This window comes from Bidens hawaiensis, unplaced genomic scaffold (assembly GCF_021521415.1).
Source record: "Bidens hawaiensis isolate Kalapana, Puna unplaced genomic scaffold, B.hawaiensis_p1.1 tig00010780_1, whole genome shotgun sequence".
NCBI classification, from domain to species: Eukaryota; Viridiplantae; Streptophyta; class Magnoliopsida; order Asterales; family Asteraceae; genus Bidens; species Bidens hawaiensis.
In genome coordinates, this window is record NW_027491828.1 from 243,274 (window position 1) to 315,362 (window position 72,089).

General features: G+C 34.4%; 4 protein-coding genes, 1 long non-coding RNA gene, 2 other non-coding genes and 1 pseudogene across 7 annotated transcripts; 2 read left to right on the plus strand and 6 right to left on the minus strand.

Moving 5' to 3' along the window:
* Window positions 1–9,765: 9,765 nt before the first annotated feature.
* LOC143536327 (uncharacterized) lies at window positions 9,766–14,822 on the minus strand. Its single transcript, XM_077030346.1, has 10 exons — window positions 14,556–14,822; window positions 12,263–12,368; window positions 12,033–12,093; window positions 11,659–11,942; window positions 11,412–11,551; window positions 10,982–11,056; window positions 10,775–10,865; window positions 10,386–10,589; window positions 10,252–10,296; window positions 9,766–10,160 (listed from the first exon to the last, which is right to left on the minus strand). Exons 1-10 carry the CDS (start codon window positions 14,763–14,765, stop codon window positions 10,084–10,086), a joined length of 1,293 nt encoding a protein of 430 aa, XP_076886461.1. The 5' UTR covers window positions 14,766–14,822; the 3' UTR covers window positions 9,766–10,083.
* A 1,276-nt stretch (window positions 14,823–16,098) lies between these two features.
* LOC143536285 (uncharacterized) lies at window positions 16,099–18,524 on the plus strand. Its single transcript, XM_077030317.1, has 5 exons — window positions 16,099–16,116; window positions 17,854–17,941; window positions 18,023–18,145; window positions 18,234–18,290; window positions 18,354–18,524. The coding sequence occupies exons 1-5, from the start codon at window positions 16,099–16,101 to the stop codon at window positions 18,488–18,490; spliced, it is 423 nt and encodes a 140-aa protein (XP_076886432.1). The 3' UTR covers window positions 18,491–18,524.
* Window positions 18,525–20,598: 2,074 nt separating this feature from the next.
* Window positions 20,599–21,103, minus strand: LOC143536296 (uncharacterized). Its single transcript, XR_013135866.1, has 2 exons — window positions 20,910–21,103; window positions 20,599–20,827 (listed from the first exon to the last, which is right to left on the minus strand). It is a non-coding gene; the product is annotated as an uncharacterized LOC143536296 (long non-coding RNA).
* Window positions 20,748–22,601, plus strand: LOC143536295 (uncharacterized). Its single transcript, XM_077030324.1, has 7 exons — window positions 20,748–20,827; window positions 20,910–21,031; window positions 21,125–21,330; window positions 21,410–21,553; window positions 21,635–21,855; window positions 21,928–22,186; window positions 22,322–22,601. Exons 1-7 carry the CDS (start codon window positions 20,757–20,759, stop codon window positions 22,454–22,456), a joined length of 1,158 nt encoding a protein of 385 aa, XP_076886439.1. The 5' UTR covers window positions 20,748–20,756; the 3' UTR covers window positions 22,457–22,601.
* Window positions 22,602–24,600: 1,999 nt separating this feature from the next.
* On the minus strand, window positions 24,601–26,188 carry LOC143536286 (UDP-glucuronate 4-epimerase 2 pseudogene; annotated as a pseudogene).
* Window positions 26,189–30,275: 4,087 nt separating this feature from the next.
* LOC143536287 (3-phosphoshikimate 1-carboxyvinyltransferase 2-like) lies at window positions 30,276–45,730 on the minus strand. Its single transcript, XM_077030319.1, has 8 exons — window positions 45,190–45,730; window positions 44,966–45,083; window positions 32,256–32,409; window positions 31,947–32,161; window positions 31,749–31,866; window positions 31,237–31,447; window positions 30,682–30,743; window positions 30,276–30,600 (listed from the first exon to the last, which is right to left on the minus strand). Exons 1-8 carry the CDS (start codon window positions 45,728–45,730, stop codon window positions 30,382–30,384), a joined length of 1,638 nt encoding a protein of 545 aa, XP_076886434.1. The 3' UTR covers window positions 30,276–30,381.
* Window positions 45,731–59,775: 14,045 nt separating this feature from the next.
* TRNAW-CCA (transfer RNA tryptophan (anticodon CCA)) lies at window positions 59,776–59,849 on the minus strand. Its single transcript has one exon. It is a non-coding gene; the product is annotated as a tRNA-Trp (tRNA).
* Window positions 59,850–60,042: 193 nt separating this feature from the next.
* On the minus strand, window positions 60,043–60,116 carry TRNAP-UGG (transfer RNA proline (anticodon UGG)). The gene has a single exon. It is a non-coding gene; the product is annotated as a tRNA-Pro (tRNA).
* Between the last annotated feature and the right edge of the window lie 11,973 nt (window positions 60,117–72,089).

The following is a 72,089-nucleotide window of genomic DNA, read 5'->3' on the forward strand; positions in this document are numbered from 1 at the left end:
GACAAGGTAATAATTAACTACTACTACTACTTATTATTATAATTTCATATATTCAAATATGCATGCATGCTTGCGATTAACTGATTGTGATTTGCTAATTAATTTGTGTTATATATTAATAATGTTGATCCATCAGTAAGAGTAAGAAGAACACATCTTCTGATTCAACATCTAATAGAAGGCAGATTGTAAAAATACTATATATACACATTAAATGTCATTGTTTTAATTTTTAGTTATCTATTACTCCGTATTATTATCAACTAATTGATTTTATTTTACTTGAGGCCGGTGTTCTTTGGTGAGATAAAGGACATGAAGAAACTTAGTAGCAACAATGAGGTTTTGTTATCTTACATGGGACAAGATCATGGATGTTGTAAATATCATCCGCTCACGACAGATCTGTAACACTCTTGGCAAACACAACATCGTCCCATTCTTAGGCTATCCCATATCGGCCGTGGACAAGAGAGATCGCTGGTTCATAAGTAATGTCCTGCCTCTTCAATCACCAACGCGTTTTGGGAAACCAAAAACAAATCCGTGAGTTCTTCGTGGGCAAAGCGGACAATATTGGTGGTGCGAGGGGCCGGATGTTACAGTTGGTATCAAAGCCACTCTTGTGCCGTTCGGGATGTTGGGACACGCCTCATCGAGGACGATGAGTCCAAAGAGGGGTTGTCTGTAACACCCTTGGCAAACACAACATCGTCCCACTCTTAGGCTATCCCACATCGGCCGTGGACAAGAGAGATCACTGGTTCATAAGTAATGTCCTGCCTCTTAACATCACCAACGCGTTTTAGGCAACCAAAAACAAATCCGTGAGCTCTTCGTGGGCAGAGCGGACAATATTGGTGGTACGAGAGGCCGGGGTGTTACATCAAGCCTCTCTCATTTCACACACACATTTTCTCACACTCTTTCTCTCTCTAACATCTCTCTAAAAATACCTCGTAAAACGTGCCACCGACATCCTCGTTTTCTGTGCCAAAAACCCGACACTATACCTCGTAATTCGTGCCACAAACCAAAGATACCCCGACATACCGACGACATCGCCTCGAAATACGTGTCGACCTGGTACGACCCAAAATTCTACCTTGAAGTACGTGCTGACCCGAGACGACCCGCTCGAAATGCGTGCCGACGAGACTTGAAAACCGGTGTGCCTTGATTTGCGTGCCAAGGAGGTGCTGATCAAGATTCTCAATATACGTGCCAACGTCGAAGTGCTGCCCGTGAGTTTAGAGATTAATAAGCCAAACAAGGTAGGCATAATGCCCGAATAAAATATTAATAAATAATAATGGCTTAGACTCTAGCCAAAGGGTATAGTCAATACCTCGAAAATAAACAAAAGAAAATATAAAGATAAAGATTAAAGTATAAATCTTTATTATAAATAAAGTATGATTGTTGTTTAAATAAATTTTAAATAATAATAAAAAGAAAAAAAATAAAGAAATAAAAGAAAAGAATCTTTATTAATGAATAAAGATAAAAGTATTATTTAAAGATAATTTAAATAATAAAAATAAGTAATGAATAAATATATATATATATATATATATATATACATTGTTTGTATAAACTAGTTGAGGTATATATATAAGTATACGTTTTGGAAAACATAGACCGACTAAAGGTCCGAATATCAGAATAAGATATATATGATTTGAACTATAGGTTCAAACATATTATAAAAGAAAAGGAAAAGAAAAATAGAAGATAGTTATAGTTTAAGTTTATTATTCTTGAATAATAAGTAAAACCAAAATATATGTTTCTTAATAAAGAAGAAACATAGAAAACAAGTTAAACTAAAGGTTTATCTTGTAAAAGAAATAAGTTAAAAAGAAAGAGTTTTAACTTGGAAAAGGAAGGAAAGAAATAATATTTTAAACTAAATGTTTAAAATAATGAAAAGATGTTTTGAACTAAAGGTTCATAAAGAAATTAAAATCGAGGTAAAGATTTTACAAAAGAGACTAGAGGTCTTAAGCCGGATTGTATATCCGACTAACAAAAAGTTATACTCGTATTATAAGTGCGAGATAACAAAGAAGAGGGAAAGACCCTCGGACAGTGTATTGAAGTTGATCCAAAAGAGCAGACTATACTCGTACTATTGGTGCGAGATAGCAAGGGAAAGACCCTCGGACGGTGTTGAAGCCGATCCCAAAGCGAAAAGGTGAATACGCCCCCAAACTTTTAAACTTGGTTTTCAAATAAGTCAAACTTGTTATATGAAATTGTTTACAAGGAACTATGTGTTCCTAAAACCGTTATAACTATGGGTATGAACCTAGTCCTCAGGCTGTGGTATACATATGTTTGGATCCTTACATAGGTGGTACTATGCGATGTATGGGCATGATCGCACCACCCTTGGTCGTAGGATGCTCTCCTGCAGGGAGTATGACCGTTGTGTATATTTACGGGTACTTAACTAAGTAATACGCTGCGGTGTTTGTGAGGTGACCTAGTGTAGAGGCTCTAGTTTATAATGTGTTATTTGACTTTGTTATTCCTAAGCCATGATGGGCCGAGGCAGGCGTAGTCTCGAGGGGTAATAAAGTAAAAGAAAATATTTTTGCGTCAGCGTGTTCACCAGCATTCGTTGCTGACGTATTTTATTTACATTTCAGGTGATTAAAGTATCAAGAATTGGAGTCATTCATAAAGTGAATTTTCGCAAGGTAGAGATGGCTCATTGTTTTAATTATTTAAAAGATTATAAATAATATGATTTATAAAAATCAAATGAGGTTTATAAATAAAACGCTCGGATATTTATTATCCGAAAAGCCTTTCAAATAAATTAAATATTATTATAAAATAAAGATTTATTAATAAAACGTTTCAAAAGAAATATTAATATTTTTAAAGCTTTATAAGTAAATTAATATTTCAAAATATTAATACTTTTAAAAGACTTCCTCTAAACTCTGATACATTTACAAAACCGGTATCAACTGTTAGTCACACGCCTAGGCCGTAAGTCGGGGTGTGACACATACATCTAAAATAAAAACAGCAGTGTTTTTTTCGTTTTGTTTTAAAATGCAAGATCACGTGCCACTACCGAGAGCCACGTTTGCATTCTATACTGAATGGTGTTGTTCTCGAGTGGTTAGAACTACGCAAGTGGGTGAGTCTGTGTTTTGCGGCGGGCAAGAGGAAACTAATACCAAAATAATTAACGAAATTAACTAAAGTTCAAGTTTATGGCGTTATACATGTAAGATTAAATATTTTATGAACCAATGTTAATACCAAGTGTATGGCTTTAAAAAATTCACAATTATTTTTTATTTATAAGAGCTTAAAAATTAAAAATATAATAAAAAAAGGAATTTTTACATATTTCCCCTTGCTAAATACCCTTAATTACATATATCCCCAACCCTAAAAATCAATTACATATTTCCCCTTTTTATATGTGTTTGGAAGGGGAAATATGTAATTATTTTTTTAGTTTTGGGGAAATATGTAATTAAGGATGTTAGGAAGGGGAAATATGTAAATGTTGGAAAAAGTTTATAACTTGAAGTAACCCACACATTCTCTCATCCGTGTGCATTCGTCCAAACAAACACAAGTATAAAACAAGCCAAAAGGGATTCGTGTAATGTAGCATCTGTCGCAAATAGATCACATGTGCATTATCAAGCTTTGAACAATGTAAGGCCCGAATCGAAAACTAATTTAAATTGCAAAAGGTGTTCTTTTGACAAAGTGGAAAACACAATAACTTTGAATTACATACAATATCTCAACAAAATAATAACACGTAGCTATCCGATAAGAGCTGCTTGAGGCTCAAAACTGTAATGGCTTAACCAATTGCTAGTCTGCGGGCTTTCTTTAAATACTTTCAACCGGGTGTAAAAAGACAATATCCAAGCCCAAGCTTGTACAGTTTTACTACACTAGCATGCCTAACACAAGTAAAATAATTTCAAATTTGCCTTCCGATGGCAGATTCCATGTCTTGGTAAAAGAATACGGCGTAACAAAATATATAGTAAATAAACATCCTAGCTTAATGTAGTTATCATAAATCGTCCGTCTAAGATTTTACAAGGACTACCTAGTATAGTAATTAATCACAAGTAGTGAGTCATACTTATATATATTGAGTATTGTTATTACTCACTCATGAATTAGCTAGCACAACAATATAGATTAGCTAACATGAATAAAGATAATAAAGATGTTGCACAAGATAGACAGCTAGTTATCTAAATCCAGTTTGTTGCATAACATAACACAATAAGATAGTTAACTGATAGGGTAAACAAGCTAAAATTCAAAAGGGTACAATGGTAACTAGCCCACAAAGTAGCAAGTCATACATAATTGATTAACAAAATGCTTACGGGACAAAAATTCCGAAGTTTTTGTAACATAGCAACAAGCTATGAACTTGGGTTTATATTTCCTTTGTCGTGATTCTGCAATGATCAAACTTCTTTTGGGCTACTTTGTTAATTTTGTCTTTGTTTTTATCATCCAAAATTCCGAAGTTTTTGTAACAGAGCAACAAGCTATGAACTTGGGTTTATATTTCCTTTGTCGTGATTCTGCAATCATCAAACTTCTTTTCGGCTACTTTGTTAATTTTGTCTTTGTTTCTATCATCCAAAATTCCGAAGTTTTTGTAAAAGAGCAACAAGCTATGACCTTGGGTTTATATTTCCTTTGCCGTGATTCTGTAATGATCAAACTTCTTTTCGGCTACTTTGTTAATTTTGTCTTTGTTTCTATCATCCAAGAATGTTACTCGAGCATTCCTACGATAGAAAATTAATGCTACCAAGTGGACAAAACAAGTCTGAAATAAAAAATTTTAAAAACAATAATGATATACTGACCTGTTATAACGTTGACTTTTTCTATAGATTATACGGATTTCTGTGTATTGTAATTTATCAAAGGCTTTCTCTAGACTCTTGTAGGCCTGCGTATAACCGACATCCGACAATTTTAAAAAAGATATAGAATTTTAAACGACGAAAGTGGCTTTTTATAAACTTACTTCTTCCGCCAACAAGGCATTGGCATCTTTGTCATTGGGCACGGGTGTAAACACCCCTAGGAAGTCTACTATGTATCGTCCTTCCACGAATTTTTCTATATGCTTAGACATCCTGTTAAAAAGTGGTTATCACCATCACTAGGTTTTATATATCAAAATAGCCATTATCAACCAACATAATTTAATTTATAAATAATTAGCTTACGTACCCAGGGTATTTCTCAGCTTTGATGCGGTTTCCATCAACATAATGTTTAGCTTTCTTTTTAATTTAAGTAAGGGATAAACAGCATTGACATCAGATAAAACACGAGTTGATCAAATAAGAGCATTCAAAACAGGCCGGGAAGCAGCAAACGTTTTTAACCGATTCTTGTGTGTTCATTTTCACTAGTGCACTCCTCGTATAAATATCCTCTGTTTTATTTATGCAATTTACTTGTTCAACATCGCCAAACTCACTAAAATACGTTTTCCTGTAAGAAGAAGATTCAGAAAGCCATGAAGATAAGGCAACACTTTTATAAATATGAAACAAACACAAGCAGTTCATAGTGCTTAGAAAACTTACAATGAATCATTCGTTGAAAAGTATTCAATATTGTTGACAATTGTAGAATATTTCCACTGCAACAACACATAGACTTACAACGCAACCAGGACGAACCCATATATTCGAAAAACAGATCTAAAGGTTGGCTAGGATCCCGAACCACATGTCGTACTTATAACTAGCATTTATATTGTAGATGTCAGCCCATTGAAAATGCATGTTCAATTTAAGAACTCGTATGGAAAATGTTGGGGAATTCAGGAATTTGTGTGGGCCAACAGTGATTTCTTTACGTCCATTGATATACCGAGCATAAGTTCACATAATCTCTAGGGTCCAGAAGCAGAATCTCTCAGCCATCTTGACTCTAGGTAACCCCCGGATGCCTCTTTTTAAAAGATTATCAAAGTTATAATATTATATTGTAATACAGGTTCTTCTGGGATAATAATTTTTAAAATGCAGTTCGTTGCTAAAGAATTTTGGTAGTTGGAAGGAAAAAAACCCAATTGGCTGAAATCATGTCTTGCGTGCTAATGAGATTGATCCAAAGGTTTATTTATTTAGGTTTACATACAAAGCTATCATGTTAATCTTCACGAATTAAAGGGGTTAACGATAGGAGTGATTCCATTTACCTCCAATGTGCTTATTGAGTTGTTTTGCTTTATTTGCCATTTTACCACTCACATTCCAACACTATCCACCATTTCTCAAAAATACCCAAAATGACTATCCAAAAACCGTCAGCCCGACCGTTTTTTACTTGCCATATGTTGGATTAGTCATCCATTATCAAGCAGCATGTTCATAGGCCTGGCCATTCTACTGAAAAATCGACAAGTTAAAACACCAAGTTAAACCATTGTTTCGCCACATGAATAAAAAAGACCAGCCGGTCGACGTGTTAGTTAATAGTTATCACACCTGGCTGTTTTCATCGCCCAATAAAACCATGACATGTCGTAGGGATGGCAATGGGTCGAGTTTGGGACGGCTTAGGTAATTGCAAACCTATACCCGATTATGAAACCTTGTCCCAAACCCGTCCTAAAACCCACTGAGTTTCTATCATGTAATTACCCGTGGGTTTCAGGTATACCCATTAATTTATTAAAAATACCCGTCGAGCATACTGGCTCAAAACCCATAAGGTATCTATCAGATTTTGACAAATTATAATTGATTAATCACATTGGGTAACTACTAATCAATTAGATGACTACAAATGATTAAAAGTAAATAATACCTAAGCAAAATTGAAGACAATACGGGTTAAGAAACAACATTCAGTTTCAAAATTTCTTTATACATGTCTTTATGGTTTTTTATAGGTTATGAATTAACTATGGATATGAAGAATACTCTCACAAAAAGATATTATAATACATTTAATAAAATGAGTACATTGTTTGTGTTATAAGCTGGAGAAAAAGATATATATATTTTCACAACTCAGACCAAAAATCATTTACTATCTAGTTAAACACCAAAAATATATACTCTGAATTGATTATGAATTTAGGAGATAGATACATAGCAAACAGAAATGACAAACTGATATGAAGGTTTTGTAAGTGGAGTGAATTTAAGAAAGTAATTTGAACCCAATTTTTATGTATATAATAAATAGGAAAAGAAAACTATATCGGGTTACTCATGTAAATTGGTCAATATTATCGGGTTTATTAATAATCTCATAACTGTCCCAAACCCGCGAGAATTTTTATAACGAATACCAAACTCGTCTCATACCCTAATGAGACGGATATTACCCGTCCCAAATATTTCGGGTTTCTCATCGGGTTCGGGTTTCATTGTCATCCGTAGCCATGTGTAATAGGGATGCAAACGAGCCGAACCAAGCCCAAGCTTGACTATGCCCGAGCTAGGCTCGTTTAACTTACATGGAGCTAGAGTTCGGCTTGTTTGGAGCTCTATTTCCAAAGCTCGAGCTCGGCTCATGAGTAGATTTTAAAGCACGAGCTGACGATTTATTTATTACTTTTTATACATTTATAGTTACTTTTATGAAAAAAAATTCAATTATAATTTTACGTATAAAATAATATATATTATTTTATTATTTTTTTAAAAACATTAAATATATATTAATTAATAATTATTAAATATATATATATCAAAAAATTATATAAATGACAGCTCAGCTCGTGAGCCGGCTCGAGCTCGATAAGTAAAGCTCGGGCTCGCTTATTAAACGATTAAGCTCGAGCTCGTACTCGGTTCGACTCGTTTGCACCCTAATGTGTAAGCAAGATGGTCGATCCGACAGATCTTTTAGAAAAAATTGTTGGACCACCCATTTTTAAACTAAAACCAGCCGATCTGACCATTTCTAATAATATCCTTCTGTTTAAAAAACCGACCAAGTTAATTAAAGAACAAAAATCAAGTTGTATATAAAGATTTGAAAGAATGAAGGCTACCTGCAACATTTCAAGGTGAAGTCAAGGTTAAGTGATGATTTTTGCCGGAAAATATGAACTATAATATTAATAGGAGATATTATGGTTGTTGAGGTCTGAAAGAGATGGAACAAGGTAAGTCTTTATGGTTGTGTTTGCTTTATTGTTGTTCAGGTTTGTATTTATATCAAACAAAATATTCAATTTATTATTTTTATTTTTTTATACAGGATAAAGGTATTGTATAAAATATTAAGGTAGTTAATAACATAAAACGATTATAATAAAATGGCAGACAAATAGACAACAAATTGCGTCGCAACCCTTTTTTGAATAGCAACGCCAATCATAGTAAAAACAAATCTTTGGGACTTAGGAGTCGAAAAGTTCGGTGTACGTCATGCTGAATCCTATTAAAAAAAGTTCACACTCCCTGTAGCCAGAAAACCAAATGTATCAAAAGCAAATGGAAGAAAAATATGTTGATTCTCTAAACATTATTCAACCTTTTGATCGGCAAACCTGATCTTACAGAAAACAAAGTTATAGTTCTTTAGCGTTTATAAGTTATTGTGCACGACCCACTGAACTCTTTTAAAAAACGAAATGGCTTTGGGTTCAATGGACTCAAATGTATCAAAGGAAAAAGGAATGAATGTGATGATTCTCGACACATATTTTCTCATGTTTAATAATTTTTTTTTCTAATTACGCTTTCAACACGGTCTGTCTAACAACAAACCTAGTGTCTCTAAGTCCGTCAAACGAATACTCACTAAAATATATAAAAGCGTGTTTCTACCGACTAATCAAAATTCTATTTTCTAAGACTGAGAATAGGAGTGGCAATCTCGTAACCTAACTGAAATACAAGGGTAGTGAGTGAAGATAATGAGACAAAAATATGGTCAAAAGGACCTTGAACACGATCTGACAACATTTTCTGTCTCTCTCCACTTTTTTCTTTTTGTGCAGTCTGTTTCGTGTACCATCTCTGTTTCTTTAAAAAAGGTTCCTTTTTCCTTTTAATATTTATTATACAAAATATATATATTAATAGCGTTTGGAACCCCCAATACCCGAGTGAATTAATCTGATGACGAAATGTCAAGTGTTCATATTGATTTGGCACTCTAGGTCCAACTCACTCAAGAACACTAAGATTGGAGACGAGCTGTTACGGATATGAATGTGTCGTTGAATGAAGATTAACTATATCTTATCGACTGTTCTTCTATAACTATGTTTATTTATTAACTGATTTTGTTTCAGAGTGGGAAATTTTTTGATGTTTGAGATTAGCAAGGATTTTAATGTTATGGTGGTTTGGCTTATGCTGTAGTTTACTTAGAAGTCATTTTTATAACTATACTTGATACATAAATCAAGTATACAAACAGATAAAGTTTTTAACAAGTCACCTTAACCTTATTCAACCAGTTTTGACTAGTGCTTGCTTAGGCTAAGGGTATTGAGACTTGATCCAAAATATTTACGCCACGTAGGCGCTTACGTGGGACGTGATCAAGCCCCAGAGGGTGTAGTGGGGCTTGATTGATCCACCCCATGCCCAAAGACTCGTTCAAGCCCCGTGGACCGGTCCAGTCCACGGCGGCCGTCCGCGCCCCACTACCCACAGCCTTACTTAACAGTTTGATACAAAGCTATTTTAACAAAGAGAAAGAAAGGCAAATAAGGTTCAAAATGTTAAAACTGATTACTATTTTAACCAAAGTCTATGACACCGGTTTTAAGATGGAGCGAAGAACACGAAATATCTCATGATAACAGCAAAAGCCATAGTACCCATAAGAAAAGCCGAGTTTCTCTATGTTTTTCGTTTTTAACAAACTCACCCACCCACCTATTTTACGCATGTTCCATGAGGGAGTTACAACTCCAGACCACTCACAACTCATGTTGAAACACATGCGGTTTTTAGTGCAGGATCCTTTAATCTTCCGAAAGCCGAAAACAAGAAACATAACTTTATAAATAAGCTTTCATGGTTGTCGGTCAGTAAAAGGATTGTGCCTTTGCAGAGTGCTTTCAGGTCATCAGAGTGTGGGACTCGCCCACAGTTTCACTTTCTTGTCAACACTTGACGAAGCTAATACAGTCACACGTTTGTCACCTGTGAGAATATATAGGACTCAGTTAGAACACATGGCCGTTATTTTCAAAGCAAAGCCAAAGGTTATAATTTATAAACTTATAATACTAACCTACGGGTATAGGCTTAGGTGCCCACGCGATGTCGGTGATATCACCTGCATACACACACATAACATCCAAATAAAAATTAGTCAAAACCGAAAGAAGTTACTAAACATGGTAATTAGAAGGGAATTGAAAATACCGTCATGTGCTTTATCAGCTGTATCTAATACTTCCCCGGTTTCAACAGACAGCCATTGTAGTAGCGGGCCATGGGTTACAGCCAAAATCTTTCCATCGGGTGATACACTGAGACGATCATAGTGCAATGTAGTGCCATTTGAATCATGAAGGGGAATGGGAAACACCTTCAAAGTCTTCGGGTCCTCATCAAGATGATACCGAACTTCAATATTAACAATTCAGACATGTTAGAAGAGAGGTTTCACAATAATAACAATTATGACATATTACTAATTTACTATATATCAACTCATCATATAATGCTAAATCATGTTATACACTTGTATGAGAAGAACTAGTCATAATGTTATATACTTGTAGAGAAATTTATGAGATAAATATACATACCATTAATGTTCCACACTCTTATCGAGCCATCCTTTGAAGCAGTAATGATCCTTTCCGAGTCGGGCGTAAACGATAGCCATGTAACAGCACTCTGCACATTTCCCAAATCAAAAAATCAAGACCAGCAAAGAAACTACACCACATGAAAAACCTTTCAAATAAACTTGTGTGTGTGTTTGTGAGAGAGAGAAAGAGAGACTAGATGACCTTATGGCCTTTCAGCTGCATAACTTTCGTAACCTCTTTAACTGAACTATCCTTCGAATACACTATCTCCCAGACCTGTTAAAAAAAGTAATCAATACAGCATTAGACATGCCATTAACAATGTACACACTAAGATGCAGTCTTGTATTAAATTAAGGTCCAATAAACACTTCAAAAGGATACACAAAAACTAGAAAGAAAAACCAAGATGGAAAACTAGATATATGTATAGACCGAAATTAAACTTTCCAAATAAGAAAATATTTAAGTCAAGAAGCTCATGTAAGTAAAAGAGATATGCGATAATTTAGAAATCACAATCTTAAGACTAAAAGTAAAGCCTTTCCAAGAGGAAACTATATGCATAATTCCACAAGCAAACTTATAACACATTATCTGTAAAATAAGTTAAGTCATTCAAACATGTCACCTTGACATCAGCAGTGAAAGCGGCTGCAGCTATAAACCGACCATTTAAAGATACGGTAGCCATATTGTTCTTGAGCTGATTTGTGTCGACAAATCCCAACATCTTTCCAGACTTTCCATGCCACAACTTAATATCAGTTCCTATGAAGAATTACAAATAAAGAGTTCAATAACAAATGTTACTGTTTCACTTGAGAGAAAAAATAACATACTAAACAGCTATGGTAAAAAAAACAGAGAGAATATACCCTCTGAACTTGATGCAATTATGGTACTTCCATCAGCAGCACCATAGGTAGCTTTAGTTCCAGATAAAGTGAGAATATACTTTTTCTCATGAACATTATGTTGCTCCCACTTAAGTTCAGGCTTAAAATGCTGCCTGTTCTCACCACCTTTTGGATTATCTTCTCCATACATGTATAGATTAGCTCCAGTGAGACTTTGAGAAGCCACAACAACTGAAGACGCGTCATCAACAAAGGCAACTGCAGTTGGATGACCTCCAGCTGGCAGGTTGATTCTCATAAACCTACATCAAGACAGCATAGTTATATGAGCTAACATAATAAGTGAAAATTTATATAAGATGTGCGGAACAAAAAAGATTATGAACTCTTACTTGAAGCTTTTGCTTGAAGCGTCATCCAGCTTGAATACCCTAACTACACCATCATCACAAGCTGCAAACGCAAGCAACAAGAGGTCAACTCTTAACATATATTATATAGTTTCTTCTATAACATACTAAACAAGTAACTTAGAACATTTAATGCACTGATTCAGGTGAAAAATTTGTGATGATTCTTGGGAGCTAAACTATAAGATTCAAATAATAATAACAATAATTACCAGTAGCCAAACTATGTCCATCGGATGAGAAGCATAGGCCATTGACGGAGTCCCCGTGACCTTTTAGAGTATTTAAGTCTAATGGGTGATGGCGCTTGTTCAAATCCTACATCCACAACCATTAGTGGTATGAGCTGGCAAATATGAATAAACAAATAATCTTGCAAAATTGTCTAGGCACGAATATACAAAAAAACAACATTAACAGCATCTGTGATACGTGCATCCCGGATGGGCTTGCTAGCAAAAAGATAGATAAACACATGAACAATAAACGTAAGGTTGACAATGTGATTCAGCATTATAACTTTATCTCAGAAGGTTACCTTCTATGAAGTATCAAAGTAGTGCATATAATATAACTCAACACCTGGTCAATTTACCCTTCTACGCAAATACATTAATTTATTTCACAACTCTATATCCTTGTAGATTTTCACAAATCTATTTACATGTAAGTCTATTGAGAAACGGTACCGTATACAACTCTAGCATTAAGCCTTAGCAAAACAAAGTTGTCGCCAATTGCAGTTCATAAAAAATTTGTAGCACACAAACAGTTACAAGTTTAGAAACCATAGGAAATCAATCAGTACTGTAGCTTGTTGGGAAAGATATAAATGGTTTTCGTTTGCATCAGTTATTAAAATAATTTCTATAAACCCCATAAATGTATCCGCGTTAAATGCACCATATTAGGCTATTAGCACACATGTGGATATTCGACCATAAAGCTTAAAGTTGATACAATATTCAATTACTCTGTACGCATATGCTGGCTCATTCAAATCATTATCATAGTTTACAATACGTGATATCAAACTAACATTTAGATCGGTAGTTTAACATTTCAACAAATGTTTGCAAAACAAGACTTGATTTCACGAAGAGCGTCAGCAGCGCGCCGGACAAACCGGGCGGCCACTTCAGCAACAGCAGCACTCTCTCTCTCTCTCTCTCTCTCTCCTCCTTTCCCTCCTCTCCCTCCCTCATTTTCTCTCTCCTTCCCCTCCTCACAGCCTCGTCCACTTCACGTTCGTTCTGCTGGACTTCCTTCACTCTCTCTCTCTCTCTCTTCTCTCTCGCTCACTTCCTTCCTCCACCTGGCGGCCACCTCATCCGGACGGGCAATTCAACCCTAGCGTTGCGGATGCTCTAATTATTCTTTCAACAATGAATAGAATCCTCTCTTTTAAAAAGTATTATGCTCTCTTACAATATGTGTACAAATTACAAAACCTTAGCCTCAGAACAGAAGTTGTACACTTTGACTTTGAGATCAGATTTATGCTTCATAACTTCAGTATGATATGAGCTAGCGTCTAGCACCATGAACAACCTACAACTCTCTTACTCATCTTTCTAGTAAATTCAACTAAAAACAGATCTAGCTATCTACTGAAAAGAAAATAATAACAAACCCTACCAATGTATCAGATCAAGCAATGAAAATAAATTGCATTCCCTCTCTTCTATCTTAAATTTCACACCTGCATGTCTATAAATGAACAAAAAATCGCACGTAACAGAAAACCGTGCATGAACGCTAGAAATTAAACTTAAATCGGTTATATACACATCCCTTATTCAGCCTGAACATTCCATCTATAATCATATTCAACTTCAAATAACATGATTCATTCATCTCAAATACATAAATCAGTTAAATATCCATCCATTACAATATTTTCAGTATGCACATTCAGTTTATAATCATATTTCTCAAATTATATCAAACTTGAACAATTTCATACTCCACTTCCAATAACATGATTCGTTCATCTCAAACTCATAAACCGATTATATACTCATCCATTACAATAAATTTAGCATGCATCATATTTCTCAAATTAGGTCCGATTTAATGAATATTTTCAAATTAATTCAGCTTCAAATAACATGATTCATTCATCTCAATTCTCAAATTCAAATAAAACAATAAACACAACTGCATGTCTGTATAATTGAACAAAAAATCTCCTGTAACAGTGTATAAACATTCAGTTTATGATCATATATCTCAAATTTGGTCAGACTCGAACAAATAATTTCAAAATCAACTTCAAATAACACGATTCATTCATATCAAATTCATAAATCGATTATACGTTCATCCATCACAATAAATTCAGCATGCACATTCAGCTTATGATCATACATCTCAAATTAGGTCAGATTTCAACAAATAATTTCAAATTCAACTTCAAATAACACAATTCAATCATCTCATATTCACATAACCTAACAAACACGCATCCAAAGGTTAATTAAATCATTATTATAATTATTATACCTTATCAGCATGTGAATGATGATGAGTTTTAGCCCGAGACTTCTTCGTCTGCTGATTACTCTTCAAACCCTTCTGATTCGACGGATTTGGGACGGCGATCGAAACGACTTCCGATTTACGCTTGCGAAAGTAACCGCCAAACGCGATAAAAGCGATCAGAGCACCGATGATGATTGATGCAGCTACGGCAATTGATATAATCGGTTCCATTTGCAGAACAGATTTGGTGTGGATGAAGATGAAGGTTCAGAAATAGTAGTCTGCTGCTGGTTACTGATTGAACGGAAATGAGTACGGTTTGGTTTGGTTTGGTTTGGGCTGGCAACAATATTAATTGGGCTTGTAACCGAAAACCCCGATCCCAAAACGAACACACTATCAAGTTCCAACATCCGGATCCTACCTGGTGTATCTGACCCGACCTGTCAAAATCAGTTTTATCTTTACCTGATTAAAACCTGGACCGACCCTACCCGAAAACCTAATCAAAAGTTCAAAACCCAATCAAATATCTTACTATACCCGAAACATGTTCATACCTAACTTGGTTTTGGCTTTTGCTGACTATACTCATAACCGATTCCTACCCGGTTTGTGCACTTCTATGATGACCAGGGGTGCAAACGAGCTGAGCTATTTGAGATCGACTTGCTAAAAAGCTTGATTGAGTCAAGCTTAATCGAGCTCGAGCCGGCTCACGAGCCTAAACGAGCATGTCATTTAAATTTTGCAAAATATATATTTGATAATTATAAATTAATATATAAATGTAGTTATAGTTATATATAAAAATAATTGATAAATAGCAAATGAGCCGAGCTCGAGCTTTGAAAATAGAGCTCGAAATGAGCTAAGGTCGAGCTCTGTGTAAGTTAAACAAATCGAGCTCGAGCCTAGTCGAGCTCGGGCTTGGCTCGACTCGTTTGCACCCCTAGTGACCAGGCCGAAAAACTTAACTTAAAAAAATAAACGGTTGTTTATATGCTTTTGCAAGGTTTTGCGCGTAAAAGAAACCGAAAAATCGAAATGAATAGAATGTATGTATATTTTCAAGTAATTTATAGAAAAATAATAAATGTGTAACCCCAAACATTATAGTTCAAATATATAATAATCAATCAGTTTGATATGTGATTTAGGCCAAAATTCTCGTGATTTTGAGCCAGAATTCTGTTTGGGCCTAAAATTTTCGAGTTCAGGTGGGAAAACCGAAACAAATGGTCTTCAAGGTTTTCAAAACTGAAGTTTCGATTTTTGATTCAGTTTTAGCATAAACCAATTCAAATCGAACCACGAACTTCCCTACCCATCTAAAGTATTAAAATGTTTGATATATAAATTATTGGCTAAAAATACAGTATAAAATTGAAGTTTTAATGATAATAAATATGCACTTGATGTGTATTCATGAGCAATAAAAACACATGTTTGCTTTCACGCACGATGTTTTGATTAATTTTGTTTTAAGTGATTTTGTTTAAGTGTGAAGGTAGCAGAAAAATTTCAGTTTAACAAAAATATTCAGAACTTGAAATATATAAGAATGGTATTCCCGTATAAAGTGGGTATGTAATATATATGTAAATATAAAGATTGATACAATAGGGTTTCGTTTTTAGTTAAAAGAATCAAGAGAGATGATGATCTCGTAACGCCGTTTGGTGTAAATAACGAACTATTAAGATGTTTGATATCAAATAATATATAAATTATTGGCTATAATAAATAAATACACAATTAAAGTGAATCTTTAATGATAATAAATATGCACTTGACGTGTGTTCATAAGTAATAAAAGTGGGTTTGCTTTTACCCGTAATATTTTGATTAATTTTGAAGTGTAAAGGTGGCGGATAAACTAAACCTAGCGAATATATTCGAAACTTGAAACATCCAGAAAAGGGTATTTCTATATGTAGAAACATGAAATGAATCTGACCTGATCCATGACGATGTTCCCCGGTCTTCGAGATGAACGAACCACGACTCGATCTTCTTCTCCGGTAGCTTAAGATCTGCAATGGTTTTTGGGGGTGTGGAGGTGACTGCTAAGAAATCTCAAGGATCTCTTGTTTACAGACACAAAAATGGTTATGGTGGTGGCTCTTATTGAGAACAACCAACCCCTAATAAGGAGGTGGAGACCTCCTTATATAGGGAGCCTCATGGCCACCATCATGGTACCCTAATGGGCCTAGCCCAGTTAGGGTTACCTCCACAAAACCCCCTCAGCCCAATAATATTGTATTAGCTCATATAATAAAACAAGCCAAACATAATAAATTAAGGTCGTAAGCCGGGTTTAGTACCATACCCCTACAAGCCCCCCAAGTCCAGTGTTGCTCCTAGGCGTGCAAGCGTTTAGGTGGAGCTCTGGACTTCATAAGGTGTGTTAGGATATGAGGCGGTTTTTTCCCCTTTCTTCGGCCTTGTCTTTATTGTCTTTGAGTTTTGAGAGGTTTTCTCAATGATGGTGACATGTTGTGATCCTTATGATAATAAAGGTGCACTGGCATGAATAAGATATAGCACGCATCATAACAATAGTGGCGCGGGGCCTGATAAAAGATAGAGTGCGCATCTCGATAATAATGTAACGCAACTTGCGCGCGAGGCAGCTTACGAGCTATAAAAATAATGAAGCTTGCGCGCGAGGCGACTTACCAGCTATAAAATAATGAAGCATGCGCGAGTTGCGGCTTATAAGCTATAATATGATGATAATGACTGGCCCACAAGGGCCTCTTCTACGCAGGATGACTATCCCGGCTTGTCTTCAAAATAATAATGGAGGCACAAACGGCCAGATAATAATAATAATGTAATAGGTGCTTGTGCGACTCGTAGCCGAACCTGCAAAAACATATCAACTAAAAGTGGATGTATTACAAGGTTCCCATCATCGGGCAAATTATGAGGTGTGCCCAACCTACGCTGGCGCGTGGCCTTTTGGGCTTATTTTGTAACTAAAAAAGCTAAAAAAGCTATAAGCTTTGCTAAAATAGCTAGGCCAAACACCCAAGTGTCATGGTTTGGAAAACACAAAGTTGAAGGTAGATTGAATGATTACTTTTTGTGCTTACCAAATGACAATAATGCCCTTGGAAAGTGGGTCCATCAATATTGTTTATTAATGTTAGTTGTGTGTGTTTTAAGGGTAAATTTGGAAATTGACTAATAAATTTTGAAAGTGGACACTTGTAATGGGACAAACAAAAAAGGAAACATGGACACTTTTAATGGGACGGAGGGAGTATAATTTTTTTACGCCTTTAAAAATTAGGATCTTTTTGTGTAGTTTGTTGTAAGATATATTGGGTTTGGTTGGCAGTTGGTTGAAACAGAAAGTTTACTTAAACCGATCCTTTCAGCTGAAGAATTCCCTGGTAATAAAACGTTAATTAACACATTACAGATTCTCGGAGTCTTGTATCTTGTGTTGATCTTTTGTGTTTTTTAATGTTCAGTTTGTGTTCACGGAACCTACAAAAAGAACTTAAAATCCATCTTGGAGAGTGGTCTCAAACGCATGCAAAGGCTACACATCCATTTCGCTTGTGGGCTCCCAACTGATGGTGAAGTAATTAGTGGTAATTTTCACTTCTCTCGTACAATTACACGACCCGTAAACTAGAATAATGTTTGGTTATAAAATTTTTAAACTTGTTATTGCTGCAGGTATGAGGAGAGATGTCAATATCTTGATCTTTCTTGATGTTAAAAAAGCGCTTGAAGGTAAAATTACAGATATACCCCTGTCGTCTACTGTTAACAAGGACTAATGAACTTGTTTTGTAGGGGGGATGAAGCTTTATATATCAGACAACAAGGTGATATTAACAGAAGGTTTTGATGGTGTTGTTCCTGTTGAGTATTTTGAGAGGATAGAATCTTGGCCTGATAGGAAGCTTATAACTTTGGATCAAAACCTTTAGTCACAGAAGATGAAAATGAAACACATTTTGTTTTTATATTTTAAAAGGCATATGTATGTGAAATGTTTTTATATTTACAATTTACAACCAACTTCATGTACATGTGATTTTGTTTTTGTACCCTTATACACTAGTTCATGAGTTTATGAAGAAATTGTAGCTATAGACAGAGGTGAAAAAAAACTCAGTTCCGGACTTGAACGGGTGTACCCGAATTGGAACTGGTCTCTTAACAAAAAAACCCAATTCTGGAACTCGTTTTAAACAAACTCAAATTGAATTTAGTTCAATCGAATTTTTAGTGAGTTAATCCCAAAAGAGTTGTTTGCTTAATAAAATTGATGGAGCCTACCACTCTCTCCCGACATTTTCGTCCAAGTCTCGCCACTATCCAACGACCAACATAACAAATCTCGAATACAAGTAGAAAGCTTTAGGGAGTGAACATGATAGTTTCAAAGTTGAAGGACAAAACTTAAAAAAACATAATACTAGGTTCCTATGGAACATGAATCCTCTAAGAAACCAAACACTTCCGTTGTTAAATCATAAATAAATTTCATCTCCTCAGTTTGTGTTCTAGTCGGTGATTAGATTAATTAACCAAACCAACTTCAAACAATTACCTTAAACAACTCTCATCGTACACAATTGCCCTAGATCTGTGGTGAATCCCAACAGTTTATTCTTTCGCATAATCAAAGGTAATATAATATAATATAATATAATATTTATTCATTAAGTATGTATGTATTGTTGTTTCTCCATCGATTTGCTTTTAAATTTCTTTCAGATCTTGTTTTGCTTTATGAATTTATATATATATACTGATCATGTATGTGTATTGGGTATGTATCACAAATCCATAATGCTAATTATAATTAGAGGTCATGTTAACTCCATTGTTTCAACCATGTTTCTTAGAGAAATTGGTTTTAGAATAGTTGTATATTTTTTCATAATTTTTAAATGCCACTGTAAAATATAATGCTTCAATTAAGCTTATTTTTTCAAAGATTAAAATCGACCGGTATAATTTCTCTAAATTTGGGGACGGGGTGTTTCGGGTTTACTTTAGTTAGTTCTGCAACTTATGTAAGTCATGTGTTGCAGACTTACAGTATTTCAAGTATTGAGCTTTGGGTCTATAGTCTATACTAATCTTTATTTTTTAGTTTAAATATGCCATGTAAATGACTCTATTAATTTCTGTAAAGGTAGTCAAAGGGTCGGCGAGGGTTGATAAATAATAGATTTTAGTAATATTGGTATAAAGTTTGCTTCTTTGGGTTTTTATAACAATTCTTGGAAGTTGGATTGATTTTATACAAATTGAACATGTTTAAATTTGGCCATTTTTTCCCAATTATTAAGCCCAAATTTTAAATCTTGGAGTTTGATACTTAGGGTTGTAAACGAACCAACAAAGGGAAGTTCACTTATGTTCGTTCGTTTAATAAATCAACTAGCATAAAGAAGGCATTTCGTTCTATTAACTAAATGAATGAACACGAACAAAGGCCATGTTCGTTCAGTTGTCTTCATGAGCGTTCGATAAGGTGTTCAGTTACGTTCGTATACGCCCATTTATGTGCGTTAATGTCTTTATTTTGTTAAAGGAGTTTTTATAATTTGTAATGACTTTTCTAATCATATCATATTTTTAAGCAAGATTAACTGTAAAACAAAAATATATATGAGTATCATGTGATTAATTTATTTGTAAATTAACGTATGAATATGAATGTTATAAAAAAACACCAACACAAACTTGATAGTAGGACCGAACCGTTGACATTGACCATTATCGGTTAAACAAATCAAATACAATGTTGTTTGTGTTTGTGAACCGTTTACGAACAAGTTCATTTCCTTAACGGATGAAGATAAACAAGAAATTTCGTTCGGTTAGGTGTTCGTGAACCGTCCACTTGTCAAATAAAAGCTTAACAGACGAACATGAACAAGGCCTAATAGATGTTAGTAAAATTGGTATAAAGTTTGCTTCTTTGGGATTTGATAGCAATTCTTGGAAGTTTAATAGATTTTTTAACAATTTTTAATTACTTATTATCTAAAACGGCTCGTTTTCACATGAACCAAATTGTACTTTTTTTTTTTAATTTGGCGCGTTCTGTCCTGAACCATCTGCCCGTTTTGCCAGGCCGAAAACTAACTGTCCAATAAAAGTCACATTTATATTTAGCTTTCCGGATAATAATATGACATTTTTACCCTTTATTTCTACAGACAAGGATTGTCAGGGATGAGAGTGTGTTTTGGATGGCGACAGTTTCTTTTGTTCGTGATGCTCGTCTTCTTTTTATCCCATCTTCTCTCAGGTAACTAATATTTTTTATTTTTTTATTTCATATGCTCTTGCATATTTTATTGATAAACAACATAATTGACTTGTAACCTCAGTTTTGGAGTTGCATCACGACCCGACTAGTTCACACAAAACCAAATCCAAGAAATTTAATCATCTCGTTTTTGGACCCGCTGCCGGTGAAGGCTTGCCAAATCGTTTACAATGCAAAGGTATTAATTTCATTTATTCATCACCAAGGGCATTTTAGTAATTTTACACAACTCGTATGTATTTGTATCTTATATATTTACCATTTGTTGCAGGTAATAAGGCTCTTAACAAGGCCTGCGTATCAGCTACCTCCAATATTTCAAACGGTGGTGACGGTGTTAGTTTTGTAACCGTCTTCACGGTTTATAACTCAACGGTCGGTGGAACATCAAGCGAGTCAACTAATGTGGGGAAAGTATCATACAACAAGGTTGACCGGTCAATGGCCATCTTGAACACATTCATAAATTTTATACAGGTACATATTAACACATATTTTAAAGCTATAAAAATTATGTTTTTATATCATTATATAAATTTTAAGTTATATTTTGCAGTTAATGATGCCTCAAAGTGACACGATTATCCTCACCGATCCGGCATCCAGCCTTCCATTAAAGAGAAATGGGGTGACGGTATTTCCCGTTCAAGGTGAATATTCACGAGACAAGTTGATGCTTCAAAGAATCAGGTCTTACATTGTAAGAGCACACTGCATTATCCCGAGTAATTTCATAAAAGACCAAAATACCCTCAACGAAGTTTTTAATATTTTTTTGCAGGCTTTTTTAGAGTTAAAGCTTAAAGAGCAGTTACGAAAACCGGGAAAAAGAATTAATAATATTATCTTCACCGACTCTGACATCGCGGTAGTTGGTGACGTGGGCGAAATATTTAGCAAATATGGAGATTTTGACGTGGCGCTCACTTTTCGTAACAATAAACAGCAGCCGTTAAATTCAGGGTTTATTGCGGTCAGGGGTACCCCTGATGGGATTTTAAGGTATGGTTGACTTTGACCAATGTTTGACTTTGACTTTGACCGACGATGATCTTTATTCTTCGACAATGGCAGAGGAAAGATTTTCTTGGAGGAAGTGTTGAAAGTTTATAGATCAAAATACATGGAAGCTTCACGAATGCTCGGCGATCAACTTGCAATTGCTTCGGTTGTAAAGTTATATACTTCACTTGATGCAAAGGCATTTGGCGCGCGCCAACCGTTTCTTGAAGATATTAATGGCGCGTCTGTCCTCTTTTTGCCTTGTGCGGTTTATAACTGGACCCCACCCGAAGGCGCGGGTCAGTTTCATGGCATGCCTTTAGATGTCAAGGTAAACAAACACACTAAACTTATTATTATTATTATTATTATTATTATTATTATTATTATTATTATTATTATTATTATTATTATTATTATTATTATTATATGTTTTATAAAGTTAACATGTATATTGATTTTACAGGTGGTTCATTTCAAGGGGTCGAGAAAACGACTTATGCTCGAGTCTTGGAATTTCTTGCAGTCTTCGTCTTCTAATGATTTATCGGATATGTTATGTCTTGTATTACGTAGCGGGCGGACAAAGTATGATTTTTGATGGAAAACAATAACAATTTGGCATAGATTGAATTATTATAGGTGTTGTTTTGTGCTATTTGAGTTTGATTTGATTCATTTTTTATATTTGTGTACTAGTTTTGATTTATTAAAGCTATATATAGGTGTTATTAATTTATCTTCAAGATTTTAGTGTAAAGTGTTTTTTAAAACCTATTGTATGAAGCAAAATCTCGAAATTTTTTAGGAACAAACGATAAGAAATGCACCGAGTAAAATCTGAGTCGTATGGTAATAATGGTACGGTTTGGGAAGCGTAGGTTTGTGCAAACTTTTTCTTTATTTCAGAAAATAGGGAGACTGCCTCAAAACTATAACAATAATATGATATAGATTTAGTTTTACAAAATATATATTTAGTCGCGTGCTAAGATTTAGTCTTTCCTTTACCCGTTTATATTGATTTACTAGGTTAGCTACCCGTGTAGCACACGGGTTAGAATAAATAAATTTATTTAAACAATAACAAAATGTGACATAAAAAAATATGTTTAACAAATATAAAGATATATTATATGGTATAAATTACACACTATACAATATGAAAATAGAAAATTTATAAATCTCTAAATATTTCTTGATACACAATGTGTAGTTTTATTTGTAACTTTACTTGTTTTTCAAAACTTAGTAGTTTCAATGCAACAAATAACTGGTCATGAGTTAAAACATATTGTCTAAAAAACAAACCAACAATCTACAATGATTGACCTTCGCTTTTGTTAATCTTCATTCCAAACAAAAATTAAGTGAAAATTTCATTATTTAAAATTAGTACTTTTATCTAAAGGTGTAAGATTTAAAAAAAAATAATTAAAATTGTGAGTTCCAATATTATTTTCGGATATGATTTCGGCTTCTATAGCACGGTTATCATATTGTATTTTCACATGTAGCTTAATTTCATTGCAATTACCAATTTTCTAGTTAATATTTTAATCAGCATCAGTTCAACATCAGCTTTTAAAACTAACCTATGACTTAACAACCTTATATTTTGAGGTCATTTAAAAAATCAATAAACTAATACTTTCTTGTAACGTATCATTTTGTGTCTGATAGATACCATATGAAGAATATAAGGATATATTCTTGAACCATGTTTGATACTTTAACCGGTTAAAGAACCCATCGTTTAAATTAACATAAACACTGAGAACTTCAATGGTTAATTTGTCTTTTAAGAGTTTGAATGAATAAAAAGAAAAAAAAATGTATTTAATATGAGAGTGAGAAAGGAAAATTTAAAATACAAAATTATTAATAATAAAGATAAATGTATTTAATATGAGAGAGAGAGAGAGATGAGGAAAAATTTGTAAAAATTAATATGGTGATGACATGTGGCAATGAGAAAGTTTTGTTTATTATATAGTATAGATTTTGTAACCAGCGGTCGTCCTTGTGGTTTGTCCAATCTACGGTTTTAGTTCAATAGTTTCAAATTTGCGATTTTCGTCCATGTGGTTTCGTTTCACTTGCAACTAAACCCGAATTCGTTAATACCCATTAGCGTGCCCCCCACGTAAAGGGCAGTTTCGTTCTTTTTATTCCAAAATAAACTTCAGTCCTAATTCGCAAGCCCCCTCATTTGAGGGGCTGGGGTGTATTTGGGGAGAAAAAAAGGACAAAACTGCCCCTCACATGAGGGGCACACTGATGGGTTTAACGACCAGACTTAACGGGGTTAATGAATTCGGGTTTAATTGCAAGTGAAATGAAACCACATGGACGAAAATCGCAAATTTGAAACTATTGGTCTAAAAAAGTAGATTTAGGCAAACCACAGGAATGAAAACCGCAGTTCACTCATTTATTTTTTAATAACAAAAAGTAAATTTATATTTTTGCAAAAATGTCAAGTTTTTCATTTCATTAACACATTATTATTATAACTTTACTAATTTCATATATATTATGTTCTATTTATTCAAATTCCACAACATCCACCACAAAGTCAATATTAATATCAAAATCAAATCAAACAAAATAGGCTCAATTCCACAACAATAAACCTACCAAAAAAGGCTGCAATTACTTCCAATTTCACCTCAATAACATGATACTTTGTAAGCAACAAAAACAATTAACAAACACCAACATCCTAAAACAATCATATGCAATTCAAAACCAACTAAAAAAACAAATTTTGTGCAACAATCCAACAGTATCACTTCTTTTACCTGACCCATAGTAACTCACATACCATCTAACAAACTTCTTCAACCCGGTCTGAGATCCGTATTCGGCTTATACCCAAACTCCCGTTTCGCTAAACTAATATTCGCGTGCGTAAACGGCACATCCCCGTTTCTCGGCAAGTTCATCACCATCCGCCTCGCTTTCACTTTCAACAACCTCTCCAAAATCCCCACTAGTTCGGAAACCGGGACCGGCGACGTATTCCTCAAATTAAAAATCCGTAACTGCGGGCCCACGCTTCTTCCCCCCACTACCCGTACTTTTCTCCGCGGTATCCAAAGCCCCCAAACACCCGGTAACTATATCATTGATATACGTAAAATCCCGCGCCACTGTCCCATGATTCGCCGCTTCAAATATCGGTATCGGCTTCCCGTTCAAAATATCCCTAGTGAAAAAAAATACGCCATGTCGGGCCGGCCCCACGGCCCGTAAACCGTGAAAAACCTTAACCCGGTTAACGATAACCCGTATATATGATTATAACTATGCGCGATCTCCTCACCCGCTTTTTTCGTCGCGGCGTATAAACTCGCGGGTTGGTCCGTTTTGTCTTTTTCCGAAAAGGGTACTTTTGTATTTAACCCGTAAACCGAACTAGACGAGGCCCAAACTATAGCGGGCTGCGGGTTCGCGTTCTTACAGACTTCTAGTAAGCTCACGAACACGGCTATATTACTATGGATATACGAACCCGGGTTAACCATCGCGTACCGCACCCCGGCTTGAGCCGCTAAATGAACCACGTGCGTAAATGTTACTAACTCGAATAATTTTTTTAACAAAACGTCGTCGTTTATGTCACCTTCGACAATAAACACACCACTTCTTTCTAGCAGCGCTTGACGAGACCTCTTTAGCGACGGTTCATAATAATCGTTCAAATTATCAACACACAAAACACCATCGCCACGTCGTTTCAACGTCACGCTGACGTGGCACCCCACGAACCCGGCTGCCCCGGTGACCAACACCGAAAACCCATTTCGGGTTCGGATCCGGGCGGATGATTTGACCCGTTTTTCCCATGTGGGTCCCCCCCAAGACCGGGTTTTTAACGATCTGCGAGAAAGATCCGATGATGGGTTTGAAGATGATGATGATGATGATGATGACGTGGAGGGTGACGTGGCGGATGGGGGGGGGGTTTGAAGAAGAAGATCAAGATTAATCCGAAGAACATGAAGGCCCAGAATGTTAGCTTTGCGAAATGCCATTTGAATCTGTTGTGATTATTATTATGCAATGATGACGTCATCAAGATTATTATTTGGATGACACCCACCTGGAATTAAGCCCTAATATGATTAGGGTTTGATGAATAAATGGTGGGTTTTGAATCTTTTGTGGATTTGATGTGTGAAAAGATGAGAAAGATTGAATCTTGATGCAAATGTTGATGAAAAATGTGAATGTTTCTTGAAGAAGTGGTTGTGGGTTGAGAGATGGAATGAATAATATTGTGAAGGAATGGAAATGAAATAAATGGACTAATAAAGTCAAAGGGTGGTGTGATTATTAATAACAGATTAAGGAAAGAAATAATATTGTTTTTTTTTATAAATGTTTATGATTTGGTTTTAGGGGTTTATGGAAATTATTAAGAGGTGAGGTGAGGTGAGGTGAGGTGAGGTGTGATTGGTGAGGGAGATCTTTGATTTTATAGGGTTTTGGGACTTCTGGTGGTGTATGATAATGATATTGATATCTTGTGACATTTACTAAATTTGTATGGGGTTGTTACTTTTGGGATTCTGTGTTTGTTTTTACCTATAATAGTAATATTATAATCACCTTTTGAAACATATTCTTTTGGATAAATATAGAGAGTATATTTTTTTTATAATGGCAATGGATTTTATAGCAAAACAAGCAACTAGTCAAGAGTATTGAAGTTACACTAAAATTTTGTATGATTTTTTGCCAATTCTTGACATATAGGTAGTTGTTTGTTTTGATTCTTTCAGCATTTTCAAATTCAAAACATACTTGTTATTAAACACTTTACTGCTTCTGGAAGCGTAAGAATCATATAATGACTAAGAAAATGCTTTGTACCACCATCGTGTTTGATGCTTAACTTGACAAACACGTTTTGCAAGCAGATAGTAGACCGTTAGGCAGGGGCGGACCTACATAGTAGCCGTCGGGGTCCCGGGACACCAATGTTTTTTAAAATTTATTTAGAAGCGATATAGAAAATTTTTGAATGACCCCATATAAATTATCACTTGGACCCCATAACAATGTTACAGATCTGCTCTGCTGGGAAAGATCCTTGTTTTGGGTGTGGAATGTCCCAGGTTCGAGTCTCATCCACAATCCGTTTTTTCTATGTTTTTGCTATTTTCTTTTTTAGTCAAATAGTCAATAAAATAATTAGGGTTTTTTAAGTTTATAACATCAACCAGAACCAGAACAGATCTGAACGTTGTTGCTCAACCTCAACTCCTCAACACTGCTCAAGCCCCCGCAAGACCGCCACCAACCCACCACCTGCCGCCGCGGCCCTTCTCAGCCACCATCCATCCCTTTGGCGCTCCTCTGTCTTCATTGCTTTCTGATTTTGCCACAACTTTCAGGTAATTTTAAACACTTACTCCATAAAATAAAGATATCCAATTGATTGATTTTATGCAATTATTTACTTAGATTAGTAACTGTATGTTGTATATTATTGTTAGATTACGACTTTGTTATGTCAAAAACTTAATTTTAAGGTTAGTTATTCAAGAATCATTGAAAAGAATGGGGAAAGGGTTTGAAGATGGGGTATTGTTATATATATATATATATATATTATAGATTTAGAGAAGAGCCATGCTATGGAGTTAGGGTTTGAGGAGAGTAGCACGGTTTAGATCGTGCAAAAACGGTTCATTTAAGAGGGTTTCAATTTGGCTCGGGTCAAAACGATTCTTTATTCAAAATTTTAATTTTGTTCAGGTCGAAACTGGCTTTGACCACTAGACTCTTGTTGAATAGAGTTGTAACATAATAAGTTAATTAAGCATAACTTAGATGGTCTAGCTATTTACGAGTATGAGGAATTTTGTGAGAAACGCGGTAAATATCTAAAATGGATTTAGTCATGTTAAATTAGTAGCAAAAGGAATATTTGGAGCCTGTATTTATTTACTTTCTATTTCGTAATGGCAAAGCTTTGATTTTGCAGATGGAAGCATGTAACTTGTTCATATCATGATTGTAATGTTTTCTCTTATCGTTTTGAATGACATCCTATTGTGTGGGTTTTATTATAATGATATTGTTTTCTATTATGTTTCTCCACTCGACCCGACCTGACCTGACCCGACCCAAACAACGACCGACCCAAAAATTTGAACGCCGAAAATAACGGGACCCCGTTGTCAAAAAATCCTGGGTCCGCCACTGCCGTTAGGTGATTTGTCAATATAGGAGCTTCACCAAAAAATGCAAATTCGAGGGAGTAGGTGTTGATCATCCTCTTGCTAACGCACCTAGTAGGGATCATATTTAGAGTAAATCGAAACAACTTACATTTTAATTAACAATAATAATAACCCGGTTGTGGACATTCATATTTGTTTTAAATTTTCATAATACAGTGTGATCCTTCACATATTTTAAACTTTTATTAACCTTAAGATATCAAACACGAAGTGAACTTAATACTTGATTACCTGCTTTAAAAAACTATTCAATTATAGACAATGTGTTTCGTATTTACTCCAAATATTCTACTTGTGGAGATACAATTATAAAAACAATAAATGTTTCAAACTATAATTGGCAATGAATATGAGTGATAAATATGAGATATTACTAAAGAAAACATGTATCATTAACTTAATTGTTTAAACTTGATTAATTATCAGTATTAAATGAAAACAAGTCAATTACTCAATTAGTGGTATTTTATTGCTAAAAAAAAAGATGATATATTTACTTTACTGAAAAAAAAAAAAAGAAAAATATACCAAAATAGATTTTGAAAAATATTATTGTTTTTGAAACCGATGACAAAAAATATATTAGATGATTCAAAGATCAAGTCGAAACCAAAGAATATATAATATTATTATTTTAGATTATATAGTTTATTACATCAAGACAGCGGACAAACAAGCAACAAGCTGCGTTGTCAGCCTCTTTTAAATAGTAAAACCAGGCTATTATTTGAGTCCATCTTGAATGATTCATAACCGCTTAGTTCTTTTACACTTTTTGTTGTTAAGTAATGTTAACATGTGAAATGGCTATTAATTTAAAGGGAACAAATGCAAGATATTCTCTCTTGGCATAGATCATAGATGTGAAATTATTTGTAAAGAAGGTTAGGTCTTAGTCTTCATATATGTCATTTGAACTACACACTAAATGTGGCATCCAATTCTCACATGACATGTCTTTTTTAATCAAATTTATAAAGTTTCATGAAACATGGGTTCAATCTCACTTTTTAATTTATTCAACTCAAATTTTATTCTTTTATTTTATATTTTTTAATATTCATCCAATTCTCACATGACATGTCTTTTTTAATCAAATTTATAAAGTTTCATGAAACATGGGTTCAATCTCACTTTTTAATTTATTCAACTCAAATTTTATTCTTTTATTTTATATTTTTTAATATTTAATATTAAAGTCACAAGTTGAGGCATCCATGTTCTGTGTGTTTATAAATGTTGGCATCATGTCCCATGCTTCATACTTAAATATTTACATATATGAATAAAAGAAGATACTCATAGATTCATGCACCTTGAAATTAACTCAATAAATGCCCAGATTTCTATTGGGTTTTACACTTTTATTAATATAATTATATATAAAAGATACCTTTTAACATAAAACCAATTTTAAATAAAACACGAGAATCGGATAAACATTTTTACATGATATAATCACGTAAAGTAGGAGAGAGAAACAATCAAAGTTAGAAAGCCGTATTATACATTATGTTTAAAACATTAGATATATTTAAATTAAGTTCAGTAGTAAACATCCGTATATGTATCTACTATATCTGTAAAAGGTAAATAATGACATAACATAACTTTAGATGTTACAAATGTGAATTTATAAAATGTGAAGGATTCTATAATGATAATGCTTTAAAAACACTAATAGTCTTTGTGAAACTACAAACTATAAGGTTGTATATGTGTGACCTTATATATATAACCAAACATTCAACTGAATTAATTAATGAGAAAATTATTGTTTGCATCCCTGTGGAGGTTTATGTTTAAAAAGTCGTTCGGTTCGATTAGTATTGTTAAAAAAAGAGTCCGGTTTGATTATTTTTCTTTTAAAAAATAGCGTGGAGGAAAATTAATAGTGAAGGATTAAAACTGAGTACGACCACAAACCCCATGGACTTAGATGAATCTTATGAAAGGGCATATTGGTAATTTCAACTTTTTTTGGATGGAAACTTAACAACAGGGACTTATTCGGGTCTCTTTTGGAACCACAGGGATCTAATCAGTTCATTTTTTTCTCAGTGACTCAATATGACTCCGCCCATAAACCACTGGGACGCCAACAGTAATTTTCTCTTAATTAATAATAGTCATCTTATTCAACAACTTCAACTGGAATTGAGCAAGATCACATCAAATCCATTCATACATCCAAAGAATTACAAATCTCAAAACGAACGAAAAATTTCCAAAAATCATATATTTTGCACCTTAAATCGAAACAAAAATATTAATGCTTTGCGTATCTCTGAAGAACTTCAAAGTAATCAGGAAACGTCTTTTGAGTGCAACCAGGATCCTTGATAGTGACGGGAACCTCTGCACATGCAGCAAGAGAGAAAGCCATGGCCATCCTGTGATCATCATATGTGTCTATTGCTGTCACATTTAACCGCTCGGGTGGAGTGATCACACAGTAGTCGGACCCTTCTTCAACCGTTGCCCCCAACTGAAATATTTTTGAGCATTAAACAGTTATGAAAATATCGTCACAACATTAATCTAAATATTTTAAATAAAAATATTTTACCTTTCTGAGTTCCTTGCAAATGGCAATCATTCTTTCGGTTTCTTTGACTCTCCAGCTAGCAACTGAAAAAAAAACAAATTAATATATTATTATTAATAATAGTGTGTGTGTATAATATATAGGAACAGGTTCAAGAGGGAACTAAAAAAAGTGGGGAACTGGGGAACTCTTCATTTTGCATGTAAAAAAACAATATAAAGCTCGATTTACACGTAAAAGATTAGTTTTAACAAACTTTTTTGGACTTTTTGTTTATAAATACATGTAGAAGACATTCCAATAAAAAAAAAGTAATTCTGTTAAAAAATTTTTTTTACCATTTTTTAACGAAAATTAAAATTTTTTTTCCAAAACGGCTTCTACAAGTGTTTATAAGTAAAAAGGTTTAAAAAGATTATGTAAAAATGTGTTTTTTACGTGAAAAATTAATTTTTTTAGTATTTTTTTACATGTAAAATGAAGAGTTCCCCACTTTTTTGAGTTCCCTCTTGAACCTGTTCCTATATATATACATATATTTTGTAAAATGAAGACTTTGTGAAAGTATAATGATACCGTCTCTAATGGCGGTAGGACCGTCTGCATAGAGAGCAACTACGGCTAGAGTCATGGCGACATCAGGCATTTTGTTCATGTTGACATCAACAGCACGCAAATGTTTCCTTCCAGAAGCATTCCTTGGAGGGCCCCTCACTGTGACCGAGTTTTCGGTCCATGTTACTTCAGCACCCATTTGTCCAAGAACCTCCGCGAATTTCACATCACCCTTCATAAATATAGTTACAAAAACAAATAAATAAAATAATATTGACTTGACTTCTCAAAAAATCTCACAAAACATGTTATAATTTCATTAAAAAAAATTACAAAATACTTTTAACAGAACATTTTCTTTTGTGGATTTCGAAATAAAAACCGTTTAATGGTTAAGTCATAAGTGACTTAAGTCAGACAGCCGTTGACTTGACTTCCAAGTCAAAGTCAATTTCCAAGTTAAACGTTAATAAAAAAAATATATATATTCATTAAAAAAAAGAAAAAAAAACTAAAAGGAAGCCATGGGTTACCTGTAAACTACTTGTTCCACATCCTTCAACGGTAACAGTCCCACCGGTTATGGCAGCACCAGCCAAGAAGTAACTTGCACTCGATGCATCGCCTTCTACATACGCGTTTCGGGGTGACCTAAAAAAACACGTTCCTATATAATTCACAACCCGGGCATCCGTAAATTTTTTTTTTTTAATGTAAAAGAGTTAACTTACTTGTACTTTTGACCGCCTTTGATTAAGAACCTGCCCCAACTATCACTGTGTTCAACCGAGACACCGAACCGTTCCATCAATTTTATTGTCATGTCAACATACGGTATGGAAAATAATTTATCGATAATTTCAATCTCTACATCTCCAAGTGCAAGAGGAGAAGCCATAAGCAATGCAGTAAGGTATTGACTGCTGATCGATCCCGACAACTTAACCTGTAAACATTAAACACAAATTTATTTTCACTTTACTATCATTACAATAATAATAATAATAATAATAATAATAATAACAACAACAAAATGATACTTTTCCACCAGGAAGGCCACCACCGCCAACTACACGCACAGGTGGACAGTTGGTCCCGAGAAAACAGTCAACGTCTGCACCGAGCTGCTTAAGACCCGTGACCAAGTCACCTATCGGTCTCTCTCTCATTCGAGGAACACCGTCTAGTATGTAGCTGCAGATAATATTCAATATTAAATGACAGTTAAATGGACGTGAGTTTCTCTAAGAAGATATATCCTTTTGACTTTTTGAGGTCAAAGATATTAATATTTCACAAAAATCTTTCAGTTTGAAAGTTCCCTCTTATCTAAAATATTATTCCCTCCGTCCCATTAAAGGTGTCCATATTTCCTTTTTTGTTTGTCCCATTAAAAGTGTCCACTTTCAAAATTTATTAGTCAATTTCCAAGTTTACCCTTAAAGACACACAACTAACATTAATAAACAATATTGATGGACCCAATTTCCAAGGGCATTATTGTCATTTGGTAAGCAAAAAAAGTAATCATTCAATCTACCATGAACTTTGTGTTTTTCTTACCATGACACTTTTAATGGGACGAAAGAAGTAGTTATTTTTCTTGTCGATTTGGTATTTTATTTGTAGCTACTAGAGCTTACTCGTCACTGTATTTTGGAGGTAGTTTACAGTTAGTCCTTTTGTTTGGTTGTTTATACTTAAAATGTAAAAAAGGTAGCATCTTTATCCTAAAAATTACATTATCTTGTAAAGAAAACTGAATACATTAATATACTTCAAATTACATTATCTTGTATTTCATTACCGTCTAGGTGATACACACATCATACAATACGATACACAATTCTATTTGTTATAATGTATCCTAACATCCTGCACGCAAATCTTACACACATCAAGCACTTAGCACGTAAGCAATCACTTCATCTTAATTGTACCTGAAAAGCATGTGAGAAAACGGGTCAACTACGAATAGTTGGTGAGTTTCACAATTTGAGTAAACCATGATAAATCCATATCAAAATATAATATTATCTGGGGACACTGTTAACCTAGTACTGTACTCATTCCGGGGGCAATGTTAACCCAGAAACACGATGTAATTATGCTGAGCCCACAAGTGAAACCTCTGACTATCACACACAACCCCCGTGGCATATCCCCCGCCCACGGACCTGCCCCAAACCGCTATGTCTAACATTACATAGCAAAATATATATCAACAACAAAATAGACATGTGCAACTGGCTGGGAAACATCAGCAAATCCATGCCGGACCAGTTGGGTTTGTCAGACCAATAGTACTATCCACACTCTACCGGCTTTCAGTTAATCACTCGTGTTCCGGGGCCTTAGAATGTTAGCAACTCAGACAATTACCATCTTAGTACATTTCCGTACGATTCCCGTACAATAAAATATATATATATCCACGCAAATCCATGCGTTCAGTATGTACTTAAACATTTCAGTAGTAACATGCTTCCGCCCCGGGAAAATATTTGAAAACAATTCAGAAAAAGGGGCTCGTGAAACTCACCTTAGCACATGCAAGCAGGTAACAACAATCATTATCAATTAACACGTCCAATCTGTAATATGATCCCTACGATCGTTACTATACACTCATTATTAATATAACTTTAACCAAGTTAACCTGTACATCTGGGGACACTGTTAACCCAGTACTGTAACCGTTCTGGGGGCAAGGTTAACCCAGAAACACTTCTCCGGACTCAGATTGTGATGTCGTTTAGAGTTCCATGGTCACAACTACTATTAGTCGTTTTTCTCGTTTTGCGTGCCTAGCACGGTTATCCGTTTTTACGTTTCAAAAATGAGTTTGGTCACACACGACCCGAGAGTAGTGGTTGACTGATAATTTAGTTTAAGTTGTGAAATTAGAGCTCGGTTTAGACGCCCCGTTTGGCCGCGGGACCCATTTCCGTCTTTAGCGTACCGGAAACTGTTAAATCGGGAAAAATTACTCAAATCATCCGAATTAATTTTGGATGATTTATTTTTACTTGTTTAACTCAGTTATATGAAAATAGTTCATTTTTAGGGTTTTTATACACCAGTCAGCTCGCTTAAGCGAGCTTTACCGGTTTACTCGTTTTAAGCTTTAAAAGTTTGTTTTTGCACAAATAATTATCCGTTTAATCTCGGATCTTGAAATTTTGCAAAAATGACTTTTTGACAGTGGGGAATTTTATAAAAAAATTTCCAGAATTAATTTTTATATTTAAGATTTATTTATCTATTTTTAAACACCATTTAAACACTAAATATGTCGTAAATACCAAACGATCTTAGAAAAATCCCAGATTTTTCCTGGATGTCCCCTGCCATCCACATAGTCCCCTGTAATTTTCCAGAACCAAAATCTTCTTTTACATGCCATTTTCACTAAAACCGAACTAGAAAACCCTAGAACTCGTTTAACCGAAAATCCTACTTAGACTTCTCCAACTGACCTCAAATTTTGTGTGTGACTTATAAATGATATAAAAAGCTTATCTGAAATTGTCCAGAATTTTTCATGATATTTAACTATTTTTCACCATTTTTGGCCAAAACCGAGCATTAAATTCACCAAATATTCATCCTTTATCCAAAAATTACCAAAAATCCACAGTACTCATATTTTCATGTGTTTAACACCTCTGTAAAATTTCATGACCTAACTCTAAAGCATCAACAATCTGTCCAAATCTCCAAAACCGTACATAAACCGAATATACCTTTCGTTTTCCGCCACTACAAGCTACAAACTCGTCTTTCCGCCTTATCTACCACTAAATACAGAACCTACAACCAACATACCACAATACCAAGCAAGTTACACTCACGATCAAGCCTCTTACACTATAGTTTCGGTTATGATTCAAAAACAAAGATTTAAACCGTAAAAATTCGTTTTTTGTTCGTTTAACTCCTTTCTTGGACCAAGATCCCTTGTATAACCCGTATACATCACTTGATCACGCAAGAATCGGTTTTCATATTTGAAACCTCATTTTCTTGCAAACAAACTCAAGAAACGAAGATGGAAACGTGATTAACTCGATTCTTTACCTTGTTTTCTTGCCACAAAATCTCGGTTTTGGATCATAGAATGGAAAGTAGATGGAGAATTGTTGATATGCTTGATGAAAAAAAGAAAATGAAGGGCTATGGGACCTTTCCCAATCCGATCGGAAATGTGAAGGGGTGGGGTGGGACCCACCTCTTCATTCTTAGCCACATGTTCGGATATCGGAGATCTGGATAATGTTTTGGATAATCTGGTTCAGTTCGTTTTTTGGTTAAATGTTTAATTAGGCTTAAAACGAAGCTAAAACGGTCGTTTTTCGGCTTAAAAATGAAATTTATATAAAACCGATTTAAAAACTTTAAAAACTTAAACCATGACTTTTATTAACTTAAAACATCATATCATTAATTATGGCGCATCTTTTTCGGCTTGATCGATCGTCTCTTGCTCGGTTTGGTATTAAAGGTTTCGTTTAACGTACCGTCGTACCATTAAATCGAAATTCTTTTTCTGTGCCGTACTTTACTTATCCCGAATCATTAATGCTTCGTAAAATCACTAATTATTATAGATATCGTCTATAATTGAACCCTCGATTCGTTCGGGTTTCAATAACTATCGATCGATTGATCGCATATTCAATACGGTGAATTATATATTCACGTACAATCAATACAGTGAACCATGTATTCTCGTATAATTACTATGGTAACTCATATACCCGACATTAAATATGACGTAACTATTGTCTACCGGTTAGGGTATACCGGGTTTCGTCGGAATCGTTACATTCTCCCCCCGTTAAGAAATTTCGTACTCGAAATTTTACACGCCTGCTATCCCCTTCCGAGAGAAAGGTGGGGGTTTTTCCTTCAGAATTCACCCTCGCGTTACCAGGTATAATCTGGTCCTCGCTGTGAATTCCACTTAATCTTAACCAATAACGCTTGGTAGGCCCAAACTGTTTAGATTACCCGTCTACTATCTCTACGGAATTATTTATGATATCAAACATATATTCTATGAGTACCTCCAATACTAGTACTTTTGTTGCCTCATCGCTTAGGTACTTTTCAATCCGTATATATGGCAAAACATCATGTATAGTACTTAGCCCCTGGAGTACTTTAATCGATAAACTAAATGACCAATCATGGAGATAGTCTCATGAGGTCCAATATTTTAAGGAGCTATTTTCGGTTTTGCCAAACCTCATATCACCTCTCTAAGGTGATGCCTTAAAAATGCCTTGTCACCTCTTTCCAGTGACAATGGTTTCCTATGAATGTTGGCATAAATCCTTTGCCAATCTCGCGCTGCTTTCAACTTATCTTAAATATTATAAATCCGATTGGTTGTTTCTCGAATCAATTCAGATCTTATGGCTTGATTGACGCCCATTTTCAATTTAACAAATTGGTGATAATCACTTCACCCATAGAAAGCTTCAAGGTCTCGATGCTTCCTTCCCCGCCTTCCAATAATGGAAGTAGGATGACTATTTCGATCTGAGATAATTGAAAATGGTACTCTACGACGAGATACCATTTCACCATCATGAATTTGGGCGAGAATTCATTGTGGTAATCGTCATAGATTGGGATGAAATGCGAGGATTGGTTAATCGATCCGCGATTACCCAAATTGCATCATGTCTTTAATATATCTTGGGAATTTGCGTCCCGAAATCCATTGTAATTTATTCCCACTATCATTGGCGAATTCTCTGTCGTTGTGGCGTTCCTTAGGGTTTTCGGTGTGCAGCCTTATCTCTTGCATAAATTAAATCTTCACCAACATACGTAACCATATCTTTCTCCAAACTCGGCCATTAATAAAATCCTTTCAGATATTCGTATCATCAATAGTCTAATTCGATCCCGGATGTATGGAATATTTCGATCTATGCGCTTCGTCCATGATTAATTCACGAAGGTCATGGAGGGTCGGGATCCAAATCCGATTTTTGAAATAGAGAATTTCATCCACGCGTTGTTTGAAATTCTTCTAATTGCCGTAAAGTCCCTCCTTTTCCAATTGTTCCTCTTTCAACGCCTCACGTTGAGCGAATCGAATCAGGTCCGAAAGGTTTGACTGGACCATCATCCCCAGCGCTCGCACTCGCAATGGCTTAACCCGATCTTTCCTACTCAAGGCATCGGCTACGACGTTAGCCTTGCCGGGGTGATAACGGATGTCACAGTCATGATCGCTTAACAACTCGACCCATCTTCGTTGCCTCATATTCAGTTCCTTCTGATCAAATATGTGCTGCAAACTTTATGATCGGTGTAGATGGTGCACTTCGTACCATAGAGATAATGTCTCCAGATTTCAAGTGCGAAGATAACCGCTCCAAGTTCTAAGTCATGAGTAGTGTAATTTTTCTCGTGTACTTTTAACTGTCGGGAAGCATAGGCTATAACCTTATTATTCTGCATCAACACGCATTCTAACCCTCTACGCGATACGTCACAATACGCGACAAAACCATCGTCTCCATCGGGGAGACTTAAAATCGGCGCTTGGCACAATTTTAATGGTTTCTATCTTATTTGGATCTATGTGAAATCCTTGTTGCTTTACAACATGACCAAGGGATTATGCCTTCTTTATTCAAAATCACATTTCGAAAACTTCGCGTACAACTCCTCTTGCTTTAACACCTCCACAATTTTCCTTAACCGTCGTTCGTGCTCTTCTTTACGTTGCGAATATATCAAAATATCATCAATGAATGTTATGAAAAATTTGTCAAAATAAAGTTTACAGACTCGGTTCATGAGTTCCATGAACACTGCCGGCACACTTGTTAGCCCGAACGGCATAAATAAGAATTCATAATGGCCGTAACGAGTCCGAAACGCTGTTGTTGCAACGTCCTCCTCTTGGATTTTTCATTTGGTGATAACTATATCTAAGATCAATTTTCTGAAAATAAATCGCCCCTTGCAGTTGGTTAAATAGATCATTTACTTCGAAGAAGTGAATAACTATTCTTGATTGTCACTCTATGCAATTCTCTCTAACCAATACATATCCTAACACTTCAGTCCTTCATTTCCCAAATAACACTGGTGCACCCCATGGTGACTAACTAGGTCGTATAAAACCTTATCCAATAATTCTTCTAAATTCGACCTTGCGTGATCAAGTGATGTATACGGGTTATACAAGGGATCTTGGTCCAAGAAAGGAGTTAAACGAACAAAAAACGAATTTTTACGGTTTAAATCTTTGTTTTTGAATCATAACCGAAACTATAGTGTAAGAGGCTTGATCGTGAGTGTAACTTGCTTGGTATTGTGGTATGTTGGTTGTAGGTTCTGTATTTAGTGGTAGATAAGGCGGAAAGACGAGTTTGTAGCTTGTAGTGGCGGAAAACGAAAGGTCTATTCGGTTTATGTACGGTTTTGGAGATTTGGACAGATTGTTGATGCTTTAGATTTAGGTCATTAAATTTTACAGAGGTGTTAAACACATGAAAATATGAGTTCTGTGAATTTTTGGTAATTTTTGGATAAAGGATGAATATTTGGTGAATTTAATGCTTGGTTTTGGCCAAAAATGGTGAAAAATAGTTAAATATCATGAAAATTTCTGGAAAATTGCAAATAAACTTTTTATATCATTTATAAGTCACACACAAAATTTGAGGTCAGTTGGAGAAGTCTAAGTAGGCTTTTCGGTAAAACGAGTTCTAGGGTTTTCTAGCTTGGTTTTAGTGAAAATGGCATGTAAAAGAAGATTTTGGTTCTGGAAAAATTACAGGGGACTATGTGGATGGCAGGGGACATCCAGGAAAAATTTGGGATTTTTCTAAGATCGTTTGGTATTTACGACATATTTAGTGTTTAAATGGTGTTTAAAAATAGATAAATAAATCTTAAATATAAAAATTAATTCTGGAAATATTTTTATTAAATTCCCCACTGTCAAAAAGTCATTTTTGAAAAATTTCAAGATCCGAGATTAAACGGATAATTATTTGTGCAAAAACAAACTTTTAAAGCTTAAAACGAGTAAACCGGTAAAGCTCGCTTAAGCGAGCTGACTGGTGTATAAAAACCCTAAAAATGAACTATTTTCATATAACTGAGTTAAACAAGTAAAAATAAATCATCCAAAATTAATTCGGATGATTTGAGTAATTTTACCCGATTTAACAGTTTCCGGTACGCTAAAGACGGAAACGGGTCCCGCGGCCAAACGGGGCGTCTAAACCGAGCTCTAATTTCACAACTTAAACTAAATTATCAGTCAACCACTACTCTCGGGTCGTGTGTGACCAAACTCATTTTTGAAACGTAAAAACGGATAACCGTGCTAGGCACGCAAAACGAGAAAAACGACTAATAGTAGTTGCGACCATGGAACTCTAAACGACATCACAATCTGAGTCCGGAGAAGTGTTTCTGGGTTAACCTTGCCCCCAGAACGGGTACAGTGCTGGGTTAACAGTGTCCCCAGATGTACCGGTTAACTTGGTTAAAGTTATATTAATAATGAGTGTATAGTAACGATCGTAGGGATCATATTACAGATTGGACGTGTTAACTGATAATGATTGTTGTTACCTGCTTGCATGTGCGAAGGTGAGTTTCACGAGCCCCTTTTTCTGAATTGTTTTCAAATATTTTCCCGGGGCGGAAGCATGTTACTACTGAAATGTTTAAGTACATACTGAACGCATGCGGAAACGTAATCGGGATGCAACAGACACCTCTGATATCAACCACATTGTTTATAAAGAAAAACTGAATACATTAATATACTTCAAATTACATTATCTTGTATTTTATTACCGTCTAGGTGATACACACATCATACAATACGATACACAATTCTATTTGTTATAATGTATCCTAACATCCTGCACGCAAATCTTACACACATCAAGCACTTAGCACGTAAGCAATCACTTCATCTTAATTGTACCTGAAAAGCATGTGAGAAAACGGGTCAACTACGAATAGTTGGTGAGTTTCACAATTTGAGTAAACCATGATAAATCCATATCAAAATATAATATTATATGGAGACACTGTTAACCCAGTACTGTACTCATTCCGGGGGCAATGTTAACCCAGAAACACGATGTAATTATGCTGAGCCCACAAGTGAAACCTCTGACTATCACACACAACCCCCGTGGCATATCCCCCGCCCACGGACCTGCCCCAAACCGCTATGTCTAACATTACATAGCAAAATATATATCAACAACAAAATAGACATGTGCAACTGGCTGGGAAACATCAGCAAATCCATGCCGGACCAGTTGGGTTTGTCAGACCAATAGTACTATCCACACTCTACCGGCTTTCAGTTAATCACTCGTGTTTCGGGGCCTTAGAATGTTAGCAACTCAGACAATTACCATCTTAGTACATTTCCGTACGATTCCCGTACAATAAAATATATATATATCCACGCAAATCCATGCGTTCAGTATGTACTTAAACATTTCAGTAGTAACATGCTTCCGCCCCGGGAAAATATTTGAAAACAATTCAGAAAAAGGGGCTCGTGAAACTCACCTTAGCACATGCAAGCAGGTAACAACAATCATTATCAATTAACACGTCCAATCTGTAATATGATCCCTACGATCGTTACTATACACTCATTATTAATATAACTTTAACCAAGTTAACCTGTACATCTGGGGACACTGTTAACCCAGTACTGTAACCGTTCTGGGGGCAAGGTTAACCCAGAAACACTTCTCCGGACTCAGATTGTGATGTCGTTTAGAGTTCCATGGTCACAACTACTATTAGTCGTTTTTCGTTTTGCGTGCCTAGCACGGTTATCCGTTTTTACGTTTCAAAAATGAGTTTGGTCACACACGATTCGAGAGTAGTGGTTGACTGATAATTTAGTTTAAGTTGTGAAATTAGAGCTCGGTTTAGACGCCCCGTTTGGCCGCGGGACCCGTTTCCGTCTTTAGCGTACCGGAAACTGTTAAATCGGGTAAAATTACTCAAATCATCCGAATTAATTTTGGATGATTTATTTTTACTTGTTTAACTCAGTTATATGAAAATAGTTCATTTTTAGGGTTTTTATACACCAGTCAGCTCGCTTAAGCGAGCTTTACCGGTTTACTCGTTTTAAGCTTTAAAAGTTTGTTTTTGCACAAATAATTATCCGTTTAATCTCGGATCTTGAAATTTTTCAAAAATGACTTTTTGACAGTGGGGAATTTTATAAAAAAATTTCCAGAATTAATTTTTATATTTAAGATTTATTTATCTATTTTTAAACACCATTTAAACACTAAATATGTCGTAAATACCAAACGATCTTAGAAAAATCCCAGATTTTTCCTGGATGTCCCCTGCCATCCACATAGTCCCCTGTAATTTTCCAGAACCAAAATCTTCTTTTACATGCCATTTTCACTAAAACCGAACTAGAAAACCCTAGAACTCGTTTAACCGAAAATCCTACTTAGACTTCTCCAACTGACCTCAAATTTTGTGTGTAACTTATACATGATATAAAAAGCTTATCTGAAATTGTCCAGAATTTTTCATGATATTTAACTATTTTTCACCATTTTTGGCCAAAACCGAGCATTAAATTCACCAAATATTCATCCTTTATCCAAAAATTACCAAAAATCCACAGTACTCATATTTTCATGTGTTTAATACCTCTGTAAAATTTCATGACCTAACTCTAAAGCATCAACAATCTGTCCAAATCTCCAAAACCGTACATAAACCGAATATACCTTTCGTTTTCCGCCACTACAAGCTACAAACTCGTCTTTCCGCCTTATCTACCATTAAATACAGAACCTACAACCAACATACCACAATACCAAGCAAGTTACACTCACGATCAAGCCTCTTACACTATAGTTTCGGTTATGATTCAAAAACAAAGATTTAAACCGTAAAAATTCGTGTTTTGTTCGTTTAACTCCTTTCTTGGACCAAAATCCCTTGTATAACCCGTATACATCACTTGATCACGCAAGAATCGGTTTTCATCTTTGAAACCTCATTTTCTTGCAAACAAACTCAAGAAACGAAGATGGAAACGTGATTAACTCGATTCTTTACCTTGTTTTCTTGCCACAAAATCTCGGTTTTGGATCATAGAATGGAAAGTAGATGGAGAATTGTTGATATGCTTGATGAAAAAAAGAAAATGAAGGGCTATGGGACCTTTCCCAATCCGATCGGAAATGTGAAGGGGTGGGGTGGGACCCACCTCTTCATTCTTAGCCACATGTTCGGATATCGGAGATCTGGATAATGTTTTGGATAATCTGGTTCAGTTCGTTTTTCGGTTAAATGTTTAATTCGGCTTAAAACGAAGCTAAAACGGTCGTTTTTTCGGCTTAAAAATGAAATTTATATAAAACCGATTTAAAAACTTTAAAAACTTAAACCATGACTTTTATTAACTTAAAACATCACATCATTAATTATCGCGCATCTTTTTCGGCTTGATCGATCGTCTCTTGCTCGGTTTGGTATTAAAGGTTTCGTTTAACGTACCGTCGTACCATTAAATCGAAATTCTTTTTCTGTGCCGTACTTTACTTATCCCGAAGCATTAATGCTTCGTAAAATCACTAATTATTATAGATATCGTCTATAATTGAACCCTCGATTCGTTCGGGTTTCAATAACTATCGATCGATTGATCGCATATTCAATACGGTGAATTATGTATTCTCGTATAATTACTATGGTAACTCATATACCCGACATTAAATATGACGTAACTATTGTCTACCGGTTAAGGTATACCGGGTTTCGTCGGAAAACCATCGCTTATTAGCACTTTAAGTGTGATAGGACCTGAAACACATAAAGATCTCAAAATAGCCATGCATCTTACTAATAAGTCGATAATTATACACAGTTAAACATGTTACTTCGCATACAAACACCGAACATCAATGGTCTATAACTATTAATATTTATTTGTACTTGTAATATAATCGTTTTAGCTCACGCCTATCTTAACCCCCATAATAATAAAAACCACTCATATATAGATCGTTTAACATATAATTATAAATAAGAACATTCGTTTGTATATACTTAGCACGTGTTAAACAACCACTCATCAATAACACATAAGCTTATGGATTCCTTTCTCATTGTTGTATTCCGCATCCCATGACTCATATATATCCTTCGACCAACAGAAGGCAGACAGGGCATTATCGTGATGGAGCTAAGTGATGGTCACGAACACCGTCGCAAAGTTTTATTTGTGATGTTGATCACGGCTATGATGGAGAAGAACCAAGGGGGATTTTTGGGAAGTGTCAAGTGATCAAGTGATGGCATGAAACACCATCCCAACTCATTTGACCACAAGAACTCAATAATAAAGTAAATATGAGGTTATATAGCTCGATTGGTTGATGCCAAGTTCTAAAGTTATTTTTTTAAGTGCTTAGAGCATTCATCATGAACCCCATCCCTATCCATATATTTGTAACTGAAATACATGTTATTCCATAAAATCTAATTTGTTCATCTTTTCAAAAGAATGTTACTTTTTATTCACAAGAACATTAAAATAATGGATACAATTAAAATAATGGATAGAAGATGGAGAATCATGTGAATGCCCAAGTAAAATAAGCTCTGTTAGTAGTTATATTATAAATAACTTTTCAACGACTTCAGGATGATTATTGTTTTGTCCTTTCTTTCGAACGACTTTAGTATTTTGAAAACAATGAAACGTGTTTGAAAATTATTTTTCTTAAGAATATGGCTTAACTTTAGTGTCATTTGATATTCATTAAAACTAAAAAACAATAAAAATATAAAAACGACATGTGTTTGTTAAGAGACTGCATCTACCATTGATCGACCTTGGGGCCACTCCACTCTAACCAAGACCAGGAAAATATCCCCGCATCAAAACCCCTACCCCACCAAGCTAATTAAGGTCACCTTTTTTTCTGGTCTTGAGATAAAACAAATATCGTCATAGATATGAACGTGGAGAATTAAATGTGATTATTACATTATTCCTCATCTTTTGACACACTATTTTCTTTCTCACGTCACACATGCTCATAAGATATCAAATTAGTATACGATGGTCAAAAGATAGTATACGTAACTATTTTATTCATACATGCAGTTTATAAGAAAATCAATTTATGTGATACTACAATTTTCCAACCATATGCTAAATTTAATTAATTTTGTGATTAACTAGACATGATCCCTTTGGACAAGTAAAATCTGAATTAAAATACCTTAACAAGAACTAAGACCGAAGAGAAAAAAAAAACAATTGAATAATCGAAGAACTGAAGAACAAATTTAGCGAAAGTGTGAGTGGATCTCTAAACAAGTTTTTTCATGTTTAGCGACTGTGTCCGATGTCGCCTTCAACACAACCTGACCCGCTACAAATTCATTGTCTCTAAGTCTAGCAAGAGGAGACACCCCAGTGAGGTTTACACAAGCGTTTTCTTGTTGGAGTTAATTCCACTTTCTCGGCTTCAAGCCTTTTCGGGTTAACTCGTTCTTCGTTTAAGTAAACTGTCTCATGAAGATTTAAATAACCTGCCAAAACACGTTCAGCTGGTTCATTCGTTTGAGTGAGATTTGCTTCATGATTTTCTCGTCTTCGTTCCGGACACGAGGACGCAAAGTGTCCCATCTCATCACACCGAAAACATTTAATCTGGGAGCGGTCTTTCCTTTCTCTTACCTGTCCTTCGGTTTGGTACGATCCTTGTCCTCCGGTATCCCGGCCTTTTCCACGTTCCCATAAACTCGCCCACCTTTACCTCGGTTACCAGATTGATCATACAATTTGCCTTTACCTTCTGGTCGATTGAAAAGTAACTGATTTTGAGACTCAGAAGCGTGCTCTCTTCCTCGTAAACGTTTCTCAAACGCCTTAAGTCTTCCTACACCATCTTCAAATCATACTATCGAGATCAACCGTTTGCTCGATTGAAGCTACCGGATTGAAGTATTTGTCTGGAACCGTGTCGAGTAACTTTTTCACCAAAACATCTTGCTCGAATACATGACCAAGACCTGTTGCCTTTGAAACCATACCAGTTATTTTTCCCACAAACTGATCAACAGTCTCGTCTTCCGCCATCTTGAGTTTCTCAAATTCACTTTTCAACGTTAGGAGTCGAGCCTTTTGGACTCGCTCGGCCCCAACAAATTGTGCCTTCAAAGCCGCCCATATTTCTCGAGCATTCTTGTATTGAGCAACCTGAAGAAGAATATTACCTTCCATAACTTGGAACAAAAACGATCTTGCCGTTTTATTCTTCTTCACATCAATAGCCGCGCCCTCTTCTGGTTGATCGACTTCCCATAATCCTTGATCGTCCAAAATCGCTTCCACCACAATCGCCAATGTGATGTAATTTGTTTCGTTTAGCTTTGTAACCTGCATTGATATCCCCCCGTTCGCTTTGGGTGGGATTATCGGTCTTTCTTTGGCATCTGTCATTGACCCTTTTTTCTCTTCCGTCTGTAAACACTTAACGGTGTCGAACTCCTTTGCTCCAGTCCGTTGGAACAAACGCAAACAAATCAGTCCCCTATGCTCATAAGATATTAAATTAGTATACGATGGTCAAAAGATACTATACATAACTATTTTATTCATACATGTAGTTTATAAGAAAATTAATTTATGTGATACTACAATTTTCCAACCATATGCTAAATTTAATTAATTATGTGATTAACTAGATGATCTCTTTGGACAAAGTAAATATGAATTAAAATACCTTAATAAGAACTAAGACCAAAGAGAAAAAAAATTCAATTGAATAATCGAAGAACTGAAGAACAAAGCGAAAGTGTGAGTGGATCTCCAAACAAGTATTTTTATGTTTAACAACCGTGCCTAATGTCGCTTTCAACGCAACCTGACCTGCTACAAATTCATTGTCTCCAAGTCCAGTAAGAGGAGACACTCCAGTGAGGTTCACACAAGCGTGTTTCAAGTGGATCCGTCAAATTCAATGGGACCTCCTTCTTAGCGAAAATTCATACTCGTTTAAGAGCATCGCACGAGACATCCTAACCAAATTGTGTCTGTACTTAAACCCAAATAACTCCTTGTAGTGAAGTTCATGCTCACCAAAAGAAGCATAACAAGTCTTGCGGCAAACTAGGCATGGCTCATCCACATGAAACAAAGGGATCATTAGCCAATACTTAAGGATGGTTCGGTACTCCAAAGCCGACATACGTTGGCACAGTCCTTCAATGGGGATAGCAATTAGGACATCCTGAGCCCGAATGCACTCAACCACCGATTTCTTACGAGAGAATAAATCAAATTTCACTTCTAAACTCTAGTCGATTCCACTATAAAAGGCACTCGCTAAAGCATGTTGGCTTGGGGGGGGGGGATATCTTTAGAGTTAAGTGCCATTTTAGTACCTGTGTTTTTATCAACTACGCAACTTTAGTACTTTTTTTAAATTTTTTGCAACTGGCTACTCCATGTTTCAAAAACTGGTCATTTTAGTACTTTTCCGTAACCCCGTCTATTTTACACCGTTAAGTCAGGGGTAAACTGGTAATTTCTTTTTTATTTATTTTCTTTTTTTTCTTTAATCACCTAACCCAATTGTATCTTCTTATCATGAATATAAACATCACAGTCACCACCACCCCCTCCCAACATCCTTAAACCAAATTTGACATAAGAACCCTAAAAAACTCAAAACTGACATAACCTGATCACAATTTGACTTCCCCGGTGAGAAAAAATTTCAAAACCCTTACATTCCTGTTAAATCTCCAAGAACCCTAAAAAAACTCAAAACTCCACCCAAATCAATGGCTTTGGAACGAGCATATGCACCTTCATCAACACTATAAAGCCCTAATTTCGTTGAATATGAGTTACCATGATGAACTGTAGTGGGTTCTTCCAAATATATACAGAGGAGCAATAGGGGAAGACGAAGAGAAGGGGAGGGATGTCGTGGTGGCCGAGTTTGGTTGTGTCGGACTGTCAGATTTGATATGGGAGAGGTGTGGTGGTGTCGGGCCTGCCGGCGGTTCTGGCGGTGGCATGGTTTTGTGGTGGTGGCGGTTCTGGTGGTGGCATGGTTTTGTGGTGGTTATTGCGGCATGGTGCGGTTGTGGTAGTTCACCGGAGGGTGATAGATGAATAACAATTGTGGTGGTTGTTTGAGATGATTATAGTTGTGGGTAGAGACAAACAAAGAAGATGGATCTTGTGTGGTATGTGATATACTTATGGTGGTGTTGGTGTATAGGTGTATACTGTATAGAGAGAGAAAGAGAATATAGAAAGAGAGGAGAAAGATAAATTGATTAAAAGATAATAAAAAAAATAAGAAAAATAATGAAGTTACAAGTTTACCCTTGATTTAACGGACAAATTAAACGGGGTTACGAAAAAGTACTAAAATGACCAGTTTTTGAAACATGGAGTAGCCAGTTGCAAAAAATTCAAAAAAGGTACCAAAGTTGTTTAGTTGATAAAACCACAGGTACTAAAATGACACTTAACTCATACCTTTATTAGAGAAACTGCTAAGGTCGAAATCATGAAGTGACATGTGCAAGCGATCTAATGTACTCCCATAATCGAAGTCAAACCCATGAATACCACAACCTCAAAGAATGTGGTCTTGCAATATCCAAGATTGTGCCCTCGAGACCATAAATGCATATGTAGATACGTTTAAAGCATAACATAACTCTATCAGATTGAGATCAATGAACGAATGTGAAACTTAAAATTAAAATGAGATTAAATCGAGCAGGATCATCTGCTCTTATCTGTTATAATAAATGACTACTCATATTTGCCACTTGTCAATCTCTTAGCCACCCTCCTCATTTTCAACTTATTTTAATATATGGTCCCTATCTTTTAAGTCTTTTCAATTTTTGAATTCAATTGTTATTAAATGTAAATTTTAACTGATTCATTTATTAACATTAATTGTGAAATAACAAAATAAAGAAATATCAATATTGAAGTTTTAGACCTGTTAGAATAAATTTTTAAAGTCACGGATAATTGTAAATTAAAGAAAATAAATATGCATCATTGTCGAAGAATTTGGATTTGTATAGAAACTACAAATAACTAGGATTCGAGCAGTAATGCATAATTTTTTTTATATAATATTAGTTTCAAATGCATATGAAATCGGAAAAATATGTATTTTTCTTAATTTTCACCAAACATTTTGTATAAATATTGCAAACATGGATAATTTCTATTATATATATCTTAAACATTATAATTATAATCCATATGTATAATGATTTACTATATGAACTATTTGTCATTTATTTATATGACATTTTTGTGTAGTATAAATGGTTTTAGTAATAAGAAGATTGATATATAGTTTTCAATATTTTCTTTCATAACTCATACCAAAACGCTTAAGAGAATATATATTTTTTGGCTTGATCAATTTATACCTTTTTTTATACATTTATATATATATATATATTTAATTTAATATGCCTTATAAGACAAATTACTTAACTAAAAGCATTCAAAACGTTAAACCAAAAAATTTGTTTCAGTCTCATTCTACTATTTTCGTTTTCCAAAAAATTATTTAGGATATTGAAACCTAAAATATTGTTTTATCAGTTATTTACATAATTTCAATATAATAATAAATTAATTTTATTTTTATAAAAATACATCGAAATAGGTTATGGTAGTTTTACCTGTTGGTTAGTAGAAAATTAAAGTGTGTGTTATGGTTTATATTCAAAATAATAAAGTTATACACATTTTTTTTAAAAAATTACAGTTATAACATTTATTATTAAAATTTATAAAAATTCATTAAGATTCACATCTTAATTATAATGTAACTTAATAGAAATATATAATATTTTTATTTTTTTATTATTTGTAACTTAATCATGTTTCTCATTATATTCAAGGATATTCTATTTTTACATTATTTAAAAAAAATAGTTAATCCAATTAAAAGTCATTTACCGTGCTTCCATAAATCCGAAACTTTTGCTTTTTTTTATAAGTTGTTAATATATATATATATCGATTAGTTAAATATTCCAATAACTTCTCATAACATTAACTAATAACACAAGATTAATATTCAAAATTTAAACATTCTTAATCTAATTTTTTCAAGTATTATAAATAAGAATCACTATACTCACTTTGTACAATTTAGATATTCTAATATTCTGTTAGCTCAGAATAATCACTGTTATTTGATCATGCTTTAAGGTTAGTATATCTTTGTCATTTTTCTGACAATTACATTCATATGAAATGAAACAAAATATTTTGTTATATTTTAATTTTCGGTTATATATATGTTGCTTGATTATGCACATGTTAATTGTAAAATATAAAATTAATTAAAAATTTATCATACACAGAATGTTAATGACAACAAATTTATAATGATCAATCAATTTTAAATTCTAAAGATTCTAAAGATGATTATCTAATCAAAGTTAGGAAATCTGGTTTTTAAGACAATAATGATATTTGGATAAACATGAGCAGATGATCTAAAATCACATCATATTAATTGATTAAAATATATGATCTTTTATGTGTATAAATATTTTTTTGTTAGTTTCATAGATACATTATCATTTATCTATGGTTGATATGTACTTAAAGAGCCTTACTTGTCACACGAAAGAGTTATAAGCAGACCTATATGTAACCTTATCAAGAGTTACAAGCAGATATGTACTAAAGATTTTAATTTTTGGTAAACAATGTATGCTGACCAATACAATAAAAAATGAAATGTACAAGGAAGGTTTTTCTTATTTCTAACATATTTGTGTAATCTTAGTTATGTAATTTCTGTAATTTTTAATGTAAATTGTAATTGTATTAACAATATATGATCATGTTGATTGGATTTCATTTAATGGTTAAACTTTAAAATGTTCATCAATTACCCGTGTAAAACACGGGCCTCAAACTAGTAAAATATAAATTAAGGCAGTGTTTCATGAGGATTTTCTAATTCTCATAAATTCAAACAAATTACACGTGTGTGTTTGTGTCTCTGTCATCAATAACAATCAAGAATGAAAATTCGGATCAAATAATAAGTTGTGTAATGTGTAGCATGCATCATAACCGTTATGCTTAAGTTTTTAGTATGTTATACAATAAATAAGAGCTTTCTCATTTCATTCTTTATCTCCATCTCTATAATTACATTAAAAATACCATCTTTTCTCTTCCATTTTCAATTATACAATATTTTTTTATACTTTTATCATTATATTTTATCTCTCATTCACTCACCACTTTCAAAAACATTAAAAAATTATAGAGGTGAACAGTGTGTTTTGCTCTAAATTTAACCATGAACAGTAACATTTTTTCTCTCATCATCTTACAATCACTTTTAACCGTCTCTAAAAAATGAAGAATCCCCTCACATTATTTAGAGAATGGAATGAGAATGCTCTAAAGATGTTAGTAAAAAGTTTCATTTAAATAACTTGCTTGATATTAAATAGTCAATTAAAAACATTAAAAGAAAAAAAAAGCATTTAACTTATCATCACAGTTCATTTATTCAATTAATTAGAGTGGCATACTGGCGTTGGATGCACTAGATACAATAGTGATAGTATAGGTACTATACAAGTAACTTGGTGTTCTAGATATTTTCATATGTAATCCTAATTTATTAACACATTCTAATAAAAAACAATATTATTTCAAGGTTTACTTTTGGAGATTCTACCATGTCATCAACTTTAAATTTGAAAAAAATAAAACAATAAAATAAAATAAAAATCTGAATCTTGGAGGGAAGAAATGTAAAAGAATTCCGTGTTTAAAGCAATAAAACGCAATGACCAAGTGTGCAAGTGTAAGGGAAATGAAGCGCCTAACAAAGAACTTTCATAGAAGGTTCGCAAATTAAAAATCTTAAAATCTCAAATAACAATTTTTTATAGTTTATCCAGGGCCCCTGACACAAATAGACGCCTCACAAGTTCCATAGAGATTACTTCTCAGTACGATTTCTTTCAAATTCATTAAAATTTCATGTACTGATTCTTGAATACCCATTATGGTAGAATATTCGTGTGAGATTTTCTCATATTTTGCGCGTGTGATACATGTTCCTTCGATTTCTCCAAGCAAAGCTCTTCGCATCGCAATGCCTATTTCATAGAAACATCCAAACGATTTACAATGAAGTGGTAGGTAAGCGGGCAACAAGCTGCACCGTAACCCCCTTTTGGATAGCAAACCCAATCCAACTAAAAACAAAGTTTTGATTCTTATGGGCTGATACGTTACTATACACAACTTTCTGAACCATATTCAAAAGATCCACGGCATCCGGAGCTAAGAAACCAAAATTGTCAAAGGCGAAGGGGATAAACACGTGTTGATTCTCCAAACAAGCTCTTTCGTGTTTAGCAACCTTGCCCGATGCCGCCTTCAATGCTTCCTGGCTTACTACAAATTTGACAAAATTAACATGTAAATATGATTTTTAATTAACTTTAAACATAATAACTATAGTTATATACATGATATATTACTAAAAGCTCATGCGTTACTTAAGATCGGTTTGTAAAAAGTTCGAATCGAGCCGAGCTAAAAAAAGGTATGATTATTGTATGTTGTTATTACAATTATAACTAATCTTTGAGAACCAAAGTGATATACAAAGGCTCATGTTTTAAGACTCGTTTAGGGTCCCTGAAATTTTAGAGATGGTCCTGAGCCAATTACCTTGTGGATTGCATGTCATCATGCTCATCATTACGTAATTAGACATGCATTATCACACAATAGAGAACTTCTCAGTTCTCACATCATTAATGTAGAAACATGGTAGAAACACATGTTTAACCCAAGGATCAAGCTAAGGGTTAAAGCCTAAGTCTCGATTGGGATATGGTTAAATATAATCTCCATAAGTTCTATTTGATTCAACCTGCAAAACCAAAATACCGCGAGCTTGTTACGAGAAGGAGAAGATGATGGGTTTTCTGTAACCATCATCCGACATGAGAATCCGTATTGCTATTTGTAACTAATAACGAGTGAGAGTGAGAGAAGGAGGATCCTTAAACCCTTGGTCTAAGTGTGATATTTATAGCCAGGGAGGCAGAGAATGATCGTTCAAGCTCTCGTTATCAAAAAAACCTTTTATTCTTGTGGGGGGAGCAAGTTCGAGGTCTCCGATTGGTTATGACAGCGGGTGGGTAATGATGGTTGCCATCAAGAGGTGTAGTGTTAACGCCTTGTGATAAGCTCAACGTGCAATCCCAATTTCCTTTTGTCTTGGTTGCCGGCTTCAAGAAATCTTGGACTGTGACTAGCTCAAGAACTAGCCGTTGCGTGCAGTTTGTCTCCTTTGAGGTGACAAGCCTTTCTGCCCACGGGTGGCGTCTGCAGGCTTCTTGTAAGGTGAAAAGATTACACCCCACGAGCGTTATCACCGCTTTGTGGTTTACTTGGGCTCGCGGGTGAATCTGGAACCCTATCTCGTCAAAAATTAAGTTATAGTTGGTAAAGACTCCAAGAATGACGGTGTCTATCGTTAGGGTGGTAAGGATGGGCAGCAGGTACGTGGCTCAGGGTAGCAGGTACGTGGCTCAGGTATACCAGGGGTAACCCCCCCCCCCCCCCCCCCTCTAAAAAAATAGATTGAAAAATACAATTACCCGATGAAAGGAGATGAATCAAGCCGTTGAACGGATATTTGTGTGTGTATATATATATATATACATTTATCATTCAACATTAATTTTTTTGTTTAATTTATTTATAAATTTACACTCCCAACTATGTTTCCATACACCATTTTACAACCATTTTTGCTCTCTTATATATCTATCAAATTTATACATTTTTCTTTAAACACATCACTTTATGTAGCAACCAATCCCAAACTGAGAATTAAGAGGGAGCCACGAACATGGGGCTATGAAAAAGTAGGGTTAGCAAAGGCTTGGATCCATATTTTTGAAGAAATAGACTCTGTGAACTAACGAATGTTGGTTTTTTAGCCATGAGTGTGCAACTGTTTGTGTTAGAGAGAGGACAAAAAGATTATGTTGTGCACCAAGTGTGTTCGAAATGGGAAAATACGATGAGACAAAGTAACTCCCACGATAATGGAAAATACGATAAGACAAATTAACGCTCGCGATAATGACATGTTTGAAGTGAAAACAAACGTTAAAAGCCGATGGGATCTAATAGTTTGTTGGTTGGATTCTAATAGTTGGGTGAAAAAGAGAAAAGAAGTTGTCGAAACAATTACTTTTACTGTTTGGTGGATTATTTGGAGTGCCCGGAATGAAGTGATTTTGGGTTCGAATATCAAGAATAGAGAAAGTTTCTTTGATTCCATTGTTCGGTTTATTTTTTATGGTACTCGCCTTGTAACATTTAGCATCGTATGAACTCGGTGGCATGACTTAAAAAACTCGTTACTTAGCATGTAATTTTGTCTTGTTTCTGGTTAGAAATTTCTAACTCGAGTGATTTATATAAAACTTTGCCTTTCCAAAAAAAAACCTGATGGAATCGGGAATAGCATTTTTATGTATTTTTTTAATGAATAAAGTATTGTTCAATTTAGGGGTGTTCATTAAATCCAAAATCCAAATTACGAACCAAAACCGAAATAAACCAATTTGGATTCGGATATGGAATTTTTAAAAAATAGGATTATTTGGATATTCGTTTAATCCGAATAAATAACATGTTTTTAGTGGTATGTTCCGATTTGGTATGTTTATTAGACTATTTTTGATTTTAAATTTTAAATTTAAGCTCAAGACTAATTCGTATTTTTTAGTTTGTATGTTTATTGTGAACCTAAACTATTAAATGTTTGGAACATAAAATAAGGAAACAATTTTAGATTTATTTCGGATAATTTCGGATATTATTCGAATCCGTTCCAATCCGATCTGAATTGAATTCCTATAGATTCGGATCGGATAGGAATATTCCTAATTTGGATCGGATCGAATTTCTGACAGGGTCCTAAAATTTCAAATCCGAATAAACCGAATAATTCGTTGTCTGATCCGATGAACACCCCTAGTTTAATTCTTTTATGTATTTTAAAAATGATATCTATGCAATTTGTTTATTTTTGTGTTTTTAAATGTATAATTAGTTAGTATTTTTTAATTAAAAATTAAAAATATTTAGGGTGATTGAAAGGTCAGAGGAGTGGCGCACCACCCCTAGAGTATTTCAGGGTAAAACTAATCTGACAGTGCATGATTGGTCAGGACTTATGATTGTTTGAAATATTTAGGGTTGCACCCCCTTGACCCTTGTGGGGGTGTTGGTGTGTTCATGTGGACTCAGATTCTAACTTAAATGGATGCCGATCAACTAATGATGTTCCTAATAATTTCATTCACTTTGATGTTATCAAAGTATCATAATTTAATGAACTAATTATTATATTCGAAGTTAAATTTGGAGTTGTTGATTAATTGTAGTATTTATCACCTTTAATGTGCATATATAGTGTTATATTTTGTATATGGTTCAAATATGATGATAAACTCCAACTCTAGGAAGTTAAGACGAACGGTTAGAGCTAACAGATCAACAAATATTGAAAAGAAGATGAGTGTTTGATTGTCATTTGTCAATCAATCCCTTTAATTCTTTCTAAATAATTTAATGGTTCGTATGATAATGATGTTTTGTAATAACCTTTTATGAGGTTATGAACTAAACTTGGTTATTACGTGATATCAGTTCATCAAGTCGATGGGTCGACAAGGAACTTCAAAATTTAATCAATCCTACTAGTGTACCAGTGAATGTGAGTGATTCATACCTTATTTTAGAACTAACATATAGAACTTGAATTTGAACAATTATTTGATTCATGGGTATTATTACTTATTACTTGTGAATTTGACGCCCTGCTTGAGGTGCGCGCATATTATGTATATATGTGTAAACCCTCGGGTGGCAAAAGTGAAATTGCACTAATTTTGACGTTATTTTACTAATCTTGTGAAAATAACGTTAAAAGTGGCGGAAGGTTAATCAGGCATCATGTGGTGGCGTTGATAGCCGAAAGACGAGGGTACATGCACCAATCAGCCGGTATCCCGATGATTGAGTGTTATGTGCTTTATGTCCAAGGCTTGATGCAAAACTACTATCGAGCCGGGGGTCTCACCGGAAGCAGCCTCTCTATCCCTATGGGGTAGAGGTAAGGCTGTCTACATCTTACCCTCCTCAGACCCTAACATAGCTTTGTTATTGGTGGGATATACTGAGTACGATGATGATGATGACTTGTGAATTTGATAAATGCATTATGGCTAAGTTAAGTTGTAATATGTTCATTGAAACACAGGCATATACGAGTATTTGTGACATAAATAAGTATCGGGTTATTTTACTTGTTTTGGTTTCGGAAAGTAAAGGTACTAAACGTGCCACAATTGCATAATTCTAAGTCAAGTGACTAAATTATCATTTCTGGAAATATTACCATTAGTTGTGAGCAGAGCTGGCTGGGGCGTAGGGCGACGTGGGTGATCAGCCGGGGCACAATTATATATATATGTGTGTGTGTGTGTGTGAAAAATAGGAAAACTGGTTTTAAATAATCTCAACTATGTCCTATTGGTAAATATCAGTCCAAACTTTACACTTGCCTGCTGACAGTCCCAATTATCGGTGCATTTGTTTTTAACTGGTCGCGACTAACGGATGACTAACTCCGTTAGTCTACGCTTACGTGGCACATCTAGTTGTCAAACACTTGATTACGTGGCAGCTTAGTTGGGACATTCTCTTTATTTTATATTTTTATTACCCCCTCCCTCTCTCCCTCTCTCTCTCTCTCTCTCATATGCCATTAACCAACTTTCTTCATAGAATCCGGCCATCATAGACGCCGGCCACCACCACTGGCTACAACCACTACTGTTGTTAATGTGTCATCACCATGTCCTCACGATGAAGTTTCATTTCCATTTTAGATCTAGGTTTCCGATGGTGGAGATTTTCATTAGAACCCTAGAAACAGTCAACAATTAGAACCCAAAATCCGTGTTAGTTGATTATGGTTTGCAGTTAAAATTTTAGGGCTTTTATTCGGTTGATAAAAACGAGTTAAATGATATATTTATTACCTCAAATGGTGTTCGAATTGGTGGTGATTCGTTTATTCGCCGGAAAAACGTGGATACGGGTAGGGATATTAGGTAGGTGGGAGGGAGGGGCCGGAACACCCGCAAAACGGCATCAAAGACATGTTAAAAGAAGTGTCGGAATGGGGGGGGGGGGTTGTTTCGAACCTTGATAAACCAATGCTCGATTACACCGGGTCGGATAGAGATTAGGGCGGTGGCTTGTTGGAGAAGGTGTTGGTGGCTTGCCGGGGAAATGAAGGGGTGGTGGTGGTGGCTCGCCCGGGAAAATGAGGGGTGATGGTGGTGGTATTTGACTAAGAAAAAAGGGTGAGATGGGGAGTATAATAATAATAATACATAGTCGGTCGCCACGTATCATTCCACGTAAGATAATTTTTGACAGCTGGAATGACCATGTCTGACAAAGACTAACGGAGTTAACATCCGTTAGCCGTGGTCCGTTAAAAACAAATACACCAATAGTTGGACTGTCAGCAGGCAAGTGTAATGTTGGGACTGATATTTACCAATAGGGCATAATTGAGATTATTTAAAACCAATTTTTCAAAAAAATATGTATAGTTAATGTTGTAGGTTCTATTATCATTTAGGACAATTTTATGCTTATTTTTATACAAAAGGCTTTTTATATGACATAAATCATAACTAAGTAAGCCCATTTAAAAATTTAATTGTTTAAACTAAACAAAAAAACCATTTACATAAGACCTAAAAATTTTGTTGGTTATATTATTTCGTTATCCGTTAGGGTCTACAAATCTTTTTACTTTGGCTCGACCAAGACATATAAATATTCGAAAACGGATCTGGTTGTGAAAATTTTGAGAACCAATCAAAAGATTTAACTAAGAAATTATTGTAGGAAAAAATAAAAACCAAACAAACTTGAAACTTTGTCTGTGATCCCTACCGTGATTTAGCAGCTTCTGGTAAATCAAAGGGTAATCCCAGCCGATTCTACCCCTACATACATGGTTACCAGATACCCACGGAGAGGCGCATTACAGTACTTGTATGCTTCTAGCCGGAATTTTATTATTATTTTAGTCTAGAATGATTAGTCTATTATTGTAGTTCTCTCTCGTTTTCTTAATTGAAGAAATAATTGGAAAATAAAACAGCAAGTACAAAAATGAGTAATAACCCCCGGTAGAGGCTGGTACGATTCAATTCAACATTTTGTTCGTTTGGGTTTGATTGTGTCGTAGCTCTATAATTCGGATTAGATTTATCGTTGTATGAACTGCATTGCTGATATTGACCCCAAAAAATGAAACTGTAGGTACAGCTAGGCCGTGAACAGCCAACCATCGCACTGTAAAAATTGGATAGGTTCGATCTATGGTCATTGAGGCCTCCTAAAAAGATCTACTAAATTCATCGAGTTGTTCCAAAGAATCAAAACGGCCGGTGATTAATGGAATTCCTTGTCGGTTCTCTGTGAAATACTCGTTTGGCCGAGGGCTTCCAAACACATTGTAAGCTAAACCAGTGCTGACGAATAACCAACCCGCAATGAATAGGGAAGGTATAGTAATGCTATGAATGACCCAGTAGCGAATACTGGTAATAATATCAGCAAAAGAACGTTCTCCCGTGCTTCCAGACATGCTGAGCTCCACATATTCTTGTACAGTCAAAAGGGGATCGATTCCGTAAAAGATTGGATCAGTAAATGTAAATTCACTGAAAAAAATCTTTGTGAGATCGTCAATATTGTACCGAGGGCGTCTTTAGAGTATACCGAATCAGTATAGCTATCCTTCTTCTGACACAGCAATGCACTTTCAATAAGTATTGGAAAAAGGTGCTAAATAATTTCTTTCTTGTTGTTTGTCGATGTAAAAGAATGTCCAATTCAATAGAAAATTATTGAATTTCAAATAATCCATTTCTCGCCATTATGAGTTTAGGGCTATAAACTAAGGATAGGGTAAAATGCGAATCTGATAAGTGAGTTTCTAATAATTCATGAAATGATTAGAATATTACCGCAAATGTAAGTAGATTTTAGATCTATAAATCTTTGTTATTCATAGTTGTATAAGCGCTTTTTGTTGGAATCTTTTTTTATCTTTTAAGGAATTAGGAATTGGTTAGTCGTCCAGTAACAAGGAATAATAGGAAATTTTCTTCGATAAACGAAAAAGAACAACGAATGAAATAATTGGAATCACTAATGCATGCATTGTTGTATTAGATCGAAATCTGAAATCTGAAGGTTCTTTTTTGACCTAACTACAAAGAGGCGGATTTCTAATAGGAAAGATACAAACTAGAACTTCTAAAGCAAAAGAGAAAAGAAATGACTAGTCTTATAATATAGTTGAACCAAAACACCTATTTTTTTTTTCGAGTGATCGTGTGATCACTTTTTGTTCTCATTCATTCAAGATATTATATGCAAGATATTATAACCTATTACGAAATCTAATTAGTTAAAATGAAAGTAAAAGTTTTATAAGATTACTGTTCGCTCTAAAATTGAAAATAGATTTGATAAAAAAAATAGTAATAATTTACTAATTTGATTCCATAATGATTCGAAAAGAGTTTTGTTTTAAAACGAAATTACACGACCTAATTCTTAATAGTTGAATTGAAAAATGATCCAAGAATGCATTCGCTGATTGCAAACGCGGTATGCGTTGATGTTATAGACGATTAATCAATTTCTTTTTCTAAAGCTGTGACTTTATCCTTGTTAGTGCTGTCTATAATGATATTTGAATCAAAAGCTTGCAATTGGTATTTTTGTTTCTCTCCTATTTTGTAAAAAATGAAACTCACGTAAGTGCTTTTTTATAAACATATGTATAAAAATAACATATTTCATTTAGCTCCTTGATGCCTATAATAACTAGTTATTTCGGTTTTCTACTAACGGCTTTAACTATAACCTCAGCTCTATTTATTGGTCTGAGCAAGATACGACTTATTTGAAATGAATTGCACAATTCATAAAAGGAAATCTTTCCGCGAACTTCTGTGTATTTCTAGTTACTTATCGTGTCAATTACCAATTCTTGGTCATTGAGATTCGTGGTAATTTGGATTAATATTTAGGTATAGATATTACCTCTTTTTTCTCCTTTCAAACAAATTGAAATGACTGAAGTTTTTCTTTTTGGAATCGTGTTAGGTCTAATTCCTATTACTTTGGCTGGATTATTTGTAACTGCATATTTACAATACAGGCGTGGCGATCAGTTGGACCTTTGATTAATTAACATCCCCCCCTTTTTTTGACCTCCTCCTTTGTTTAATATCCAGGAGGTCAAATTAAGATTGCTGTTCCAGTTCCAGTTAGTGTTTCAGCCGAATTCGATCGAAGAAGATCCGAATCACGCTCTGTAGGATTTGAACCTACGACATCGGGTTTTGGAGACCCGCATTCTACCGAACTGAACTAAGAGCGCTTTCTTATCATAAAAGAGAATACTGTAAAGAAAAAAGAAAAGAATTGGCCCCAATACATCTTGTATGCATACTATATAGTGTCATTGTATGCATACTATATAGTGTCATAAGAATGAAAGATTCTATATGATATGTCCATTGTGAGTTGATCTTAAAAAATACCTCATTACTGCTCAAAGGAGTAGTAATAGGTAGGGATGACAGGATTTGAACCCGTGACATTTTGTACCCAAAACAAACGCGCTACCAAGCTGCGCTACATCCCTTCCGTTGGTCTACAGTGTCATTGTAGAGAATTCCTGTCTTGTTTTCCACATCGTTATCTCCTCTATTAAAACCTAGAATTGTTCTTTTCATTTCGTCTTTTTGGTCTCATTTAACATATAATAATAGCAAAAGACTTCTATCTATATGAAATATGGAACGGAACCCCAAGGAAAAATAACTGAGTCTTTTTGGGGAATATTGGAGAAGAAAAGGACGTTTTTTCTGTATTTAACAAAAAGTAAATCTTTTTTACTAGATAATTGTACATTTAAATATGTATTATCTTATTGATTACAATAAAATGAAAAAATGAAGGAGGTTTTTCAATGCGAGATCTAAAAACATATCTTTCCGTGGCACCGGTACTAAGTACTCTATGGTTCGGTTCTTTGGCAGGTTTATTGATAGAGATTAATCGTTTTTTCCCGGATGCGTTGACGTTCCCATTCTAGTTATTGGCGCGGGACGGAATAAAGAATATTAGAGATACAATTAAATATCAGCCCCCTCTTTTCTCTTTTTTCCCATTTTTAGAAGAAGGGAGGAAAGAGAAAGAATAAAAGTGCATTCAACAGCTGTGAGACTCGGGTTCTGGTTGGAATGAAATGAATATTTCATTCTATGGAAGTCGAATACAAACAGTGGTTCTAGGGAAAGAGTATTATACAAGATACTTATATAAAATATAAAATGCTGTACTGTGATTTGAAAGTTTAGAAATCTTTCTATCTTATTTCCGATATTGAGTGTAGTGAAATCTTGCATAAGAGGATAGCAAGTTACAAATTCTATTTTGTTTTTTCCTTCCTTTCTTCTTTTTCGTTTCGGATTGAAAGAGGAAGAGTTGAGTAAATGAAAAATCCAAAGGAGGTTCATGGCCAAGGGGAAGGGGCATACAAGTACTGTATGCGCCTCTCCGTGGGTATCTGGTAACCATGTATGTAGGGGTAGAATCGGCAATTTGACAGCAAAAGCAATAAAAAATCCAATATAGAATATTATTTCTAAAGCCACAAGATACGACTGATTAACTGATGTTTCAAAATTTAATGTTGGTTCATTAGAACCATATAAACCGATACCCAAAACTCCCATTAAGAGAAAAATAGAACCCCCCGCCGTGTACAAAATAAATTTTGTGGCTGAGTAGAGACGTTTCTTTCCTCCCCACATGGATAGAAGTAGATAAACTGGAATTAATTCTAATTCCCACATGATGAAAAAAAGTAAAAGGTCCCGAGAAGAAAATGATCCTATTTGACCACTGTACATTGCTAACATCAAGAAATGGAATAATCGAGAATCCCGAGTAACAGGCCAGGCCGCTAAAGTAGCTAAAGTAGTGATAAATCCTGTTAATAAAACGGGTCCTATAGACAGCCCATCTATTCCTAATTTCCAACGGAAATCAAAAAAATTGATCCATTTATAGTCCTCTACTAGTTGTATTAATGGATCGTCCAATTGGAAATGATAACAGAATGCATAGGTTGTTAGAAGAAGTTCTAACATGCATATACATATAGCATACCACTTTATTACCCTATTTCCTTTATGGGGAAGAAAGAAAATTAAGGAACCTGCAAATATTGGTAAAACTACAATTATTGTTAACCAAGGAAATTTGTTCGTGGTAAAGACAAGATACACTTGGACCAGAAAAACCTGTGCTAAAAAATAATCTATTTTTGAGCACAGGTTTTTGCGGTAAAAAAATGGACTCAAGTAGGGGTTTCTGTAACGTATTAATAAGCTATACCCATGCTGCGGGTTGTTTCATACCATAAATAAACTCGAACACTCAAGAAATCTGTTGGGCAGGCGGATTCACATCTCTCACAACCGACACAATCCTCTGTTCTTGGAGCAGAAGCTATTTGTTTGGCTTTACATCCGTCCCAAGGGATCATTTCTAAAACATCCGTAGGACAGGCTCGAACACATTGAGTACACCCGATACATGTATCATAAATCTTTACTGAATGCGACATTGGATCTATCTATTTTTGAACGCGATAAAGTTTCAATCTAGTAAATTGATAAATGAATTATATATTTAAATACTAGTACTAGATGAATCGATGAGTTCCCCGTTTTTTCTCTATTTCTGGATTGACAGTGCCAAAATACTTTGATTTCTTATCTTTGTGATAACATGATCATATCTTACATGGCAAACATGCTAATTGAAATTAATTTACTAATTGAAATTAATTTATGAAAATTATAATGTGATAATTTATATTATAATATTACTTATTCAATAAATTTGATTGATTTATACGAGTTGATTTTCTGTTACGATAAATTGATGAAACAATAGCGAGTCCAATAGCGGCTTCAGCAGCTGCAATAGCTATAACAAAAATAGAAAAAATGGATCATTTTAGTTGACGACTATCAAAAAAATCAGAAAATGTTACAAAATTGAGATTAACCGCATTTAATATAAGTTCAAGACACATAAGAGCCCTAACCATATTTCGACTTGAAATCAATCCATATAGACCAACAGAAAATAAATAAGCACTCAAAAAAAGTACCTGTTCGAGCATCATTAACCAACTCCTTATAAATCTCGATTCATTTCAATATGAACAACAATTTAACCAATTGGATTGACTAGAATATAACGAGTAATGCAACAAAGTAATATATTGGGAATAGATTGAACTAATAAATAATTTCTATTTTATATACAAAGTCAAATAGAAATTTATATACAAAGTCAAATAGAAAAAAGGAAAGACATGTGATAGCTCATAACAAGGTTTTTCCAGTTATAAAGAGTTATTATTGACGAGCTACAGCAATTGCGCCGATTAACGCAACTAAAAGAATTATTGAAATAAATTCAAACGGAGGAAAAAAATCTGTTGATAAATGAATCCCAATTTGTTGACTATTACTTATCAGATCTTGCTCTACAATCTGGTTTGCTTTTGTAGTCCAAATAATCCCGTACCATGACGTATCTGGAATAGTAGTCATTAGTGAAACAAAAAGACTTGTACAGACCACGGAAGTTACTCCATCTCCCACGGTCCAAAGACGGAAATCTTTGGAATATTCTGAACCATTTATGAACATCACAGCAAAAATGATTAAAACATTTATGGCTCCTACGTAAATAAGGAGCTGCGCAGCAGCTACAAAATGGGAATTCGATAGAATATAGAATAACGATATACAAACAAAAACAAATCCCAATGAAAAGGCAGAATAAATGGGATTGGCAAGTAATACTACTCCCAGACCCCTAATATAAGACCTAATCCCAGAAAGGCTAAAAGAAAATCATGTATTAGTCCAGGTAAATCCATTATATATAAGAGATAAATAAATCAAAATCTTGCATAACTTTATTGACCCGGTCAGGAAAAAAGAAGTAACTCCACTTTTTTTCTATTTTAGAACTTTTTTTCTATTTTATAATAGTTCTTAATTATTCAATTTGAAAAATTCCATTTTCATGGATATGGATTGATGTAGATGTAGTTATTGGCCAAATCTCTCGAATGAGTAATTTGAATCTATATATTTTCAAATCATCAATTTTCAAATCATCAATATAGACTATAGAAAAGAAATATATTTTTCATATTAATATAAATTACTCGCCGCCTAATCCTAATCAATATAATTATGAATATAATTGTAGTTATTCACCAAACAAAAACCTTCATTCTTTTAGATCAAAATGAGTTCTTAAGTTTTTATTTCAGGCAAATTTAAAATTGTTCGAATGGTGTAATCGTCAATTATTGACATTGGTAACCGACCCAAAGCAATTTGATTATAATTCAATTCGTGACGATCATAAGTAGAAAGTTCATATTCTTCAGTCATTGATAAACAATTTGTTGGACAATACTCAACGCAATTACAACAAAAAATACATATTCCGAAATCAATACTGTAATTAAGTAATCTTTTCTTTCTAATATCAGTTTCCAATTTCTAATCAACAACGGGCAGATCTATAGGACATACACGAACACATACACGAACACATACTTCACAAGCAATGCATTTATCAAATTCAAAGTGGATTCGGCCGCGGAAACGCTCGGATGTGATCAATTTTTCGTAGGGGTATTGAATAGTTACAGGTAAACGATTCGCGTGCAATAAGGTAATCATGAAACCTTGACCAATATACCTTGCGGCTCGTACTGTTTGTTGGCCATAATTCATGAACTCAGTTACCATAGGAAACATATCGTGAATATCTATAAAAAATAAGATACTTGTTTCTTTCTCTTGTTTGAGACAAGTCGTGAATATCGAAGTCTTTTTTTACAGTGAAAGAAGTTGGAAAGAAGTTGTTAATAATAGATTACCTAGAGAAATAGGTAAAAGAAATTTCCATCCAAGATTTAATAATTGATCCATTCTCAGCCGCGGTAGAGTCCATCTTGTTGCGATACGAATGAACAAGAACAAATAAGTTTTAGCTAATGTAATAAAGATACCAATTATTGTTCCAAAAATTCTACCCGTTTTAGTAATATCAAAAAGATCAGGAACATATATGTACGGAATAGAAAGATTCCAACCCCCCAAGTAAAGAACTGTTACAAATAATAAAGAAACTAGTAGATTTAAATATGAAGCAACATAAAATAAACCAAATTTGATACCGGAATATTTTGACTTGAAGTCAGAACAGAAGATAACGGTGCTATAACTTCGAAGTCTGAAACTTCTGTCATCCCAGCTGTGAATTATAATATTATACCTATTTCCCCACCTTCTGCAACTATAAGTGTGGAGACAGTGGAGACAAAAACAAGCCTCACTTTATTTCCTAAAAAGTATTTACGCAAATAATGCAATTTGGTAGTGTATATACGTGGAAATGATTAATAGGGAACTAAAAAAAGAGGGGAATTAAGAATCACATCTTTACATGTTAAAAAATAATATAAAGTTTAATTTCATATTTAAAAAATTAGTTTCACTAGACATTTTTTTATAAATTTATTTTTCTAAATTTTACAAAGCTTTACGTATGAAGATGGATATATTTGAGGTGAAACCGGATCATTGTTCTTGCATGAAAACCGGGTCTTGGGTTATAACGTAACTAAACGGGCCCGTGTCCAATATTATGCTTAGAAGAAGAGATGATAAAATAGGAAACTGTTCACATGACATCCTCTGTGAAGAGTCCCTAAAATATTATCGTGTGAAAAAAGTATCTTGTTTTAATATTAAAGTTAGATTAGATAATAAGAAAAATACGTACAAAAATACATCCTAGTTGGCATGTGAGAAAAATAAATATAGATAAAAATAGATTGATGATAACATTATATGACTTTACAAAAAAGAACAAAACATGCATAAAAAATGATTTGAAAACATAAAATAACGCTTAGTTTATATTAATTAATAGCATGTTGTTGCCCCTAAAGATCCATATATATTCCAAGAACCCCGTATCAAATTTTCACAAACAGGTGACCGAAGAAAATCTGAAAGTTCAATTAGCAAAATTGTCATGGATATTACTGTTGTGAATGTGAACTCCAGGTTATCTTCTTCTTTTTCTTCTTCTTAAAACACTGCTACACACACCTCACTTTCTTTCTCATTATGCATAGAACTAGAATACTTGATCGTAATTATGCATAGAACTAGAATACTTGATCGTAATTATGCATATAACTAGAATACTTGATGATATCGTAGTTATGCATGTCTGATGCTTTCTATATATTTTATATTTGATTTGTTTCAAAGACACCCATGAGGTGATCTCTGAATTTTGCCCGAAAAACACGAAATAAACAGCCTACCACCTCTAAGTCACCTCAAGAACACACCGCGTGAAGAGGCTTTCGGGAGGTGCATGGCCGCAGGGAGGTTAAAAGAAGATAACACGTGCTAGCTCGCTTGACAACAGCTTGAACAATTCTCGTTTGAATATGGCTCGGTTCGGTTGATTTGTAAACGAGCCAAGTAACATCACCGCAGGAAGATTGCGGGAACTTGCATGATGGCCGGATTGGAGGGAGGCTACAAGTGTTGGTTCAGGCCCCTTGAAAACACACACTCAAACTCACTAGTAAGGAGGCTCGGTTCAGTTTGTTGTTGATGAGCCAATCAGCTTGATTGGTTTGCAAACGAGCCAAGCACAAGCTCGATTCAGTTCATTTTAGCTCGTAAACAAGCTAATTTCAAGTGTACCACACTTTTTAAAAGTTAATTTATTATATTTAAGTGGTTGGTTAGGTTCATCCTTTAAATTATGTTTATAGGGTAAAGTTAAAATACAAAGGACCACAAAAATGAGAAGATTGAGAAGGAATATAATTCATTGATCTTAGATTTGGATGGTGGAGATTAATTCAAGAATAAAAATTAAATAAAAATAGATGAGAAGGGCATGAAGGTAATAACTCACTTATGAAGACTTTCTCTCTCCATATGCAAGGCACATGTCAATTCCTCCATCATTTTAAAACCCCTATAACTTTTTCATACGACATTTTTTTTGAAATTTTTTTTATCATAATAACAAGCGTTTTTTTATGTTTAATATGAATATCATATTGTTATATAAAAATGAAAAAAAAGTTGGTGGATTTTTCTATATTGTGTTATTTGGTTGTCCATTGTGTTTTTAATTGGGTTTTTTATGCATTGTGTTATAAATTTTGGTCATTGTGTTTTTCAATTGATACTCATATTAAAGATAAAAATTAACAAAAAGATTACGTCATCGTGTCTTTCGTGCGTCATTGTGTCTTTGTGCTCAACATTTGTCTTTATACTTATCTTTGTGTTTTAGTCATTGTGTTCAATATTCACTTAATTTGAGAAAAATAGTATTATGTTGTTTGTGTATTACGTTCAAGGCATTGTGTAATATATAGATTCCATTGTGTTTTACATTTCAAGTCATTGTGTTATATGTATTTACCATTGTGTCTTACGTTTCAGGCCATTGTGTTATATTACTTACCATTGTGTCTTACGTTTATGGCCATTGTGTTATATGTATTTACCATTGTGTTATATTATTTGCCATTATGTATTACGTTTTTGGCCATTGTGTTATATGTATTTACCATTGTGTCTTACGTTTCAGGCCATTGTGTTATATGTATTTACCATTGTGTCTTACGTTTCAGGCTATTGTGTTATATGTATTTACCATTGTGTCTTACGTTTATGGCCATTGTGTTATATGTATTTACCATTGTGTCTTACGTTTCAGGCTGTGTCTTACGTTTCAGGCCATTGTGTTGTTATATGTATTCATTATTGTGTTTTACGTTTCAGGTTATTGTGTAATATGCATTCATCATTGTGTTTTATGTATTAGATAATTTGTTGGTATTTTTCATCATATATATATATATACTATTACACAACAGTGTTATTAGTTTTAAAAAAACACAATGATTAGATAAAAGACACAATGGCGAAAAAACACAATAACAAACAGAAAGACACAATGACAAAAAAAGACACAATGGTACGGAAAAAGACACAATGACATAAATTATTTTTTATTATTATATAACAAAATTATACTCATATTAAAGGTAAAAAAAACGCTTGTTATTATGGTGAATTTTATTTTTTAAAAAAAATATCATATGAAAAAGTTATAGACGTTTAAAATGATGGGGGAATTAACATGTGACTTGCATGTGGAGAGAGAAAATGTGTAATATTACTTTTGTATCATTTTTCCTTTGGTCCCTACTTGACACATGTCAATTAATTATGGCTTCTCATCCTTCTCATTTTTATTACCCTTTGTAGAATAACTTGACCCTATGTTTATATATGGTAAAATGACCAAAGTGACTTATTTGACCATGCAACTTCTTAGACTAACCCTCCAAGCAACATAATATCCAAAATGACCGTTTTTAAGGAATGATCCACCATAATACCAAAAAAAACACAACAGAAGGGTGTCAAATAGATCTATCAGATGTCAAGAGTATTATGGTGGATCATTCTGTTTAAAAAAAGAACCATTTTGGGTATTATTTTGCTTGAGGGGTTAGTATAAAAACTTGTATGGTCAAGTGAACAATTTTGATTTTCTCTTTATATATTACAACTATGTTTTCAAATATTGCTTAATTTCAAAATAGTTCACTAAATTTTAAATCTTTTATGTTCCTCAAAAGGAAAAAAAAACTTTTAACTAACTTAAGCTCATTAATTAATTGTAAAATCATTAAATACGCTTTTTTTTATCTTATTATATATTAAGGCTTTTTAAAAAATCGTGGTTCGGAGTTCGTTCAAAGCTTGATCAGTATGGCTCGGTATGAAACTGAGGCGAGCCAGCTCGGTTAGAAAGCAAACTTAGCTCAGCTAGGTTCGTAATGGTTGGGTTTGGTTTAGATTGGTTCGATTATTAAAATTTTACTCCAAATTTTATTTTTATATATGTACAATATGTATACGGAAATGTTTAGAAAATAGGGAAAATATGCCTCCAAAATCCCTATTCTCAGATCCCGCTAATTTTTCAATTTCCTTGAAATCTCATCTTAATTCCCTTTAAAATCTCAACACTTAGAGCATGTCTGGGATTGAGTTTGAAAAGTGCTTATGGCTTTTGAAAAGCCAGAATTTGAGGCTTTTTGAAAACTACTTTTAACTCTTTCAAAAAGCTAAAATATAAGGTTTTTTTATGACTGCCAAACACCATCTAACTTAATAAGCCAATAAGGTGTTTTCAAATTCAATCCCAAACACACTCTTATTCCCTTTGGCGCCACTTTTTTTTGTCTCTCCTCCGCTCCTAAGTTCATTATTGAAATTGCTCAACTTGCACTCAAAATTTAGGGTTAAATCGAGTAAGCAGCTACGTCTTGTTTGTAATATTGTTTTGTTTGTTAGGTTAACACCTTTCATACTCGTCTCTCGAACTTTGTTTATCGTTGATTTTGTTTGTGGGTAGAAGGGTTTATTGTCTCGCGGATCATGTTTGTAAAGGTACGAAGGGTTTCACGAAGCTCTTACACTACAAGATCTCGTTTGAACTCGCTATATGTTTTCAACAAATTATATATGATTATGGATTATTTTTAACTTATTTTGTATTCGTTCAAACTCATTACGTATTTGTATCGATTGAACTCGTTATAAACTTATTTTGTATTTGGTCGAAAACTATTAATGTTTTTTAAAGCTGAGCCAAATCAAGCCGAGCCAGCTCGGGTTTAAAACCAAGCCGAGCTCGATCTCAAGTTTTTAGCTCAATTTCCAAACCGAGCAAAGCCATCTTTGTTTAAAACTAAGCCAATCCCAAGCTAGCCCTGGCTTAACTCAACTCAGCTCGTGTACAAATCTATTACAAATGCGCGAGTCTTCTTAATAGGGTTGTTCCGAAAATCGTTAAAAACTTTTGGGCAAAAAACGAACCTACTTATAATGTTCTTTCTTTTACTTAGGGTGTATTAAGCACACGGGTTATTTAAAGTTTACATGTATAGGGGATAGTTAACGTAAAAATGAAATTAACGTTCTAATTGTGAGAATCAAATAGAGTAATTAAATATACAAATAGAATAATTATATAATTACATCATAGATTAATTATGTAATTACACAAACTTTCAACCGTAATTCTATTAATATTGTTTCGGCTGATGGTCCGACCAGTTCAACCGGAGTTTGGTAATACCACCGGTTCGGTTATGTTCTTTAAACCGGAATTAACCCAAAATAAAAAACAAAAGTTTTAACTCTTACGCCTTGTTCTTGAGTTTTTTAACCAAGGAAAGGAAAGGAAAGGAAAGGAGAGGGAAGGATAAGAAAGTGAAGGGAAGAGAAGGAAATTTTTTTTAATTAGGTGTGTTCTTGAGTTGGAAGGAAATTAGAGTAAATGACAGGATAACTATGTTAAAAAATAATATCCTTAGTAATCATCCCATTTTTGGGATGATAACTTATTGGAAAAATACATTAATTTAATCATTCCTAACTCCTCATACTCCTTTCCTTTCCATCATAAAAAAAAACTCAAGAACACCAATTTTTTAACTATCCTTAATTTTCCTTTCCTTTTCCTCATTTAAAAAAACTCAAGAACATGATTGTTAAGAAAAATTCCAAAGAACTTATGTCTTAAACTAAAGTCCCTTTTATACAAATTCATTCTACAAAAGTCTTATCGTGTTTGCTCCGTGTGGGAGAAAAAAAAACACACAGTCTATTATATTATCCTGTTTCTTAATTCTGTCCATCTAGTGGACCACTAAGGACACTGTTTCGTCCGGTTATAAAAATATCATTTATTATCATATTATATTTCTTAGAACCGTTGTCCTTTTGAGTTTTGATATCAATTAAATCAAAATCAACATTGGTCATTTCATTTCATGGTTTCTCAAAAGAAGCTATACTGGGGTTTTATACAAGTCACCAGAATCGTGTTGGCAGTAGTTGCACAAAAGAGTGATGGAACTCAAAAAAACAAAATACTCATTAGTATTTCTTTAGCAACATTTTTGGTGAATTTTGTTATCGCGTCATGGTCGCTTTATCAAAAAGGTGATTTGCAACTGCAATGCAAGGATTGGAAAACACTCGTGTTCAAAATTACCGGAGTGCTTTGTCTATACTTTGCATTTTCTCAATTTCTACCACAATTGATTACTTGGCTCGGTTTTGCCATCATATGTGTGATTATGATCTTCATAGAACGACATAACACGCTGCAATCCATATATGATTGGTCTCGTAAAAAAGTTGAGTCTGCCATGAATTATGTTGCGATGTTCCCAGTGAAAGATCAGGAAGCCGCTGCTGATAATGCCGTGTAGACAAAGGACAAGAATGAAGAACCTTTCATCCATACTATATAGAATTAATGCACTGGTTTGTGAAAACAGAAAACTTAATACTTATGGTTTGTATGGCAACAATGTATGTTTTTGTATGCACAATAAATTATTTGAATTACACTTTGTATTTTATTTATACCATGGTTAATTAGATGTTCCATTTTAGAAGTGCATGGTTGGTAGTTGGAAATTGAAACGGAAATCAAATCTGGTTTTCGATATACTCTTGGATGGTTCGATCTGTTAGATTTGGATCAAGTGATGTTGTTAAACAATCAAAGAAACAAAAATAAGATCAGCCGAATGTAATCGATTCTATTCAACAGCCAAATGCTTCAGTGTGCTCAAATTGTTACAACGGCTTATTGATTGATTGGAAATCAACTTAACTGCTTTATTCTCGGTTAAAGCAACTTCACGACTCCAACTTTCGACTTTGAGACACTCTCCTCTTGTTAACTCGTTCACCGTATGCAACTATGCAACAGCTAACCCCTAGAGTCTCGGTCAACACTATACCAACACTCTCCTCCATAGTGTTGAGTATTGACATCCAAACCACAAGACTCTTCATCTTAGCAAATTTAACCATGGGCAACGCCTTTGTGAGTACGTCGATCTGCTTTATTCAAATGACCACTTACATGTTCCACGCCCACTTAATTGAACGTTCTCGTTCCACGCATTCTCTTATGAAGTGATGTTTTGTGTCAATGTGTTTGCTCCACCTACGGAAAACATGATTTTTTTAGTAGTGTTATGGTCGATTGATTCCACGAAGAGCTTCACAACCAGTGTTCTTCTCCCATTAAATCACTTATCAAGTTCCTTAGCCACAACGCTCAATGGCGTAGCCACCCTTTGAGTAGGGGGGTCGGCCGACCCCTGTGAATTTTTTTTTAACTAGTATATATGTGTTAAAATCCCGACCGACCCCTGTGTAATTTTGACCTGACCCCTGTGTGATTTCGAGAACAGCACAACGACCCTGTTGGAACTTCGAGAACGGCACAACGACCCTGTTGGAATTTCGAGAGCAACCTTACGAAACTTGAGACCGACCCTAATAATTTTTTTACATATTTACAACTTTAATTATATAAATGTATATAAATAATATACCAACTAAATTTGAGTTTAATA

Bases quoted from the DNA above. Each gene is read 5' to 3' on its own strand.
- LOC143536327 (XM_077030346.1), bottom strand. From the start codon at position 14,765: ATGGAACCGATTATATCAATTGCCGTAGCTGCATCAATCATCATCGGT. The intron at 11,943-12,032 runs GTAAGAGTTCAT...GTCTTGATGTAG, and splicing joins GCTTCAAGCAAAAGCTTCAA to GTTTATGAGAATCAACCTGC. The intron at 10,866-10,981 runs GTCATCTAGTCT...GGAAATGTGCAG, and splicing joins TGCAGCTGAAAGGCCATAAG to AGTGCTGTTACATGGCTATC.
- LOC143536285 (XM_077030317.1), top strand. The intron at 17,942-18,022 runs GTAATAAAACGT...TTTAATGTTCAG, and splicing joins TTCAGCTGAAGAATTCCCTG to TTTGTGTTCACGGAACCTAC. The intron at 18,146-18,233 runs GTAATTTTCACT...TTATTGCTGCAG, and splicing joins TGATGGTGAAGTAATTAGTG to GTATGAGGAGAGATGTCAAT.
- LOC143536295 (XM_077030324.1), top strand. From the start codon at position 20,757: ATGAGAGTGTGTTTTGGATGGCGACAGTTTCTTTTGTTCGTGATGCTC. The intron at 20,828-20,909 runs CTCAGGTAACTA...TTGACTTGTAAC, and splicing joins TTCTTTTTATCCCATCTTCT to CTCAGTTTTGGAGTTGCATC. The intron at 21,856-21,927 runs GTATGGTTGACT...CGACAATGGCAG, and splicing joins ACCCCTGATGGGATTTTAAG to AGGAAAGATTTTCTTGGAGG.
- LOC143536287 (XM_077030319.1), bottom strand. From the start codon at position 45,730: ATGACAGATGCCAAAGAAAGACCGATAATCCCACCCAAAGCGAACGGG. The intron at 45,084-45,189 runs GTATGATTTGAA...TCAATCGACCAG, and splicing joins GCAAACGGTTGATCTCGATA to AAGGTAAAGGCAAATTGTAT. The intron at 30,601-30,681 runs GTAAAATATTTT...AAAATATTTCAG, and splicing joins TTTGCAAGGAACTCAGAAAG to TTGGGGGCAACGGTTGAAGA.